This window comes from Vidua macroura, chromosome 19 (genome assembly GCF_024509145.1).
Source record: "Vidua macroura isolate BioBank_ID:100142 chromosome 19, ASM2450914v1, whole genome shotgun sequence".
Classification (NCBI taxonomy): domain Eukaryota; kingdom Metazoa; phylum Chordata; class Aves; order Passeriformes; family Viduidae; genus Vidua; species Vidua macroura.
Window position 1 is genome coordinate 1899753 of NC_071589.1, and position 60948 is coordinate 1960700.

Below are 60948 nucleotides of genomic sequence, written 5' to 3' on the forward strand. Positions count from 1 at the left end.
CCACCTGCAGGTTTTTTATACTAACAAGTTATCATCGTTTCTCTACAACTCCCTGAAAAGCCTCCTGTGAGAAAACGAATCTGGTTTTCTCACTCTCTGAGCAGGCTGTCACATCCACAGCACGTGCTCTCAGGAAGGGAGCAGTCCCTCTGCCAACCGCACACGCAGCTGGCTCCAGACCGTGCTTCACCCCACCTGAATCATTGTTAGGTCTCCGCTCTCACCGATTTTATCTGCTTTACTCCGCTCGCTTCCTGCCCTCCCCTTTGCTGACGGGGACCTGCCGGCAGCGGAGCGCAGGGAAGCGGAGCGGGATGGCTCCGGGAGCGCAGACAGCCTCCAGAGGGAGATGCCAGCCTGGCTGTGGCAGGAGCAGCGTCCCCGAGCGGAGCTCTGCTCCCCAGCTGTGCTCTGGCATCACGGAGCTCAGCGAAGGCATCCGCCAGCCCCGCATCCAGGCACGGAGCCGGCGGCAGCTGCCCAGCGCGGAGGGGTGCCAGGAGTGGTGCCAGCTGCTCCCCGGCCAGCCCAGCAGCTCCGCGGGGCGCCCAGCAGCAGGGACAGCCAGCAGCTCCCCGCACGGCCCCGTGGCACTGCCGGGAGGTCACTTAGACAAGCCCAAGCCGCTGAAGTCACAGTGAAAGGGACAAGTGCAGTGCCAGGATGTCCCAGGATGGCTCCTGCATGAATGGCAGGGAGAAAGTGATGGCAGGAGAGACCACGCCTGGAAAAGTGCATGCAGATCTGGTTGCCTGCACCAGGAGAGGCACGTTCATTGCTCTCTGGACATAAGTCTGGGGAAAATTCCAGGGATTAAGAAGATCTGTTCTTGACTCTTTAAGTTCAAGATCTTTGCTGGCAGAAGAACTAATGGGTATAAACTGGTTGTTATGAATTCAATCTGAAAATGAGGAAATATGGTCTGAAGGTCAGGAGTGAGATACAGGAACAACCTTCCTGACAAACTGCCCCATCCTGGCCTGCACCAGTGCACACTGCACCTGCCAGAGCCTGCAGGGTCCTTGCAGCTCGCTGCAAACCGAGGCTGAGCTCTCGGTGCTGCTGGGCCAGGGGGGCTCTGACCCTTGCTCACCTTCCCAGCCACCCTCCAGCCCCACAGGCTGTCGGGGAGGAGGTTTGGAACCTGCTCCCCGTGCCAGGGAACAGCTGAGCCTGCCAGCAGCACTCCCTGTGCCCTGTCCCATCATGTGTCCAGCCCCAGGACAAGCTCAGCCCCAGCCCCCCGAGAGCCTCAGGGCCTCATCTCCACCCCAGGAGCACTCAGGGGCAAGGGGAACAACAAAATAGAGCAGGAGGTGTGTTCAGGATTCTCAGGGACACCTTAGAAGCAGTTTGCATCTACCTGAAGCAGATAAATAACAGAGTTCTTCTGGGGCCAAAGGAGGAAAACCAGTTCACAAGCTCTGAGGTTGCATGACCCTCCACGAGCAGAAATTGGACTTTTCTGGGTCCCTTTCCCTGCCTGGTTTTCCCACAAGTTCTCTGCCACTTTCTGTGCTGAAGCCTCTGGTTTATGCCAAACCTCACGTCTGCTGCAGTGTGTTTAACAGCCAGTGATTGGGGGTTTGACTCCTCAGGTGGTGAGTTCTCTGCATTATTGTCAGAGAACATTGTGGTTTCAATTTTTTTTCCAGCCTTAGGAAATTTTGGGGCCTGCAGAGAATGGAAACTAAATTTGCTCGACCAAAAAATTCTGGGTTTTTTTTCCTAGTAGAATAAGCACCATATAAAATACAGCAGCGACAGTCTCCCAGCTATGCACTGCATGGGTTCAGCAGCACATCACATTGGGGAACTGCCTTAGAGCAGGGATTTGGTCCTCAGCTTCTCCCTGGAGCTCTGAATGCCCTGTAAGACATTGCCCCATGAAGCCAACACAGCAATAATTCATCCAATTTACAAAACATTGGGTCCTGGGAGCACTACTGGTGCTGCTGTTTTGATGGTGTCGGCCACGGCAGGAGGGACCTTGGCAGAGATAACATTTCTGATTAGATTAATGGGATGGCATCTTAGTTTTAGCTGATTTTGGAGTGCTGGGAATTGGCTGTGACACCCCAGCAGGAATCATGCCCTCGGGAAGTGGGCTTCTGCCCCAGACTGGGAGTCCAGCAGCTCGAAACCATGGGCACGACTGGAGAGCATGAGTTTATCATAAGACAAGTCCAAGCCGCTGAAGTCACAGTGAAAGGGACAAGTGCAGTGCCAGGATGTCCCAGGATGGCTCCTGCATGAATGGCAGGGAGAAAGTGATGGCAGGAGAGACCACGCCTGGAAAAGTGCATGCAGATCTGGTTGCCTGCATTACGAGAGGCACGTTCATTGCTCTCTGGACATAAGTCTGGGGAAAATTCCAGGGATTAAGAAGATCTGGTTTTGACTCTTTAAGTTCAAGATCTTTGCTGGCAGAAGAACTAATGGGTATAAACCGGTTGTTATGAATTCAATCTGAAAATGAGGAAATACGGTCTGAAGGTCAGGAGTGAGATACAGGAACAGCCTTCCCTACAAAAGTGGAGGCTGACCCAATCCCCTCTCAATGGAGACCATTGCCTGGAGAATAAGAGCACAGTGCTGTGTGCAGGGGCAGCTCCAGCTCGGTGATCCCTTATTTGCAGAAGCAGCCCCGTGTCCGGCCCATCTGGGCACAGGGGATTACCAGGAGCTGAGGACAGCTGAAGCAAAGGCTCTGGTTATCAGCCCTTCCTCTGAAATGGTGTGTTTGTTTTGCTCAGTCTTTCGTCTCCCAGCACACACTGAAGTCCCATTTTTTCCAGACCAGGAGTTGCTGGGTGCTGAGAAGAGGCAGTGTGCAGCCAGCGGGACAGACTTTGCTCAGTACTGACATTCTACCTCTCCCTGCCTCAAAAGCAGCAAGTGGTCTCTCAGAGGTCAATTTCTGTACCACACAGCCACACAATGGTCCTTCTCAGGGCACACAGTGTGTGTGTGTGTGTGTGCCACATGCAGCTCCTGCAGCTGGGCATCCCCTGGGCATCCCCTGGGCATCCCCTGGGCAGCCCAGCTAGGCACAGCCCAGGGAATCTGAGCTTCACTTCCAGCTGAGGAGAAGAGGGGGTGCAGAGGGCTCAGCCAGTAATAGCTAGAGGGAGAGACAAGCACAAGCCACATGGGAGCTCAGCAAATCCTCCTTATCACACATCTGGAGCAGAGAGGAGGCAGGAGCCTGCCGAGATGCGAGCAGAGGGAAAGAAGGATGTGCTTGTGACACATCAGTGCGGGGTAGTGACAGCTTCTCTCACGCTGAGGAGCTTTTAACCCCCCTCTCCTGGTGGGACCCAGCAAGTCTCCTCACACAAGCACTTGGCAAGGGGGAGCTCAGGGACCCCACAGCCAGGAATCAAGCTGCTCCCCCAGAGCTCTGCCAATGTGCCCTTATTCACGAGCAGAGAGCTGAAACCGCTATCCCTGCACTTGGCTGTCTGCTCGTGCTCACATCGTGTGACTGACAGCTTAAATCATCTGCCATTGTTTCTGCTCCCTGGCTGGATGGCTTTTAAACAGGACACCCAAAAATACACTCTGGTTAGGCTTTTCAGATGAATATTCACTGGGGGTTGAGTTTGCATGTTTCTGCCTTGCAAACACTTGTCCCAGCGAGGAGCAGCCGTGCACGTGCTCACCAGGAAGCCCAGCACTCCCAGAAATCCCAGCTAGCTGGACACCAAGCCATGCTGAGCACACATCTTGGCAAAGCTCCTCTCTTTGCTGTGTGACTGGCTCCGGGGGGTGCTGAGCAACTGCTCTGAGCACCAGGGGGTGAAGCACTCTCCAAAATCTGACCTGGTTTATTTCTGAGCTTTGTGATCTCCTCTGCGCATCTCCCCACGGGTGAAGTGTTGCTGTGAGCTTTGTGCTGGAGCTGCTGCCATGACAACTCGTGGCACTGTACTGTCACACTGCCCAGGTCCCCTGACACTGCCTCTACACCTCTTCCCTCTGGGCTGCCAAGCAGAGGTGGAAATCATGGATTTAGTAAAGCGTTCACAGTCATGCCTGTCGGATTTCTGCATGCCCAGCCCTTGGCTGGGCCAAGGGTGCACAGCACACAGGAGGAATGCAACACACTGGCTGCTCCAGCACCTGCAGAGAGCAGAGTGCCCCACCTCATCCCACTCACCGGCTGGGGGAGCAAAAATGGCATGGCTGGAAGGTGAAGTCATGGGGCAGTGACATTGCAAAGTGAGTGCCTGGAGCCCTGCTCTTCTCACCACCCATCATCTTCATTTGGAAACGCTCCAGACTGTCTCTCCTGAGGCCTTCAGGGAGCAGGAGCTGGTCCCTGCTGCAGCCTCTGGGTCCTGGCAGGGAGAACAGGGAGCCAGACACCTTTGCACAAGCTCAAACCGGTGATAAGTCCTGCTTGCCTGGCAGGTGGTCAGTGGTGTGCTGGTGGACCAGGTGTGGCACAGAGCTCCTCTCCAGGCATGGCAAGGAAGCAGAGCAGTGCTGACTTTCCAAGGAAGTGCTGTGTGAGTTCCTGGGAATTGCTGTGGAACATCCTCGGGACAGGCTCTGCTCAGAGGGTGGCGTGGCTGCCAGGGAGTGCAGAGACAGGACAGACACAGGCTGGCAAGGGAACCACAAGCACCTCCAACACTGTACCTAGGGACAAGAAACCCATCTCAGCATCTTCCTAGAGCAGGGTGGAGGGCCTGGCCAGCAGCTTTCACTGGTGGTTGTCTCCTAATTCAGAATTTGACCTTGAGATGGGTTTGAGCCAACAAGGCTTTTCGTGAGAAGTGGCAAGTGAGGAGGGCAGGTAAGCACAGAGCCCTCGGCTGCCTGGGCACCACCATGGGTGCAGCTGTGTGAGGGTCACTGCACCTGACAGCTGCTTGTCCATCCACTCCTGATGGCCTGGCAGCAGCAGGCACTCGCACCTGGGGATCAGCACTGTGGGCTGAGTCAGCTGCTGTGGCTCATCCCTGCCCACCCTGCTGCGTGTCCGTGAAGCTGCCTGCACTCAGGGACAGTATGTGCAAACCAGGGCCAGCTGAACCTCCCAGGGCTGGAGGGAGAGGGGAAAGCTGCCCTTTAGCAGGAGCTACAGGAGCAGGTGGGGCTGGGCTGCCTCTGCCAGCGTGGGATGTCCCAGGCAGCTGCTGCACAGAGAGGCTGAAAGAGGGGCTGTGACTCCCCACTTGAGTCACCATGTCATTTCCCTGGCACCCTGGGCTGCCAGGGCTCCCACTGCCCATTCCCACAGCCCAAACACTGCTCAGGGGACCAGCACCTTGCAAACCCTGCCTGTGCTTGACACCTGCTAAGGCAGGTTTCGCTTGCCACAAGATTCAGGGCAGACTTTGTATCCTGGGTAATGTTGTGGGGGATTTCAGGCAGGTGATTCTGTTCCCCTGACACATCCGCCCTGACGAGGTGGATGAGCATCAGATCTTGGAAATGCGAGGGCAGAGTTTGGAGCAGAGCAGTGCCAGGTCACAGTGCTTGGGTTTTACTGGAGACAGAGGAGAGATCCAGTTCTGGTGTCAAATCCCCTCTGAAGGGAATTCAGTCATCTCTTTCCTGAAAGTGTCTCACTCCCCCTGGTGAGAGGGAAGGTCCTGAGGACTTTTGATTCTCCACAAGAGGGGCTGACCCATCTCAGAGCAGGAGAGGGCTCACAGCCAAGAGCCTGGAGCAGGGCTAACTTTGAGGGACGGGGTCAAGGCCCCATCTCTTGCCACAGCCTTTCCTGTCGCTGATGTGTGTCAGTGAGGAGGATGAGATCCAGGTGGATGGGCTAAAGATGAGTCCTACATCATGGGACTCCCAATCTGGTGTGAATCCTCCAAGAGCTTCTGGTTCTCCACCTAGTGAACTCCCCGAGATGGCATCATGGGCAGATGGCAGCTGAGAATGTGACATGAGTCTCAGAAAATCAGGGCAACGCAAATATTTGTGATATTAGAAATAGCTACAAAAATACAGAGCAATAGAAATATGATTAAAATTAAAATAAGAAATGCATTCCAGAGCTGCCACGGTGCCTTAGCTTGCTTGGGAAGTTGGCATCTTGGCCTCTTTCAGAGACAAAGGAGGGACAGAGTGAAATGGAGATGTCTGAGGATCGGTGCCCATCCCCATCTGAACACCCCTTCCTGATTTCTTCTCCTTTCTAAAGGGCTGCCTTTGAAGAGAAAATCTGAGGGAGAGACCTCCCAGCTGGTCCCAGTGGGCCAGGGGCATCTTGTTTGCAATGTCTGCTGATTTCCACTCTGTCTCACATTGAACTTCCTGGCTTTATTTGAAATAATTTTATTTTTAAAGGTCCTTTTTCTTCATGGGCTGCTCATGAAGAAAAGGCAGGTTGGTAGCTCTGTTTCAAAGCTCTCCTGGCCCCATCACAGAGGCTGCAGACTGAAACGTGCTTGAAATACAAAATGCAGTGGCACCTCTACACCGGGAATGACATAACCAGTGGTGAAACAGGAAAGGGGATCCAAAATTCCACCTGGACAGCTCAATAACTGCCAGTGGGAATCTCAGGTGGTTGCACAAGATCAAGGGCAAGGTGCTGCATGTAGATTGAGGCAGCCCAGGTTTGGGATGAGCAGATGGAGCAGCCCTGGGAGAAGGACTTGGGGGTGTTGGTGGGTGAGGGCTGGGACCCAGGAGCTCCCCCTGCCCTGGGCTGAGCCCAGCGTGGGCAGCAGGGAGGGGAGGGGGATTCTGCCCCTCTGCCCCTGTGCTCAGGTGAGAGCTCACCTGCAGAGCTGGGGCCCAGCACAGGCAGGAGCTGGAGCTGCTGGAGAGAGCCCAGAGGAGGCTCCGGGATGAGCAGAGGATGGAGCAGCTCTGCTGGCAGGAAAGGCTGGGAGAATTGGGATTTGCTGGGAAAAAAGAAGTTTCAGGATGACCTAATTGTGTCTGAAGGGAGCTACAAGAAAGATGGAGAGAGACTTTTTACAAGGGCCTGGAGTGACAGGACATGGGGGGGGATGGCTTTAAGCTGAAAGAAAGGAGATTTAGATTGGATATCAGGAAGAAATTCCTCCCTGTGAGGGTGAGGAGACCCTGGCACAGGGTGCCCAGACAAGCTGTGGTTATCCCATCACTGGCAGTGCTCAAGGACAGGATGGACAGGGCTCGGAGCAGCCTGGGACAGTGGAACCCCCTGCCAGGGGGTTGGAACAAGATGAGCTTTGAGCTCCCTTCCAACCCAAAGCTTTCCACGACTGCGTGACATTCACCCCTTCGGGCTGCCACCACACCGGTTCGTTGGCCTGGGCAGGTGTGTGCTCCAGCTTTCTGGGTGGATTGTCACTTTGTCCCTGCTGCTGGCATCAGCAGCTGCTCACTGCACTGTGGGGAAGCTGAGCTCCAGGTGTGCAGCTGCTCTGCAAACACATCCCCAACCTTTCCACAGCAGCACAAGGACTGTGGGAAGAGCTACGAGAACCACTAACACTAGTCCTGGTTTTAGCTAAAATTTCATGTCTATGGACTTTCCTTGGATCTCTAAACATTGCTCCATGACTCTCTCCTTTCTGAACTATTTGCATTGCATTATTCTGTATTTATTTGCTCCGTGTACAATCTGCCATCAAAATACTTTGAATCAATTGGTTTGGGAGAGGAAGAGTTCCTTGAATTCCTCTGTGCTCCAGCTCATGTCAGACACTGTCACAATCTTACAAAACCAAATCTCTCTCTTTTCTCCCAGGCTTTAGCCCTGGATTTTTTTCTTGGTCATTTGCTGTGCAGCCAAGGAGGGAAGGGAACTGTCCACCACTGCAAGCCAGAGTGGTAACGCAGTTCTGTGCTTGCTGAAGGCAATGACTGCATTCAGCAGCAAGCTGAGAATCAGAGTTTTGGGTATTGTTCAGGTGGTTTAAAGAGCTTTTCATCAGACCTCACTGCTGCCTTCCCAGTGCCATGGAACTGCCTGCTGCTGGACAACATCTGCCTGCACAGACTCTGCAGTGTATTCCAGCCCTGGCACGCAGGGTGGGAGCCTGGAGGTACCCAGAGGTAGAATTGTGTGGATGTATCCAGGATCTGGAGACAGGAGAGCCAAAGGGATTGGCTGTGCAGGACATGGAGGTGGGACCGAGGCAGCAGCCAGCGAGGGGAGGGGTGGTGGGACATGCCTGACATCTTGTGTTCCCGGGGTTTGCTGCTGCCAGGAACGCGCCTGCGGCCACTCCCAGCTCGGCTGATGGCTGTCCCCTTGGTCAGCGGGGCCGTGGAGAAAACACCCGGGAAATCTGCTGAGTGACCCCTCTGCTGAATGGCCCCAGTGCTGAGTGACCCTGCAGCTGAGTGACCCCTCTGCTGAGTGACCCCTCTGCTGAGTGACCCCTCTGCTGAGTGACCCTGCAGCTGACTGACCCCACTGCTGAGTGACCCTGCAGCTGATTGTTCCCACTGCTGAGTGACCCCACTGCTGACTGTCACCACTGTTGACTGAACCCACTGCTCACTGACCCCATTGTTGACTGTCCCCATCACTGACCCCACTGCTGAGTGACCCCACTGCTGAGTGACCCCACTGTTCACTGATCCCACTGCTCACTGACAGGACTGCTGAGTGACCCCACTGCTGAATGGCCCCACTGCTCACTGACCCCACTGCTGAGTGACCCCACTGCTGAATGGCCCCACTGCTCACTGACCCCACTGCTCACTGACCCCACTGCTGAGTGACCCCACTGCTCACTGACCCCACTGCTCACTGACAGCGCTCTTTCCAAGGCAGAAAGTCGTGTCCCCCCAGGCTGCCCATCCTCCCAGCCCAGATGTCAGTTCAGAGACCGTGGTGAGTCTAACTGAGGGCAGCCCCACACAGTCCCTCTTAGCCTGTGGTTTTTCCTCTGCACAAAAGCAGTTCCTTTCTGCAGTGAGGTGAGGCCAGCATGGAAGCAAAGGTTCCCCTGTGAGCCCAGCTCTGTTTGCTCACAGAACACACCAGCACTGGGACCCTGCCAGTTCCACTGCCCCTTCTCCTTGGCCCCACGCACCATCCAGGAGGAGCATATTTGCTTCTGTCGAGTTTTTCAGCATCCAGTTTTCATCCTGTCTCATTTTTCCTCATCATTCTCCCTAGGGTTTCACTTAGCACATTCTTCAGGTGGCATTTTTGTCACTTGCTTGCACCTTTGAGCGCACACAAACACACACTCAGATCAGAGTTAGTAATAAATAAAACTATTCCTTTCAAAACAGAAAGTCATTCTTGTCAAGATTCCCATCTATAAATACCTCTGAAAAGGACAAGAAAGTTTAGTTTGGCATGGAAATGTGGGTACCATGAGGAATGCCATTTTTCAGTGCTACCAGAAGGGGCCCTGCCATGCCACGGACACAAACCTCCTGCCCGGAATACGTGCCTCTCCTGTGCCTGGCTCTGCACTCTGACCTATACACTGGGCATGCCTGGGAAGCAAAAGTCTGCAGAAAGCTGCAGGGAGCTCCAAGCAGTCTGACTGGACAGGCAACAGTTCACAAATTCCAGAAAAATGCCTTCTACAATGAGGTAACAAGAATAGGAGTCAGACCATGACAAGGGACACCCCCATCCAGAGGAATTTACCATCTCAGGAAGCAGGCCAAGAAGTGACTTGCTGGGGAGGGACTTCCCTGAGCTGGCGGGTGACAAGGCAGGTTCCCTGAGCCTCTGTGCCAGCCACTGCTCTTCCTCCTAAAGTGTTCTCCAGCTGGAGGTGCCCCCAGAACCCGCTGGCCCTGCACATCTGCAGTGACTCTTGGCTGCTTTTTGATCTGCCCTCCAGCAGCACTTGCCTTCTCCAGGGGACCTTGCACCTTTGCTGGAAGAACCTGCTCTCCCCACACTGATTTCATCCCTTCCCACAGCACATCCCACCTCCTCAGAGCCCTGCCCAGCCCTGCTCCCACGCTCTGTAGGACCAGGCTGGAGGGCTCAGGACACGCCTGGCTGCTGTGGCTGTGCTTGTGACGTGCCAGTGCCTGTCTGACTGGCTGATATAGCCTCCACAGGCAGCTGGATACCCCCCAAACCGTGTGTGAACAGCAAGAGCTCACCCAGCTTTGCTTCTCCAAAGGACTCAGCCTTCCCCAGGTGGCTGCCCTGATGCCCGTGTGTCTCTGGCACACCTCGGGGGCAGAAAGCAGAATGCCAAGGACTCTCTCATCCCCTGCACTCCAGACACTGAACTGGGGTCTGTGGGAGCAGAACAGCCCCTCCTCCCTCGTATCACCTCTTGGGAAGAGCCCCACCTGTGGTGGCTGCTGGGGAAGCTGATAGTGAGGTCCTCAGGTCAGGCCATTTCTGGGTAAAGCCCCTATCTCAACTCAAAATCCTTTCCCATTCTGGGTTGTGAAGCCATGTCTGGAGAGTCTGAGCACTCGGGGCAGGAGACACATTTGGCTAATCTCTGGCTGCTCAGAGCACAGCTGACACCTGTCAAAGTGATAGCAGAGGTGGCTTCCCAGAGAGGCCTGTCCTCCAAATCCTCCGAGCCTCACGGCAACTAGGAGCCATCAGCCCTTAGCCCTTATCTCCCAGCTCTGCTGAGAGGAACCTGAGGTGTGTGAAGGCAGCTTTATCTCCTAAAGTGACAAAATGACTGCAATAAATAAGCTACCGGGCTGGGGAAGGTCCTGGCCGTGTTTCTGGGACGTGTTTTGAACCAGCACGGCTCAGCGCTGAGCTGGGAGGAGCTGATGGAGGAGGAGTGGGGTGTCCTGCCAGTGCAACCTTTCCTCACACCCCACAGAGGACCAAAGCAACCCTTTGGAGGGCAGGGTGGCACAGGCTCATCCAGAAGCTGTCACAAAGGTGTTTGTCAGGACGATGAGCCTGGAGGTGTCACCCAGAGAGCTCTCACGTCTTTCCTCTTGGGTCAAACCCTGTCTGCTCCCTCCTGTCCCGAGCACGAGAACCAGCCAGGTGTCCCATCAGAGGGAATGGCTCCACCACACACCTCTGGACAGAGATGTGGGCGTTGCTGAGCTGCTCTCCAGGCCCTGCACTCGGAGGGTGATGAACGTCAGCCCGCAGAGGAATCCAACCACAGAGGACGGGCAGTACCGGACCAGAGCAGTCATCTCCCTCTTTTAGCTCTCTCCCAGCTGCTTCCCTCCTTCTCCCGTACGAGGGAAACTGGTGACCAGAGCCCCAGGGTCAGGGCCATGCTCAGAGGAGCAGGCAGTCCTGCCATGTCCTGATTATGTCATTGGAAGCCAGAAAGAAAACCAGGTTTTTCACATTTTTTCCCCAAATGTCATTTCCATTAGGTCGTCTGTTTCAGCCTATTTAAGCTCTCAGCAGAATTCCCACCAAATTTTATATCAACTATTTTAGGGTAGGGTTTAAAAAAGTGAAAGAGTTTGACTAATTTTAAACCCAGTGTTCCCGAGGGACACTTAACAAAACACACAATGTCTAAAAACCTTTGGAGTTTCAAGGAGTTCAAAATAACATTCCAGAAGGGATCTTTAGAAAAATGTTCCTGCACCGGTCCTGTTCCCGCCGCTGGGCTGGGCCCACTCCCTTTAATATCCCACATTTGTTTTCCATTTAGCTATCAAACCTACATTAAAATAAAATCTCAGAGTAAATGAAATCAAGCTAACCTGCCTCCTTTCATTTCCAGAATATTTAAGGCGTATTAAAGGAGCAGAGCCTGTCTATTTTCATTGCCAGGGGGGTCAGGTAGCTCACGAGCTGCCCCTCTGAGCCCGTGGGATGGGGCCAGGGCTGAGCACACCTCTGCTTTCCTTCATCCCAAACCCTCATGCTCTGCACCAACAGCCCTGAAACCACTCCAGGAGAGAAGTTCTGGGGCTGTGCCTGCCACCCTCACTGTGAGATGGAGGCAGCCCAGCTGCCACTCGCAGGGAATCCATAAATCTCATTTTCCACTAATCCAAGGGCTCTGTGAAGCTCCCTCTGTACCTTTTGCCTGGAGAAACTGGATGTGTTTAGAGATGGTTTTATTAAAAGAGGCTTGGAAGGAGTTATTTAAATCACCCTGCGTGGCAACCTGACAAAATTACCTGTGCTGAGCCCAAAATAAAAGCACCCCGTCGCTTGCAGAATCCCATACCTTATAGAAATATCAAAAAGCTTCCCTCACTTGACAAAAAGAATATCTTTCTTTATTACTGCTCCCCTCAGTCACTACTGCCCCTTTCTCACCCCTTTGCCCAGGTTGCCCAGTGTCAGGGCTGGTGCCCAGCTCGGTGGCAGGTGGATTGTTGGGGGGTTAACCCCTGAAATTCCATGTGGGGATGAGCCTCATCTTTGTACATCATCACCAGCACCCTTCTGGTGAAGGCAGCCCCTTGAAAGTCATTTTACATTGTCTTGATTTGTGTGGTGGGAAGACAACGTGAGATCTTTAGGAAGGAGGTTTTATTTTGTCTAGTTTATTCTTAGTTTTCATAGTATGGATGCCCTTCGACTAAAACATTTAACTTTCAGCTTCTTTTTTTTTTTTTTTCATAAAAGAAGTAAGAATTTCTATGAGTCAACATCTTCCCAGAGAGCATTTGCTAAAATATTAACTGTGCAAGTAGCTCAATACAAAGATTTCCCTCTTTCCATGAACAGCAGACAACATTTCTTTTTGTCAGCAAAGATATTTCAGATTTATTGAAGCATAGTAGGATAGTCTGTGTCCCAAACATACAAACAAAACTATAAATAGTTCAGGAAGATAAGAAAAGTATCTTACGTAAATACTCAGCCTAAAATGAATCCAGAATCCAGGAATCCTTCCTTGCTCCCCACTATATTTAACATTTCCAGATGTGTCTGGATGACCAGTTTGGGATTGGGGGTCTGAAGCTGCATGGCGTGGGGCCCACTCCCCAGAGACAATAAATTGGAATAAATGTCCTATGTATAAATAAATAAATCTGCTTTTCTACAGTTGTCCCTGTCCTGAACAAGTATTTGCTATTTCACAACAGAGATTTAGATTTTGCCTGTCCTGTAGGTCATCACCAGGCAGTTTCTTTTCCTTACAGTGGCTTCAAACTCTTTTATCCCTTTGGGCCACCTGGTCCCGTGGTCTTCACACTGAACAGACTCAGATGTTGCAGTGGACCAAGGGCCTCAGTGATCTTCACATTATCTTGTCCGTGATCTTGGCCAGGAAAAAAGGTCACACCTTGCAGTCTGTGACACGAGACGAAAGCTGAACTCCACATCTCATTTTTAATCTCATTTTTAGTCCAGTCAGGAAGGATGAGTGCAGCTCTCACAGAGAAAGTTCTCTTACAGCAGAGCAGGGGCTAAAGGCATCCCCTGCTTGTTCCACGACTGCCACTCCCACCTGCACAGGGAGGAACTGCATCCCACAGCCAGCAGGGATTCTGTGGACTCCTCAGAGAGTCTCTTCCTTCTCAGCCAGGGATGTGAGGCTCTGAAAAATCCCTTAGTACTTTCAAGGAAAATAAAAAGGGAAAATAAATTAGTTAATTTCTAAAAAGAAGTCTGTAAGAAATGAGAGATCATAAACCAGGCACATTTGGCTCATTTTCCCTCAGAACTGGAAGGCCTTCTAGAGCAATGTGCAGAATTCTTTTATTTCCAGGAGTTTCCCCTTCATCTGCTTTAGAGTGGCAGGTCTGAGTTTACACAGCATCTCAGAGACCTGCCCAAAGAGCTTCCCTGTGTGTTCCCAAGCCAGCAGCAGGCAGCTCCTGTCCCCAGTGCTGTGATATTTTCTGGTTGCAGGGCTCAACACACAGCCCATGTTTGCACTGCTCGGGCTCTAGCAGCACCTCTATTTCTCATCAGGCAGGAAAAAACCAAACATAAACATTACAAGGTTATATACAGCACTGATTTCTATTTTTGTCATCTTTAAAATAGTAGGTAAGTCCCGTAGTTCTATCCAAGTTGGCCCAATTCCTCTTTTTGATTGTTTGGTGTTTAATTATCTTGGAAGAAACGTGCTGGTGATTTTGGGTCTCTGCTGCAGTGCCGTGACCAAGTCTGTGCTCTGGCTATTCATCTCCAAGTCTGTGATTTGCAAAGCTTGGCACCTCCACGCCCCTCCCTGTCAGGGAGAATTTCAAAATCTCTGCTTTCTCTCCTCCTGGAGTAGCACAGCCCGAGGGGAGGCTTGGGCGGGCTGCTGGAAGTGGGGTAAAGCACCAGCAGCACCGCTCCTGCTTCTGAGCAGACAGTGACTGGTGGAGGGAGACAGCAAAAAAAAAAAAAAAAAAAAAAGCTTGTGAGGGGGATTTTGGCAGCAAAAGGCCAGTGCCCTGTGGGGAGCTGCGGGGGGAAAGGGTCCTGGGGAAGCTGGCAGCTCCCTGGCTGCAAAGGCAGATGCTGAGCAGAGCCGTGCGTGAGTGGAGCTCGCAGCAGGCGCTGCCGAGCAGCGAGCCAAGGTGCAGGACAGTAGCAGCCTGGAGCTTTATAAATAAACAGCACATGCAGATGGCAGCAAGCAGATTCCTGTTCCTGCCCCAGGTCTGCGTGGATGAGATGCTCCCTGAGGCTGCTGTGTGCTGGAAGCTCTGCTGGGTGCCCTCACCACAGCTCGCTGTCCTCCTGAGCAGGCAGAGCCCTGCAGAAGAGCAGATTCTCTGGTTTTCAGCATTGTCTAATGTCAGGAGCAGAGGTTTGGGCTGGAGCAGGTCCGTGTGTGAGAGGGAGCTGGCTCCTGTTCTGCCCCAAAGCACCATGGCCACGCTCATGTATTCCTGCCAGAGCTGGGCTGAGGGGACACCAAGGAGCAGCAGTGGAAGTTCTGGGCTCAGGTCTAAGGGCTAAACAGGGGAAGGGCAGGGCACTCAAAGCATCAGTGATGGGGCCAACACCTCCATGAGAACAGGGCCCAGGGTGACCAGAAGAAAGCCCTGTCCTGAGAGCACCAGGTGGGATCAGTGTCTGTGCATCCCTGTGCCTGAGGCACTCGGCTGAGTCCAGAGGTCACCTGGGTGGGGAGGGCTGGCAGCGCTGCATGCACAGTCCTCCAGGAATCTGACAGTTTGAGTGAAATTTGGGATCCATCTGCACCCTCTTCCATGGCCAAGGCAGGCAAGCAATGGCATAAGATTCAGCGAAATAATGCATCTAATCCGCCTGAGTAATGCTAATGCAAGCCTCTTGATTAGTGTTTAGAAACCAGGCAAACAATTGATTTAAAATAATTGGTAAATTATGATTAAATAAAAACATTTATACAAAAGAGTTTGTCATTGATATGGTTAAATAAATATTTGTAGAAGTAACTTATACTTGGCCCAGTGCCTGGGCGATGAGCTCTCTTGGGCTGGCTGTGGTTTCATTTTAATAAAGACCAGAAGGCATTCCAGGAATACATAATGCTCCCAGCCCATCCGATGTATATCTGGGGCTTTAGCTCTGCTCGCCACTAAGCCAGGCCCAGCTTTGCTTTGTGTCCCTCACCAGTGCTTGTCCCTCCCCAAAACACTCTCCTTGTTTAGGGCTGAGCCACCACAGCAGGGGCTGTGCCGAGGTGGCTCCGTGGGCAGCAGGGAGGGGTGCAGATGGGAACGGCGGCGTGCTGGGAGCAGGGATGGGAGGTGCAGGCTGCTCTCTGGGGAAGCCTCGAGCTCTGGAGCTGCTGCAGGGCTTAGAGCAACACAGCTCTTATCTGGCCCTGCTCGGTGGGAGATTTCCAAGGGCTTTGCAGAGGGGTTAGCCTCATTATGGCCAGTTGGAGATAAGGAAGCCGAAGAGAGACGTGCCTTGCCCAAAGTCCCGCTGCGGAGGGAACAGAAGCCAGGTCACCCCTGGCCAGGCCCTGTGGAGCCTCCTCGGCTCTCGGGGTGCTGCAGACTCGTCCCACTGAGCTCCACAGCCTGGCAGTGTCTGCACTGCCTGGGCATCCAGCTGCTCCCTGGACCAAAGAAGGGGCTGGTGCAGCCCCTCTGGCACCTGCGCTGCCAAGGAGCTCTGGAAACACCCCCAGAGTGAAGGGTGAGGGGGACACAGGCCAGCAAAACGGGTTATCTGGGGCCTGGGGGTGATGCTGGCACTGCCATTGCTTCTCTCCCTCATTTCCAGCCAGCCACCGAGTCACCAGTGCTTGGAGCAGCCAGACCAGGCACAAAACCCTTCCTGCCTGCACTGGCCACCCAGAAAGCAGCCAAGGGCTCATCACTGCTACAAAACACACCAAGCTTGGCCTCGCATGTTCCTCATTGCCCTCAGCACTGGTCATGCAGCTGCTCTCACCAGTCCAGCTGGCTGGGAAGTCCTGCTCGAAGGGACATCACCCCGGCCCCAGCCTCACCCTCCCCATGCTCTGCCAGAGGCTCCTGAGCCTGGGGGTGAGGGCTGCCCGGAGGGGATGCACATTTGGCTGGCAGTAAAGGCAGGAGAGCCATGGGACAGCACGCAGAGGCATCCAGCAGCACAGCCTGGGGGTGGGAAGGCGTGCCTGGACCCTTGCTGGGGTGAGCAGTGGGGCTGGCTACAAGAGGAAGAACACAGGCAGCCAGCTCTAGGCTTGGTTTGCACCATGCACGAGGCACTGGCGAGGTGGAGGGAGGAAGTTCCTGCTGTGCTGGGCTGCAGCATTTGAGGCTTGCCCCAGGTACCCCTTCAAGGGGAGCTCAGCACCTGGGAGCATCCTGCTTGTGGCCCGAGACATCAGAACAGCCGTGGGTGTGAGAGAAGTCCCTTGAAGGGAGCAAATCACCAGCTCCATTGGGAAACCATGCCCAGAATGTCATCTCAATGTGGATTAAAATAGAAATTTGCCTGCCCCGGCTGTGAAACACAGAAATTCACAGTCCCACTCACTGTACACCCCTGTCAGTTGTGCCCGCAGGGAATTCTCAGAGCTTTTCCCCAGTTCTCCTCCCCACAGGGACAGGGGAGCCAGACCCTCCACTGCCTGTGAGTCCACCCCAGGGCCACGCTCAGGGCACGCAGTGCTGCCGTGCTGGACCTCCCACCGAGGCCCGAGCCCTGACCTTGGTGTCCCATGAGTCAGGAGGCAGCTACTGGTATCTCCCACCCCACACCCCATGCCTCTGGACAGCACGGGCTGTGTCTGGCCTGGCCTTCCCCCTGCTCTGCATGGGACAGAGGAGGTCCCTGAGTGCCTTGAGCTCCTGCCAGCACAGCCCACTTGACCTGAGCACTGTGCTGCAGCCCCACGGAGAGCATCACCCCTCCCGCTGACCTCCCTCAAACCAGCCGCAGACCCTGAGCCTTTAACTCTTCCTTCACCTGCTCTGATCCCCTCTGCCCTCCGTCCTGAGGCTCCTGGAGCTGATGGAGTGGCTGCAGGCAGTGCTGCTGAAGGACTGGTGTGTGTGTCAGGAGTGACAGTCTGCCCAGAGCCAGGCAGCCAGGGATGAGTGCCAGTGCATCCAGGGTCCCTGCAGCCTGGAGCACACGGGGAGGAGCAGGCAGGGCCATGGGACATGGGACATGGGACATGGGACATGGGACATGGGCCATGGACAGCCTCCAGCACGGTGCCCGGCTGTGGCAGCTCTCCACACTCACTGCACATCCCTGCTCAGTAAACACAACAGCCAGAGTTTCACAATCAAATATTTATGCTAGTAAAAAACATTTTGCATAATCCTTAAACAGCTATGTCATCTCCCTATACTCGTTCTCTGATCTTTCTGTTTTCAGTCAGGATTGGAGAATTTAGTGTATTTACAAAGAAATAAATATTATGATGAAAACATCAGGCAGCTTAATAGTAGCCTTAGCAGAGTGCAGAAGTATTTTTGTGTTCATGTTGTCAATTGCATAATATCTTCTGGACCTTCATAAATTGAAGAACCTTGCCTGGATGCTTGCAGCACTGTGATAAATAGTTCACAGCTCCAATTCAAGCAAGGCTGGCTGCTGTCGGAACGGGAAGAGCTCATGACATGTCTGCCATAAATTCCAGCCCTCAAGCTCTGTGGGGAGATAGGGAGGGGACAGACCACTTAAAAGCCTGGCAGGCAGTGGCAAATTCAGGATATTTCAGGATATTTCAGGATATTCAGCATTCAGTGGAATGCTGCTCTGGTGGTGCTTGCCAGGTGCTATCAGAAGTGAAGGATTGGGCCATCCCTGCTCCCAGCTCCCTGACCATGCTCTGGGCATGTCCTGGGCCTAGGACACAGCCAGAATCTTTCTGAGCTAGTCCCTAGAGGCCACCTCTGCTTCCCAGTGGCAGAGACACTGCTGCCTCGCCGGGTCCAGCTCAGAAAGCCTCTGTTTGTCCCAGGTCGTGGAGAGGAATATCCTGATGGTTTGCCATGGAAAGCCACAAGCTCTTTTCTGTGCAATTCACCCCCAGGTGAGACCCCCAAGTCTCAGGCAAAGAGAAGATAATTTCTCCTCAGGTTCCTAAAGGCCATGATGAGCTGGAGCATTGCTGGTGCAGTCTCAGAGCAGGAGGTTCATATCTGCCCGGAATCCAGATCCACTAATGGCCAGTTCAGTGAAAATTCTTTCTCAGGGAAAGATTTCTTCTTCCATTCTCTATCACAATGATGACATCCTGGCTGCAGGCCTCTTCAAAGGATGTCCAGAGGTCCTTGTGAGCTTTGGCTACTGGTTTCCCTGTGCCCTTGGCTACAGCTCCATACTCAGCATTGGGTATGAATGGAAGAATGCACTCCTCCTGAGCAGCATATTTGTAAAAGCAACTCTTTTTCCAGCCTTCCCACTCCTTCAGGATTCAGAGTTATGCCAGCCTGAGGACATTCAGCACAGAGCTGTGTGCCAGTACAGCTGTCCCTCCCCAGGGGACCTTGGACACCAACAGCTGCACAAGCACACAGCAAATTATCACTACTGTGCACACGGGATGGGGAGTCCAGACCATCAGATCTGTCTTTGCAAAGCATGCTGTCAAGATTCAAGAAATAAGGCCGTGGCAGGAGGGGTCTTTTCCAAATGGAGCTGCCAGGTGCTAGAGAAAAGAAATCAAAGACAAACCAGCCTCATTCCCACAATCTGGGAATGGACAGGACAATCTGAGGAGGAGAGGACAATCTGAGCAGACATAACTGGCAGAACACCAGGCTTGGGGAAACTCCCCTTCTTTGGCACGGACACTGCCACACACTGACCCCTCCAAGTCCCCACAGGGGTTTCACTGGAACTTCAGCTCAGTTTGGTTCTTTTTCCCATAGCTGCAAGTCTGCATACAAACAAACAATCTGCTTTAAAAGAAATCAGTTCCATAAACAATAGGGTGTGTTGGAAGATTAGAAGGGATGACTTCCTGGGATCTGGTGAGCAGCTCAGATCTGATATCCTTATGATTCTGGGATGTGACTTCTCAGTTCAAAGGAATTCCCTGCCATGACTAATTTATTCTGGCATTTAAGGCTCACTCTTTCACTCAGTGCAGTCAAGATGACCTCATTTGCAACAGAGGTGCTTATAGCAGAGCTGGGAACAGGGGAATGGGAAGCAGCTGTGGTCTCTGCAGGGACCTGTGTGCCTGTGTCACCTTCCAGAGAAAGGTGGTGATGCAGCTGGTGGCGAGGCCCTTTTCAGAGCTGAACAGTAGTGCACACACAGCCAAGACACCAGGGCTGGGCTACGACAGCTCTGGAAACTCATGAGGACTTTGTGGGAATATTTCTGGGCTACCTAAAGCAGGCAGCAGCCAGGCAAATGGCTCAGTATCTGTGGTGGAATCTCAATCCTGTCCTGGCCTCTGAGGTTTAGGAGAGACAACTTTCCTCTGTTTCCTGAGGACACCAAGAGTACGTGTCCAGGGCTGACTCTCACGTAAGGACCATCGCAGGGAAACACCAGCTCAGGACTGTGGGTTCAGCAGTTGAGCAATTTGCTGAGATGAGTCAACAAATTGGAGCTTGTTATAGGCTGTGTCACCTAAGAAAGATCTCCATCCCCCACTGGTGTCCCAAGGAAAGGAAAGGAAAAGGAAAGGAGGGGAATAATTGGAAATTCCAAAGGAAGCAGGGATACCTGAGTGGAGCTTTGGCCAGCAGGAGCAGTAAATCAAACAGGAGTTTGCAAAGCAAAAAAGCACAAAGCAAACAAAAGTACAAAGCAAAAAAACCAAAACCCTGCAGTTTGAGACACAGGGTGTCAACGAGCCCTGCCTTGTCCCTGAGCTGTTCATGGCACGGTTCTGCTGAGGAGTGGAGTTTGTTTGTGGTTGTAATTGTGATGTTAACTCCATCAGAGAGGACATTTCGAGTACAGTGGACTAAACATTAGGAAAAATTAGTGAGGAACAGGACTCTGGCCACCTTGCTAGACAATACAGTAGAACTCTGTTTACCAGCTCAGCTCAATGCTTGGGGATCAATTTATTTAAATCATCTCTCCCTTGCCGGTGATTAAGGGAAATCCACTCCATCAGCTGTAGCATGAGCAGGAAATCACATCCAGCCCATGGTAAGGAGGGAGCTCAGCTCAGGACAGCCTCATTAACCTCAGCTGTCAGGTAACAAGCAATAGGCCAAGAGGAAATGGTCTGGACTTGTGCCAGGATTTAGGAAAAAATTCTTCCATGGAAGGGTGTCCAGGCATTGGAGCAGGCCATCCGGGGCAGGGGTGGAATGGCCATTCCTGGAAATGTTCAATAAATGTGTGGATTAGCTGCTGAGAGACAGGGGCAGTGGTGGGCTTGACTTGATGATCTTAGAGGGCTTTTCCAACCTAAATTATTCTGTGCTTCTATCACATGGACTACATGAGGGTTAGAGACCCCGGGGCTCTCTGCTGTATTGGGACTCTGATGAATCAGAGCCTCTGGGGAAATGAGTGTAGAAGCCCTGAAATTCCTATCCCCAACCCAAACTGTTTAGGAGTACTTCCCAGAAACCACGGGATTAAAACAAAGTAAAATTAAAAAAAAAAAAAAAAATCCCAACAAAACTTCAAACCAGACCTGAAGTATTTTTATGACCTACAGGGAATTTAGACAGCTTCCTAGGTGAGACCCACATGTCAGGGAGGCTGTGCCCTTAATTTAGCTTGGCTTCTATTCCTTACGTTACACAGTGAAAGGTGCCAGCAGATCACCCACTCAAGTGAACCAGATGTGGGCTCGGGGAAGGGGAGCCTCAAAGGGTCTGTTTGTCTTTATGTTGTGTGTTTGCAATCAGCTTCTCTCCTCTGAGAGCGTGTTTGCTAGGTGGGGAGGGATCCAGCCTCCTTGGGATCGCCGTGGCACGGGGAGCTCGGAGCCAAGGCTCAGCCCTGCCTCACGTCCCCCGTGTCCGTGTGCCACAGCACGCAGGGTGCCTGCATCCCACGGGTGGATAATCCCTTGGGAAAGGTGTGCGCCGGGCAGCACGGCTCTGGGCACACCTGAGCGGCAGCAGGGACGCCCAGGTGCCACCTGAGCAGCCCCGTGCTCGCCCCCTGGTCCGTGCGGGCAGTCCTGTGCCCCTGGCCGGGAGGGCATCCAAGGCAGCGCCCAGGTTGAACGACCTTCCCAAAGCCATCCTCTGGCCGGGACACTCGTCCCGACCCCAGCCCTTCCTCATCTGTGGGAGCTGAGCCCCGCAGAGCCCCAGCGAGGTGCGGGAGCCGTGTCCCACCACGCTGCAAAGAGTTAAACCCCGGCTCTGTTGATATTTCCAGCGGCTCCCAAAGTCGGCTGAGACAGGGAGCGCCCGGATTGGCTGCGTACGGCCGGTAGTAATTAGGATCAGATATCAAACTTCTGTCTTTGCTAAGACCCTTTCCGATAGTCGCTGCTCCCCGCTAGACGATGACATCAGCCAGGACACCCAGCTGCTGGTAGTAAACTCCGAGCGGGAGGAGGCTCCCGCTGGCTCCACGTTAATTAGTTCAACACTGCACAGGGGGAGCAGTCGGTGTCTGTGCAGGGTCAGTGCTGGATGGGACCAAATCTTACAAAGCCACTTACTGCTCCTTGCCAGCCGGCTGTAAAAGCACCCAAGAGAGTCCAGGAGAGCTGGATGAATCCTGAGCGCCAGCCACGGTTTGGTCGGCTTTTCCCCGTGGAGGAAGTTAATGGTTTAAGTGAGGGGCGTCTGGATCTGGTCCCTGAGTCACCATGACTCTCCTGGGGTCTGAGCACTCCTTGCTGATTCGGAGCAAGTTCAGATCAGGTAGGGAAAACCTTGAGATTTCTCTTAAAACTTCTCTCTCTGTCAAGCCGTAGGCACAGAGTGTTTTGCATTAAGAGGGGCTGTAGAGCTGTCACGGCTTTGCTCTTACAGAGGCTGTTCCACAAGTGGAGAGACGCATCTCCCTTCCTCTCTCTTGCCTTTTTTTTTCCTCCTGGTTTTTCGCTGTCTTTGATTTGTGTCTGTGGTTTATTTCGGTAAAACTGCAGCTCTCGGTTCTCCTGCTCCGGCCCTGCTGCGAAGGATTTGGGCAGGAAGCCAAAAGGGCATCTGGGATAAACAAGGTGCCTAATGCCATCCGTGTATTCCAGGTGCTCTTGTGGGTCTGTGTGGGACAATCACGGAGAGGACGGGCCTGACACCCTCTCTGACAGGCAGGCAGCCGGGCTCGTTCCATTAAGTTGTGACTAATTGGAGAAAAATGAATTTGAAGAAATGCGTCATTTTTAGAAGTAAAAATAACAAATGGAACATGAAAAGTATTTAAAGTGACATCATCAGAGAAATAAAACCAGAGGCACACAATTGATTGCCGCTCGCGGAGGGTTTGCAGTAAAACATGCCTCCAGCTCGTGAGTCAGGGGAAGCACCAGGCAGGGGCTGCTCCGAGGACGTTCACTGAGTGAAGGTGAGTGAAGGTGAACTATGGGACAGTCACTTCTAGAGCAGCCCCTCAGCTGGATGTTCATGCCTTTGGCCACTGGCTGCATCTATTGTAAGTATGCTCTCCTCGGGAGTGGGTAACCTCACTTGTTGTTTTGTAAATTTTAACAGTAATGCCCAAAAAAATTGTTCTCAAGGTGCTTTCTCTGACCTTCCCAGAGGTGAAGTTCTCCCTGGGAATATTATCTGTGAGGATGATGAGCAGATAAATCAGCTGCATGTGCTGGACAGGATGCTTTAAATCCAGACGGGGCAGTCACGTTGGAACATGCACCCGGTCTGGCATGTCACCCACGCCGTGTGTGTTTTTGCTCCTTACTCATTGTAGATAATGAAATGGGAGATTTATGGTACTGATGGGAGACATGAGTGGTGTTATCAGGATCTCTTAGATAGCTGGGTGGTCAACTTAAACTTTGTTTTCTCAGCAAATACAAAGTTGGCAATTGGTTGAAAACCCCAGAGTGTGTGTGCAAACACAAGTGTCCTAGTCTGGCTGAATTATACAAAGCCTGGGTCCAGGTCTTTGGTGTGGTTTCCATATCGCTCTGATCTTACATTTCATTTGATTAAGTCATTCCTTAAATTTTGTTGGTATATTATGGTACACTGCTGTTCATTTGAAAAAAAAAATCTCAGTCTGTAACAATTCCTCCAGCATGTACAAAGCAACACTGCCACCTCCCTGAGGAGCGGAGGACGGGCTGTGCATTGTCCCTGCATTCTTTTCAAATGAACCAGGATTGTTTTTAAGGCTTGTTTCTGGTTTATTTGTAAGCTGGCTTTATTATGGAACCAACAGCGGGCTCTCTAAACATATTTTTCAAATGATTCTCCAGGAAAAGTAAACTTTGTGTGTCTTTGCATCCATAAATTCTCGTGCCTTTCAGCATTTCTAGGACAGTTAATTTGTGGGGCATTCTTTGGTTCGTGATTTATTCCCACAACTGCTGTCCCTTGCTATGGCCTGGTGAAAGGCAGGCTTCCCATTTGACAAGGTTTCTCTGCCTGTTGATTTTGTTGGAGCTGGGCTCACCAACATCCCAAATGTGTGTCTGCACCTCGCTGCCCCCAAGGCTGTGACTGCTGCTAACGTGAGACATGGCCACAGCACAGCCCTGGCTGTCACAGTGTGTGAGGAGGGAGGAGACCAGGATGCTGGGAAACCCAAATAAGTCAATAAAGCTGCTTTCAGTCTGTGCTGGATTTTTAATAACATGGGGAACAGAGAAGAAACAGCTAATATTTAATGGAATACCTTTTATTTGCGAAGTCTCTGTGGCACAGTTTCCTGTGGCGTCCCTGCTCGGTGTGCAGGCTTTGTCAGCTGTAAAGCCCCACAGGGATGGCAGGAGGTGCAGAGCTCTGATTTACCATCCTCCATTCGCTTGGAAAAGGGCTGAAAGCCTCAAACAGCCCATGGCTGTGCCCCACACTGTCGTGCACGGCTCAGGGGCTGTGAGAGGGGACTGCAGCAGTTCCAGAGCTGTGTAGCTTGCAGAGGGGCAGGGGGGATCACCCCCGAAATGCCAAGCCCCAAGGAGCCACGCCGAGCCGTGCGCCATCGCTTTGGGAACGCTCCTCAGCCAGCAGGTGTGAGGCTGATTGCTCCCCAGGTTTGGGAAGGATTAGCTGTGCTCCATGACTCACCATGAGCCTGAATCCCTTCTGAAGGATTCCAGGCCAATACTGAAGAGGGCTGAAGTAAATCTTAATAACTAAACTTTTGCTGTCTCTGCCTGGCCTGCACACGCTGAGCAGCTGAAGGAGCTATGTGGGTGTGTTTAGGGGAGCTGCAGATACATCACTTGTTGTTTCCTCCTCCCAGAATCCCTTTGATCTCTGTGTTATGCACCAGGCAGAAAGTGGAGCAAGGAGGGGGCAGCTAGAAGATGGGGGCAGTGGTGTGGCTCCAGCATCAGCTCTCCTGTCCCTCACTTCCACCCAACAGCATCAGTAGCAAGCAGAAGTGTGTTTATCCAGGAAAGGCTGCTGTGGTGGTGGCAGTGGCTTTTCTCAGCGTGCCCAGCAATCATCCCTTGAGTGCTGCAGTGGTTTCTGCTGTTCTTGTCTCTCCAGTGGTCCCAGTGAAGGGCCAGCAGAGCTGTGCCATGAGGAGGGACAGTGGCTACCCCAGTGCCAGGCACTGAACCGCTCCAGAGGAGAGAGGGAAAATCACCGCCGTGCTGCAGTCCTGCAGGGTCCTGCTTCCCTTCCTCGAGGAGCTGTGTGCCTCTTTATTTTGTCTGTTTGGCCAAAGATAAATACTCTGATCTGAGGTCATCCTGACAAATTTTGCAGGAATGATGATTCTTCAAATCTGCCATGCTGTCCCATACGGTCCAACTATCAATGGGATTGCACTAAATCAACAGGACATTGAAGTGCTGTTCCAGAAACACATTTAACTCTTCCCAGACATGGTCATTTATGTGATCTCTTGCTCTGAGTACAAACCAGTTGTCCTCCAGCAGTGGAGTAGTTTTGGCATCAGACAAAGCAAACAAAGCTTACAAATGCTGATCCAACCTTAGCCCTGACCTTTTGGTTTTTTGCAGCTATATGGAAAGAGCTTACAAGGCCAACATCTGCCTAACTTCAGTGGTAATTCAGATAATTGGTGAAAAGTGAAAGTTTAACACTATAAATAAGGCTCTGCATGGCTTGGCATGGGGAACCAAGACCTAATTGTGGACACATGGGTGTGGGTTTGCAGAGAAGACTTGCCTGGCTCCATGGAGGGAAGTATTCATGCTTACACATAGGGCTTGAATGAAACTGAGATGGGAGAGGAATTTATTCTGTCTGCCTTCGGTGGCCAGAGCGATTTGGACCAGAATCAGCAGGTCAATAAAGGCAGAAGAGAATAGGTCTTGGTAGGGTGTTTGGCCAGGCGTTTTGGCAGAACCTTTATTTTGATTTTCCTGGTGTCCAAAGATAAAGCCTGCGCCTGTGTTTCCTCTCAGATCATGAACTCATGCGGGTCACAGTCAGTGTGTGTGTGTTCAAACCGTGGCCTTGCTGTAACTGATGAGACTGTTTTGTGAGGTTTTTGTAAAACACTGCCTTGACGTAGATCAGTTTGTGCTTGGTTTCCTTTTTCTGGCATCTCATCCCTCAGTTTTAATGGGCAGTCATGTTTCTTTGTCAGGCAAGCATGTGTTGTAGCACAGATCAAAACTCACTGTGCTTCAGGGGACATTGTCTGGGCTGCTCACGGGTTGCTGAAGGGGGGCTCCAAGGGGACAGCCTGTTCTCAGGACCATGGTGAGGTTGGGGTTGCACGTTACGTTGGATTCAGAGGGATTTCACAGCTGGTTGTGCCCATTTGGTGGTCTGGGCTCCTTGCTAGCCAGCTGTGCTAGCCTAATGTCTCTTCCAAGGTACCTGAAGATCTGGATTTGGGGTTAGAAATGTAGTTCTCACCCATTTAGAGATTTTTCAGTGCAGTCTCCCAGGTAACGCACACGTTTGTAGCACATCTCTCTGTTGGAAGTAAAATGCTCCCAGCTCTGAAGTGACATCACAGGCAGAGATAAAGCAGTGCTCACCTGGGAAAGGACTGACCAGGGCTGTCCATGGCTCTCCTGGCTGAGCAGTGCCATTTCCAGCTTCATCTCTGCTCACACAGGTCCCACAGAGGTCACGTTATCAGAGGATAACACAGGTCTGGAGACAAGATATTACAGAGAAATCTCTTTGTGGCTCATGGCTATGGGCAGAGCAGATGGGCCGAGATCCAAGGAGGGGCTCAAGACAAAGTTTGGCCAAGGTGGTTTTGCAAAACAGCAGCTCCAGAAAAGTCCTGTGAGCAGCACCAAGGAGGGTGGCTGGCTTGTCACCCGCTCAGAATCACTCCAGGCTGGAGCTTGATGCTGCTCAGCTGGGAAGGAGCCCCGTGGTCCTGCCCACATCTGCTTTGAGAACAGACTCCTGCTCCTGGGGCAGCTGCAAGGAACAGACACAGTCCTGAGAGGGCCATGAACAACATGATTGAACCTGCCAGAGTGCCCTGATCCTGCCCTGCTGGGACCTTGGCACAGTCAAAGGACCCCACGGGGCAGCTCCTCTCCCCCATCAGGCTCACACAATAGCTTGGACATTAAATGGAAAGCCAGTCCCACAGCCAGCAGCAGTCCTGCCTTTCAAAGGTGGCTGGGTCCAAAACAAGGCCAGGATTTGGATTTGATGATCCTTGTGGGTCCCTTCCAGCTCTGGATATTCTCTGATTCCAGGGCCAGGCAGTGTGTGAGCAGGGGCAGGTCACCAGGTTCCTCAGTACACACCATGGCTGTGGACAGGCCTGTGCTTCACCTTTGCTCAGCTGCTGCTTGGTGGGCAACAAAACTGCTGCTGTTGGCAACAGGAGTCCCCCCTCCCCACTCCCAATTTGTTGCCACCCCCCCCCCGCCCCCAGCCCAGCAGAGCTGTCCCCATCCTGTGCACCACTGAGGTGCTCACACTCCCCAAGCCCCAGCTCTGAGCCACCAGGGCAGGAATGAGGTGCTGCTGGCAGAAGGGACAGTGACTTGCTGCTGCTTTTTCGGGGGTCTCCTCCTTGGAGACAGCCCCAACACTAGGTCAGGTCAGCCGTGGCTTTGCCTGCCTGTCCTAGTCCTGAACCCCGTGAGGAGGGCATTCCCCACTCCGTGGGACATGTGCCTCATGCTGCTCAGCCCCCTGTGCTGCTCAGCCAGTTCCCCAAGGAGAGGATGGTGCTGGGAGTGCTCTGGCAGTGCCCCGATGCAGGTGACAAAATCCCATCCCATCCTGATTGTCTGCTGAGCACCAGGCTCAAAGTGTCCTCGTGGGCTGAAGGGGATGGCTGGATCTGCCTGTTCCTGGGGTGGAAAGAAGATTTGAACATGTCTTTTGTGTGCATCACCAGGCCAGGAAGGCCCAAGTCATCCTCTGAGGTTCCTCCAGCTCTGAGGTCAGCTCCTAGAGAGGAGGATGACTCGTGACTGCAAGTCACAGGCAGTGCTCGAAGCTCGGGCCACCAGAGACAGCTGTGACTGATGCCAGGAGGTCTTGTTTGCACCACTGCCACAGCCCTACTGCACAGAACATTTCTGGAAGCCAATGTCAGTGATTGGGACTTGGTGCTAGCGTAGAAGTGAGGAGTATTTCTAACAGAAAAAAGTTCATGAGCAAATTCACTGGGATAGGTCTGCCATGTCTCTCATCATCCCAGGAGGGTTTCTCATCGTGGGGTACCCCAGGAGGGAACAGGATTGCTGAAAGAAAGGCTGTCTCTCAGCTGGTGGTGGCACAGGATGGCCAGTGTGCACAGCTGCTCCCTGGCTGGCACTTCTCACCATCCAAACTGGGGCAGGCAGGCAACAAGGATGCTGAGGGGTCCCTTCAGTGCTCCAGCCACCACTTTTCATGTGATAAATGTTCCTCTGAAGTGTTAGCAGAGAAAAATAAGAATGTTCATGAAAATTTAATTCCCATACAGCACTCAGAGCTCAGGCCTCCAGTCATGCAGCAAAGGAAGAGGAAAGGAATGCAGCTGGGGTCAGACACAGCTTCAAGGAAAGAAGCAGCTAAATGGTGGTTTGGGTGGTGCCAGGGGCTCCTCCAGCCCCGTTTTTAAGCACTGTTGGTTGTAAGGGAAAGGTGCAAGCCCTGAGCTGGCATCTGCCAAGCTGCAGCACTGCCTCAGAGGCTGCTTCCCTCTTGTGCAGGGATGTTCAGCATTTTTGTCTGACACTGTCCACTGCGTTTCTTCAGATGGTTTGCAACAGGTTTGGGAAGTCCATAGAAATATTTAAGAGTCAAGTCACACATCCTACTGCATGAGGAGGTCCAGATTGGGATGAATATTTGGTGGCTGAAGTGACTCTTTCAACTGTTGAGTGTGTGCTGTTCCTGGAAGTGGCTGGTACTTGCATTGGCCTGTTCTTACATTATTTGACAGCATGCCCTGAACAGACAGGGCTGGATAAAGTCTTCCTCCTTGCCCTGTAGCTTAAGGATGGGCCAGACTTGAGGAGATCTGTAGGCTCAGCATGGCCCATGATGAACTCCCTGTCTAGGGCAGGTGACCTGCCCATGGAATTGCTCAGCTGTCACACCAGAGCAGAGTGACACTGCTGGGTCACAGCCTTCCTACCCCTCAGCACAAAAACCAAACTGGAGACCTTTTCTCCTCGCACAAAATGATCACTCCATAGTCCCAGATCCCTTCTGTGAGAGTCTATCCCCAGGGCAGAAGGCAGAGGAAAGGCTGTGAGGTGGAGCATGGACCAGCTGCAGGGGTGGGGATCCCCCAGCCTGTGTCCTGCTCACTGCAAGGCACTGGGATCTGGGGAATCTGGGTGCCCAGGTGCTGCTCCTGCAGTGGCAGAGCTGTGGCAGTGAGACCCACACGTTTTCATCACTCCTTGCAGCAGGGCAGACGATGAATCCTACACCCCCACACGGGAAATCATCATCACCTTCCGAGCTATGCCCCAAGGGGATTTGTACCCTCTCCTTTTCCTCCTCACCAGCCTGGCTGACAGCTGGCTGCTCCGGGGGGCTGGTGAATTGTTTGTTTGCTAGGAAGGGCTGTGAAATAAGCAGAAGCAGCAGGGAATGTGGGCCCTGAACACACAGGCTGTTGGAATCCCCCCTGCCTATGTGGATGTGGTACATCACTTGGTCTGGCTGGGTCGGAAGTTGGAGTGAAATGGTGCAAATAATTTGGCACCCGTGGGAGCTGTGAAGGGAAGTGATGGAGGAGCCTCACTCAGGATATTTTACAGCCTGGTGGGGCACTGCTGTGTCCTTGGCAGGGTGGTGTGTGTGACTGGAGAAGGCTTTGCTGTCTCTGATTCCTCTTCATAATGTGATGTTGTGTGTAAATTGCCTCAGTTGAAGGCAGGCTGCTCTAATGCCTGGGACACTGCACCACGACTAGGAGAGCAGAGAACCATTCCTGGGTGAGCAACAGATTGTTTTTATTTTTGGACAGTTTCTGACGCCCCTTAGCTCACCTATTCCATGAAGATCCATCTCTTCCTCAGGGAAAGCACCAAGCTCTGCACAGTTCTTCAGCATTGTGAGCAGTCACAGAGAAGGTTCTAGGCAGACAAAGTGGGGTACAGCTCACCCTGTGTGAGACCCCAGCCAGAAGCTGGTCACCTTTAACCTGCCTGCATAGCCCAGGAGGAAACACGGGCATCCCAGAGCATGGACTGTCCCATTTGGTTTTGAGGGTCCCTGAGGGGGATGAATTCTGCAAAGGGGGTGCAGATAGCTGGGTGCAGTGGGTACCCAGAGAGTGAGGGTCCAAATCCATGTCCACAGGCAGAACCAGCACTTACTGAGGGTGGTGCCATGGGGCAGAGGAGGGTTACAAACCCCCCTGGCAGCAAGGTTTGCCAGTGACTTCAGCCATCAGCTTCACCCTGCGTTAAGAAGAGCAGCACACACACAGACTTCACCACATACTGAAGGCTACATTTTTCCCTCGCAGCAAGAATCTATCTTTGGTGTCCAAAGAAGTGCTGGAATTTGGCAGGAGATCATTGTCCCATAGGAAGCCTTCACTAAACATTTGCTCTGAATATGAAACATGTTTTGTACAGAGGACATGGAAAAGTCACAAGCAATGGCATCTCAGGGAGCCCCATGCTTTGGGGACTGCTCTGGAAGGGATTAGTTTTCAGCTCCATCCCACATCCCAGGAAAGCTGTGTTGTAGACACGAGCTGTTGGCAGAGCAGGTTGCTCCCAAGGACAAAAATGCTATTCTTGCCTTTCTTTTCTTTCCAACCCCAGCTCATTCTGGGCAGCTGAGGAGAAGCAGCCTGGGGCTGTGCTGGTGGGCAGGGAAGTGTGTGCTTATGTTGTGACTGAGGTGTCTGCAGTCGTGGCAAGCTGTACTGAGCTTCCAGCAGGAAAGCAGGGAACTGAGTTTTGCATTTTACCTTGTGATACGGGTGTCCTCTCGAAGACAAATTTGCAAAACCAAAAGTGTAAAATATGACACTGACTCAAAGTACAGACATGTTCCCAGGGTGATGGGATGAGCTCAGTTGTTCACAAGGCTGGTCCAGCAGCAGCAGGGATCAGTGCCACACACAAACCCTACACACTTTGTCCCTGTGTTAGCACCTCAGTACAGTCCTGCCCCTCTCTCTGACACTCTTTCTCTCACAGTTTTACAGCTACGGCTCCAGCAGAGAAGGACCCGAGAGCAGCTGGCAGACCAAGGCATCATGCCACGTGAGTATCTTCTTCTGCCTTTTTCATGCTGGCTCGGAGGGCTGTGTTCATCCCGGGCACTGCTGGGGCACTGGGTGGCACCAGCTGCCTGCTCAGGCCCCACAGCTCAGAGCTTCCAGGGGGACTGCAGAAACGAGATGATGCTTGGTGCTCTACAGTGCATTTATCACACAGACTGCAATGGCCCTGCTCAAACTGAAGTCAGGAGAGATGCTTCCCTTGCACCATCCAAAACTGCAGCTGCAGAGCTCCCCTGTCCCAGAGGTCACTGTAGCAGGACAAGCAGAGAACTCACAAAGCTGTTCACAAGGCAAGGGCAGAGAATCTCCTGTCCTCCTGTAAAGGCCAGGAACCAAGTGACAGGACGAGGAAGAGGATGGGGGGCTCATTCCAGGTGGCTGGGGAGGAAGGCAGCTCTGGGAACTGCCTTGGCCCCGGTGCACACAGGCAGTCCCTGGAGGTCTGAGACATGCCCAGATCTGTGCCCAGGCAGGACCCCACAGGGCAGAGCTGTCAGTGCACACCCGAGGCCAGTGAACCCCCACGGGGGCTGCTTGCTGCAGAGTGACAAATGTGTTCCCCCTCTGACCCCAGCCACCCCTGCTCACCTGGCATTTGAGCTGAAGGACAAACTCCAGGACAGCGTTATCATGAAATCATTCTGCACCAGAAAGGCAGTTGCTAGAGCCCAAAAAGTCAGTGAATGAAAACCATCCCCTTCTGCACCTGCAGGTGCATCATGAAAGCTGTAGCACCACTGGAGAAAGGATGTTGGGAGCTCAGCCCTGCTCAGTGGAATACTCCATCCTGACCTAGCTCAGGCTCCATGTGCAAATCTGTGCTTACCTGGGACCCAGGTAGAGGATTATCCTTTCTGTCTCATCAAGGACCCCTTGGGGTCACTGCTAAGATCACAATTTTCCAGAGGCTGTGTCACTTCTGTCTCTTCTGGTTGTCCTTGCAGACTGTGATGGAGCTCTTGCCTAAGCAGCAGAACACCACCTCTCTAAGAGCATGGCTCTGGCACTGCTTGCTGCACCCTGCCCCTCCCCTGTCCCTCCTGGAGGATTGTGCTGAACAACAGACGCCTTTTCAGGACATTCCTGTCAGCACCAAACTTGAGCAGGATGACAGAAATCATGATGCTAAAATGATCAATGGTTTTAAGACTGACAAATGCATACTCTGTCCATTCTTCGCCTGCTTATTTCTTTAAGCATTCCGATTTTATGCTGCCTGCCATGAAGGGGCAGGCACTTTGATCACGAGACTCCAGGAGCTGAAGCTTTGGACAAAAGGCTGTGATATTTGTTAGAGTAATGCAAGAACACGGGGCAGCATGAGAGGTTTGTACACCTGGGGCTGCTCTGCGAGGCTGCGCTGTCACACGTGGCACTCGACACCTCAGACCTTACACACTGCAAAGTATTCAGCCAAATATATTTGATGGCAGCTGAAGGGTATTTTCCTCTTACTTACAGCTTCTTTGCACTCCCAACTTCTAGGCTGACATTTTGCAGTCTGGTTTCTGTCCAAGAAGACCATTTTGGGAAACTTGAGCACGGTTCACTCACTGAAAGTAATAGAAGAAAAGGCACTTATGCCATTATAAAAACAAACACGCAGAATTTAACTGCTGAATTTGACATCAAGAGGAAGTGTCAGATGTTAGCATTTAATACATGGGAGCCCCAGCCAGTTTCCCCACGGCTTGGGCATGTGCAGAGATTCCTTAGGAAAAACAAGTCTTTATTAACCGTATCTTCCCATGCCATGTTGGTTCTGAGGACCAGCAGGTGAGTCCCCCTGGCTGTGATGGACTGCAAAAATGCCTGTGCTTGAAGGCCCTCCTGCTGTACACAGCCACCACCTCATCCTCACTGAAGCCTTAAAACAGCTGTCCCCAGGTGATCAACACCCCACACAGCACCTCTGCCCTGGTGCCCCCATTTCATGCTGAAATGTCACCCCCTGACAAGTTCTCTGAACTGGTATTGCTAGCAATGTCTTCATTTGTTCTGCAGACTGATGCAAGCTGCAGCGCCCCCATAATCCCCCCAAAAATCTTGGTAAATTACCAAACTCTGCAGCACTTTCCTTTTGAATAGCACAGCACTTGGTCAGTGCCTGTAGCACACTGCCAACATCAGTACTTCACATGAGCAGGGCTGGGAAAGTCATCTCTCTTGCTAACTCCATTTTCTCATGTGCACTATTTAATGTTGCTTCTGATTAAACCAGCTGCCACCAGTGCTGGTGGCTGCTCACTGGAGCGTGGCACAGCAACACCAGCTTGTCTGTCTGTCTGTCTGCTTTCCAAATGGCAGCAGTAGGAATGTGCCTTCTGTGCTTTTCTGTCATTCGCTGGATGTTCCAGGGGTTGCCTGGGTGTTGACTACCAAAAGTCAATTCAGAGGGCCCCCAAACCTTTCCTGTTTCTCCCCAGTCTTCTCTTCATCCTCCCCTAGACTGATGGAGGATAACAAGGCCTGCATGAAAATAGTTTCTGTCTTTATTGGCTCTCATTCAGAAGATGGGAAGAGAATTTCTGTTGCCAGGCAAAGAGTTTCAGCAGACTGTTTTTGTGGGTCAGGACACCTTCCCCTTCCTTGTCCCAATGGTAGCTGTTAGTTTTGTCTGCTTACACAGTCAGAAAAGAATTTTTGTAGGATGTGAGAAGTATTAACCCCTTCACCATGCAAATTCTGCCTCAGTTTCTACTGCACCACAGTGAAAAGGGAAATGTGCAAGATTCTCCATGATTCCAGTACAGGCTGCTCCATGGCACTGGTGTTCACTGGTCCAAGAGCCAGGGATTATTGGCCTGGTTTTGGGAGCACCACTGGGTTAATCCTCCCTGAAGTCAGGAGATGCTGAGGGCATGGTCTGCTGCTTGCCATGGGAGGTCCCATGTGACACAGCAGCTTCTGAGGGGTCAGGGGACAGGACAAATGTCCAGTCATGGTCAGTGACAGAAGATGGCTAAAGGACCACCTGGCAATGCCTCACTGGAGGCTGCACCACAGACCCCCAGAGCTGAGGCAGGTTTTCATTTTCCTGCTGACCTCAAGCCTTAGTCCCCTACAGGTTTTACTTTCAGCTGAGGTCCCTCACAGGTGTTTGCTCTTCCCAGATCTGTCTTCTGGAGCTGTGGTGCCTTCCACCACCTGCAGGGAACATGACAGGGAAAAGGTTTATCTGCTCTCTGACGTGTCCCACGGAGCACTGTGTTTCAAAGCCTGCACCCCTCCCTGCCCACGTGCCTCCTGCTCTCCCCATGCTCTCCATCCCCCCTGCTCTCTTGCCATGGACTGGCTGAGAGCATGGGATTTCCCAGAGCTTTCCTGAGTTATTTTTAGCCAGCACAATAAAGAGAACAGCTAGTTTGTGTTGCTATTTTTATGGCACTCATTAAAATGCTGTTGCTGAATATCCTGGTAGCTGCTTGCTTCCGCTCCTGTGCTGACTGCTCCTCTTTCTTTCCTGTTGCAGCACTGAAAAGCCCATCTGCATTCCATGAACAGCGAAAAAGTCTGGAGCGAGCCAAGGTAACTCCTGCAGCCCTCCCAGGGAGGGAACACATGGGCTTGCTTTGCATGAGTCACGGGGTTTGAAAGCACCTTCCACCACTGTCCCCTCCTCTGGCACCCTCCACGCTGGCCCAGTGGCCAAGGATGAGGGGCAGGCCACCTGCTCTGCTTCCAGAAATGTTTCCAGGCTCACAAATGCTCTGGAGCACCCTTCTCTGAGCAGGGATGGTTTAAAAAAAGGGCAAATGGGGCATCTGTGCTCTGAGCTGTGGGGTTTTACAAGAGGCTGTGGGCAGGGCAGGGTTCAGCATGGCTTTGCCAGTCCTTGCAGTAAATGTCCAACCAGTGGAAGTGCTGCTTCCCCCTCCGGGTCACATCCACAGGCTGCTCCTCCTGTGCTGGCTGCTCTGCACTCCTGGCAGCGAGGCCAGAGCAGGGCCAGCCTGAGGGAGCACAGTCAGACAGCGTGCAGGGGGAATGCAGGTGCCACCTGCAGCCAGTCCCCAGGGAGCTCACACTTGGCACCAGGCAGGAGCTCTGGCTTTTAGCCCTGCCGTGCAGCTTGGCCATTAGGACAAAACATCCACGGGGGAAATGGGCCAGGCTCCCACCCACCCCATTACCAGGCTTCCCTAAACACTGCCAAAGGCAGCAGCCATTTCCAGAAATCTTTGTGATCTGATCACTTTTTTGGGAAATCACATTGGTTTTCCAATCACCAACAATGCAGCCTTGATCAAGCTGGGGGGATGATCCCAGAAAGGGAAGCAATTAATCGTGCAGGTTTTGCTTGAACACAAGAATTTGTTCCATTAATCTGCAAAATGTGCTTGCAGTCACATGAGAAAGGACCTTTGCAATGAAGAAAGATTGTGAAATACAGGGAAGTGCTCTTCTGAACTTAAACACACTCCAAATCACTTGCCCCAGGTCTCCCGTGGTAATAAATGGCAAGCCTAAGAAATACAGTATGACTCTGAAAGATTAGTATGCTTAAAAAATTTCAAGCAATCCAAAGTATCCTTGAAGTGTCATATATTTTACAGTTAAAGTATACATTTTGTCTCCTTGTCTTTCTCTTCAAAAGCTTTCACTGGCTAGTTGCCTGGGGAAAGGGGAAGGATGGTCTAGTCTATCCCAAACCACGGGCAAGTTTAGAAAGTGCTAATGAAGACACTGAGCACAGCCCATAACAAACATTATTCCCTTGCAAAGCTGCCCTGCGTAGACCTGGGAAAGGGAAGATCAGCAGCTGTTTCCAGACAGTTTCTCAAATGTATTTGTTGTTTGGCTGATATTCCCCCAAGCTGATGTGCAAACAGAAATAAGAAAACTGTTCGTGTGTTGTGAAAGCTCCTCTGCTTCAGCTGATGTTAAAAGAGCTCACATCTGAAGGGTTCATTGTTTGCACCCCAGAGACACAAATGCAGCTTATTAACAGCCAGGGTCCAAAGGAACTGAAGTCACAGCAGAAACACAGCTGTGGGACAGCAGCTGGAGCTGAGCCCAAGTCAGGACCTGGTCTAAGGGTTAGTTGGAAATGCATTATGTGAGTTTAAATGCACTCAGGTGCAGACACCAGCTTGCTCTGACCTGGCACAGGAACCAGGCAAGCCCACATGCTCCTAGCACGGGATTGTGTTGGTGGAAATAAGCTGTGAAAAATACGGGGGAAGGGTAAGGCGTTGTAAAGACTTTAGTAAATAAAATGTCAATTATTTGTTTAAACATGTCGCTGGCTATGTCAGAGGCTGGCAGCAGGCCAGCGCTGCAGACTTTGATGTCCTGTAATAGATTCCCGGGGTGGAGGACAGCGAGCAGGCTGCTTTTCCTGGGGCTGTCTGGCTCAGCAGGGCTTGAGCACTCCCCCTGCACCCCAGCACAGAGGGGCTGCAGGGTGGCTCTCATGGCTCTGCCCCAGAGCAGAACAGCCCCACTGGGCAGGTCACAGAATCCCAGAATCACTGGGTTGGAAGGGACCTCCAAGACATCGAGTCCAACACCTCAACTAAACCCTGGCACCCAGTGCCACATCCAGTCTGTGTTAAACACACCCAGGGATGGTGACTGCACCACCTCCCCGGGCAGCCATTCCAGAACTTTTTCTGTAAAAAACTAATATCCAACCTGTATTTCCCTTGGTGCAGCTTGAGACTGTGTGCTCTGGTTCTGTCAGTTCCTGGAGAAAGAGCCCAGCCCCACCTGAGCACAGCCACCTTTCAGGGAGCTGTAGAGAGTGACAAGATCCTGACTAATGTGTGAGCACAGACAGACACCCACTGCCAGTGACCTGCTCTGGTGCCCTCTGAGCTGTGCTGTGAGCCCTTGGCCCCTGGTTCCCAGCCCAGGCTGTTCTGCTGAAGTCTGAGCACACTACTCTGTGTATATTCAGAACTGTGCCTCTTTTTTCCTGCAGCACTTTTAAAAGCTGTTTTGCATCCTGTGCCCCAACAGCCATCTCACCTCTGGGCTGGCCAAGCTCCCCTCCCCTCAGCCCCCCTCAGTGATCTCATCTCTGACTCGGTGGTGTCTGTAGCTGCTGCCCAGACCCTTCCATGGACCCTTTCAGATGCAGGGCACAGACCAGGGCTGAGCTGACACCCTGTGCTGTGTCTCCCCTGCTGGTTTGGGGTTGTGGGTCAGCTGCTGACCACTGCATTCTCCAGAGCCTTTTATACTTTTCCAGTGCATGGAGTAACTAATTTCTGCCTAAGGCCCTGTGCAGTGACCCCTGCAGGAGCATCTCTGGTGCATTAACTCTTCATCCACTGCAGAGCTTAATCCTGGCTTAATCCTTAGCACTGCAGTGCTAAGCTGGCTTAGCTGTGGCTGTGAATTGACCACAGCCTTTCCCAAATGTCCTTCTTGAATCTGTGGCACATGTATTTCAGATCATCAATTGTGCCAAATCATGGTGCACTGTAATCAGTTAGCCTTGAAGGATTCAGAATGAGGGAGTATGTCTTCTATCATTCAAGGCATTAACTTAATATATTGACTAGCAGGGAAAATTGCTTTGTAACAGGATATGATTTATTCTTCTGTTTAGACTCTGAGCCATTTCCAATTCCTCTGGTGATCCAAAGCTATGCTCCTTTTTTATATTAGTCTTATCCAGACCAAATTTCTCTGGCTTGCATGTGAGAAAGCCATGGGAGATAATGTCAAAACATGCTTCAAGTCAAGCTGCATGATATTCATCGTTTATTCCTGCACCAGAAAACTGTCATTCCTCCACAGAAGGAATTTTGGTTGAAGTGATGTGATTTGTTCTTGATAAATACATCCTGGCTGCTGCTCACCTCTGTGCTATCTTCAAAATTCATTTATATAGATTGTTTGATTATTTGGTCCAATATCTTGCTGTCTGCTTTATAATTTCCTGGTTTCTTCTTCCCATCTCTTAAAGCTAGCAATTACTCTCCTTTGCCCAGTTTCCTGGAGAACCATAGATAGCTGCTATTACTCCAGCCTTGTGTGTCTCAAAATTGTTTGGGAACATTTAACTCCACTGAGTACCCTCTAACCTGTTCTCCAACCTGACAACTGGGGTTTCTCCTCTTTTCTTGCTGAAGGTTCTTGGCTGAGCCACCTGTTTGATAAAGAGCCATTTGTCTTTTTAGTGAGGATGGTTTTTAAAAGGCATTAAATCCTGTAGTCATCTCAGCAGTATGCTGAGAATTATGTCTCCTGTTTATGGAACACTGACAGCACTTTCCATTGCCTGATCCTGGCTGCAGAAGTCCTTATAAGATCTTTTTCTCATGATCCTGTACATTTTGTACTGTAGATTTCCAATTTTGCTTCAGCTGCTTGTACTATTTTATATTTATCCTTAAGATTTTAGTCTCTTTGAACTATGTACAATTTTTGTACTATTTCTTCTTGCAGCTCAGCTCAGCTAGGAGCTTGTCTAAGTTGAGCTCTAGCTTTTCTTCACCAGGGGATTTGTATTCTTGAGGTCATCTGCCCTCAAGGCTGACTTTCTTGGCCCTTATGGATGGTGTTCCTGTACCTCTGTGTGCCTCTCCTAAGCCATGAGGGAGTTGGCACAAGGCTCCAGGGCCGTGTCCATCACAAGCCCAGCTGCAGTGACTGCAAAGCAGATTTTCCCAACCCCATATCATAGCTGGGCTGGGGAACCACAGAGCACAGGGGCTGCAAGGCTGCAGGAAGGTTAAGCCTCCTGGCTGACCTGGGTAGAGAGTCTGAGTGGTTTCATGACTTGTTCTGCCTGGTATCCCACCCCAGAGTGCTGGGCTTCCCACAGAAGCCACTGCTACCAGGGCATTCTGGAGCATCTCTCAGAGGGGACGTGGTGGACAGGCCCACCACTCCCAGGGAATAGCTGTCACCCTCCCTGTGAGTTCTCAGAACATTTTGGGCATCAGAAGCCCAGCAGCGATGGCAAAGGGCACAGAGTGGGTGCAGTGAACAGTCAGCAGCTACGTGCACCTTGTTCCCTTTCTGAAGAACTTCTGCCCAACAACAAGCCAGCATTTCAGTGATGAAAAATGTCATTTAGGAGCTCACTCAACCCAGCTTGTAATAAATCCAAAAGAATCGTGGGATGGCACAGGGGCGGGTGCTCTCAGTACCTTACTGCTGCTCTGGGCAGGTAACTTTGCATTTGTGTTCTGCAGACTGAAGATTATCTCAAGCACAAGATCAGAAGCAGGCCTGAGCGGTCAGACCTGGTCAATATGCACATTCTGCAAGGTAAGACTGCCCGAGCTTCTCCCACACACTCCTTGTGTTAGCACACATAATCATGGAATATGATTATATGCAGGTGCTTTTATTGTAGACCTCTGGGAATCAGGGGTACAGACCCAAATCTGACTCCCACATGGCTTTCGAGCTGAACTTATTTTATATTCTATCATTATATAACTTACATATTAATTATTAAACTTATATTGGTTTATTGTATACATTGACTTTATTCAAGCATGAGTTTCTAGTGATCTTTCTCAAGCCCCTGACCACAGTTTCTCATGATTATTCTTACAATTAAACAGTAATTATATCTAATTACTAAATAATCATCACATCTAACAATTATACCATTTATCATATACTGGTTACACAGGTGCATTTCTAGCAAGTACAAGGCCTATACTTTCCCAGGGTATTTTCCCAGGGCCTACTAAGCTTAATTTTCCTTCTAATTCCCCAAATCCCTGTGATTTTAAAACTCTTTTACTATCACTTGTGTCTCCTGCCCTGGGACTTGTGTTTCTCCTGCCCTTCTTGTGTTCCTTCAGGAATCTCATCACCAATACTTTGTTCCAGCTGCTCATGGGGGGCAGACTCAAATGGGAGTTGTATGAAATTCTGTCCAGAGCTGGTGTTCAGGAAGCAGGACACACTTTTATTCCCTGACAGGCACAGTCCCAAGGCCACCCAGTATTTCTCCCATCTGTGGCAGGGAGCAGTGTAAGATGCTCTAGGGAACAGCTGTGAGAGGGAACTCTGTTAGACACCGGTGCCAACGTCTGATCATGAAGAGCAAACCCAGGGAATTTGTTGTCCAGGGCACTGAAATTCCTACAGCAGGTCATTGTAACACCTCCCCAAGGCTGGACATCTTTTGTGCTGCTGTAATTTTGGGCATTCTATGTGACAGCCTGTGCAGACAGCGACCCAAGCAGAGCTGTATGAAAAGCCCTGCTATCAGTCCGTGAGCCACAGCAGCTCTCTCCTCTCCCACCCTGGTGTTCCCTCTCAGGCAGAGAGCTGGCAGGGCTGGATCCCATCACAGACAGCAGAACACCACAGTGTCCCTTGTTATCTCCAGAGATAACAAGATCCTTAGAGACAGAGAGGATGTGCAGCCTCCCTCCCTCCTTGAGTCCTGTCACTTGTCTGGAAGAAGCAGATCGCTCTGGCAGCTGTGAATGCTGCCCTCTGCTCTCAGCATGGATGCAATCTGTATTTCTTTTTGCCTCTGGCAGGCAGGAGGGCTGAGCCTGGGTCCCGTGCTGGGTCAGTGTTGCTGCCTTGCTTTTCCCCTGGGTTTCCATCCCTAAAATAAGCTAGCACCATTGCTTGTTGAAGAGATGGAGAGAGTCCTTCCCTTAGGTTAAATAATGGAAGCAATGTGGACTGGAGCTGGGGGCTGTTACCAGACGTGGAGGCAGCTGCAGTCCCTGGGCATGGACAGGGACAGAGCCAGCCAGGGGAGAGAGACTGCAGAGAGTGCCTGGCACTCAGCAAGATGCATGTGCTGCCCCACACCCCCCTTACCTGCAGCCTCTGCTCACACCTCTGTCCATCCTGCTCTGCATTTCAGAGCTGTGTCTTGGCATATCCATTTTGTAGATTTGACTTACAAATCCATTTTGTTCACAACTGGACCTAGAGGTGATTGGAACTGGCCAGGTGACACAGTTTGCATCATCCAAGTGCTTTACAGGCTTCCCTTCTGCTACAGTTCACCTCAAGGAGCTCATCTGTGTTCACTGGTCTGTATAATCTGATTGACCCTAGACCAGCTCTCCTGACCTCCTGTAGAGAATTTCCATGGTGCCAAGCCCTGTAGCTCGTGTTCCCTACAGAGAGTGTCCAGGCTTTGAAGAAAGAACAACGCACAGCTGCTCTTACTTTAGACCCTCAAGAGTTTAGAAAAGGTCAGGTTTAGAATCCCACTCCCTCACTACTCACGCCTGGTCCAAGAGAAGAGCCAGATAGCTTCGTTCAGGAAATCTTTCTGTTTAAGTTGCTATTCTTCTGTCACCCTTTAACAGTTGGGGTTTTCTCAGCTGGCTTTGCTAGGGCTGCAGCTTCCAGATCTACCTGCCTCTGCTCTGCTCCTCCCCAGCTCATTTTTTCCCTGAAGGCCTGGAGCACAGTAATTATGTCACCTCCAAAAATCCACAGGCCAAGACTCAGCATTTTTAATTCCAGTGTAAGCTCAACTCCAGTTGTCAAGCACTGCCAGTGGTTCTATTCTCCAGCTGTTTCCCATCTGCACTAGCCCACAAGGGGCCAATGTGCTCCTGGCAGGCAGGAGCTGGAGAACCCTTTGGCCCTTGTTAGTGGCAGCTTGCTCATGAAGTTTCCATCACAGATCGCTCCTGGGCCTTGCAGAGGATGGTCTGGCTGTAGGCTGGGTTTGCAAGCCCAGGGTGGTAGAGAGAGGCTCTTGTTTGGGAATGGAGAAGCTGGGCCTGAGGCTCAGGGAAGGACCCATGTCCCAAATCACAGCAGCCCCACCCAGTCTAGCAGAGCAGATCCTGCCGTGCTGAGCCACACTCAGGTGTTGGCCACAGCCCCCAGAGGTGTGCCATTGTCACCGAGTGCTGTGCCCACAGGAGCCCCTGCTCCTGATGCTTCTGTTTGGCCTTTCAGACTCGGCTGCAGAGGGGTCCATTCAGTCTACTCAAATGAAGCTGAAAAGAGCCCGACTGGCAGATGACCTCAACGAAAAGATCGCGCTCAGGCCGGGTCCCTTGGAGCTGGTGGAGAAGAATATTATTCCCGTGGACTCGGCTGTGAAAGAGGCCATAAAAGGTAGTGACAGTGAACGTGTGTGTTGTGTGTGTGCATGGAGTGGGACAGGGCTGCCACAGGGACTGCAGGAAGTGACCAGCCTGGATGTAAGAGCTGCTCTTATTGCTTAAATTTCATTATTTTCACAGTAACCAGCCCAGTCCAGCGCAGCCTGTGAGCACAGCGCTCTCATCTTAGAGCAGTGACACTGAAACATGCACCAGTGCTCAGCCACATTCCCCCAGAAATAACCTCCCTTCCTACACCCCTTCCCTCCCAAGGCTTTGAGCACAGAAGTGATGCTGTTGCAGAGGGGACACTCCTTCCTTCAGCATGGGAGAGAACCTGAGTGCACAAGGGTTGGTTGTGAGACCAGCCCAGATTCTCCCCCTCGTGCTCTGCCAAGCTCTCTCATCCCCACTAAATGGGGGTGGAGTGGCCCTGGTTCAGGAGGGCTGAGGGTTCTCTTTTATTTTTTACCACTGCTGCTGGTGGTGTGCAGGACCCAGCAGAGCAGGATGCTGCATCCCTGGGGTGTGGAGCATCCTTGGGGTGCTAAATTGCTGGAGAATATGAGCAGGGGCCTGCACCCCCAAACAGGGCACACTCCTACCAGCCAGGACCCACCACTTGCTTTATGCCTAAGTTTGGTTTTCCTCCATCACCTCCTGCCACCAGAGGAGGGAGGAAGAACCATCCACAATTACTTCCCCCACGCTGCTGCAGGGATGCTGGTGTGGCAGCCAACACAGAGCAGAAAGGTGACTCAAATTTCACCAGGGCCCCGTGCCAGGACAGGGAGATCCGAAAGCAGAGGAAGGAGCAGGAAAGCCAGCAGGGTCCTGCAGTGACAGGGCAGCAACCTGTATTTTTGAAGTCTGGGGCTGCCCCCACATGTCCAAACTGGTTTTCAGGTCTCCAATGAGGCACTGAGAGCTGCTCTGCCCCTGGAAGCTGCTTGTTCTGTTGCTCACAGTTCCTCAGTTAATGGGATTGTTTCCATTGGCATAATTCCATTTGAAGGGTCTGTTCTAGAGCTCAGAGCAGGCTGGGGACAATGGCAGGGTTTTGGGGCAGAAAGGCTCTTGGAGTGACAGGAGAAATGCCAAAAATGAGAGTTGAAACAGGAAGCACTTTGATTTTCATTTCATCTCAGAAACCATCTTAAATGACATGAAATATTCCAGGCTCAGATACTGCTCTGTCCTGCCCCACAACTATTCCTGCTCTTGGTTTGGAGGCTGTGAAATGCAGGCTGTGTATGTACAGCAGCTTCTCCAGCCTGGCCCTGGAGCTGCTCCATTCCCAGCGTGTTGCAGCTCTCCTCTTTGAAGGTGAAATGTTCCAGGACTCTGCCTGAAGAGGAATTTTTAAGAAGAGTTCAAGTAAAATCTCCCCAGCCACTTACTAAAGGATAGAACAGTGGGGAAAAAAAAAGTTTCAAAAAATCCCCCCCCCCCTTAATAAACATTTAGGGCAGTGTGAGCATGACTTTATCCCCTGGAGCTGAGGTTTGGAGGCTGGGGAATGAGCTTGAGTCTTGAATAGAGCGTCTCTCCTGCTGTCTTGTCAGGAGCTCATGGTAAACAGAGATTTACGGGACCAAACTGTTAAAAACAAAAAGTCTGGCTTAAAAATTATTTGTTCAGTTTTAAATTTCTCCCTTTCACAATTCTCTTCTATCACATTGCTGGGGAAAAACGTGTCCTTGTAAGCCAGTTTCATCCCATTTAGGGTGCAACATGCAGGACATTAGGGCCCAACATGAAGTTGCTTGGTACCACAGGGTGCCATGAGAAGAAGGTGGTGCAGCTGCACCAGGAACACCATCCCAGCCCTCAGGTTTCTGCAGAAGAAAGCCTCAAGTTGAAGGATCCTCAAGCTCATTTTTTGCAGTCAGAGGCACCTTGAGGTACTCACAGTTTGGGGCAAAGAGCCGAACACAGAGCGGAGATGAGTACTGGCACTTCTGAACGTTAAGCCTTTTGTTTTTGCAATACCAGAAAGATGACAGGGTTTAAAATCATTTTACTTTAACCTTGGAATCTCAACTGTTTATACAGTGGAAAGTTCAGCTGACGTGTTCCTCTAATCACCTCCGGCAGGGTGAACAGAAAGTGCCAGACCCCAACCGAAAGCCCAAACGTCCCAGTGACAGGAGGCCGCCAGTGCCCTGCATAGCTGAGCAGTGATACAAGGAACTTTTTTTACCAGGTCCTTGTCATCACTTTGTCCAATGCGCTCAAGAGGACAATACCCAGTGCATTAGAAACAGCCCCGAGCAAACACCATCCTGCCTGAGATTACAGCAGGGACACGGGATCGAGAAACAATACGCTCAGGCCGGGCTGGGTGAGAGCAGGACAGATAAGGGAAGCATTCCCCATTGGCACAGCCCTGCGGTATCAAGCAGCAGGATGCAGCACATTCCTGTCGTGCTCTGGGCTGTCGCTGTGTCCTGAAGGTCCCTTGTGCTCCCAGCTTTGGCACCACTTCCCAACACACGCTCCCCTGCCAGCGCAGCAGGAGCCCTGCAGATCCACAAGGCCCCCTTGCTTGGAGTCATTTTTCCCAAGAGGGGATGTCCACGCTGGCCTGCAGCCATGCAGCTCCCATGCAGCCCAGTTGGCCCATGCAATGCTGCAGCTCCTCAGGGACCTGTTTGGGTGCTGCCTCTGATGGAGAGGATGGAGAGGACACAGACCCTCTTTCCAGGGACAGCAAGTTGAACACAGCTGATCTCATTTCCCCAGCCCATGTCTGGGCAGCAGCTCAGGCAGGGAGCCAGGGCTCTGTCCTCGCCCACCCTGGCACCAGCAGCCACAGGGAGTGGAGATAACCCTTATCTCTCAGATAGGGGCAGGGGTCAGAGCAGGAGGTGCGTGTCGTTGAGAAGGTGCACATTGCTAGACCAGCAGCAGGGACAGGTGGAAGCTTGTCCCCGGGCCCTTCCTATTTCCCCATTTGTCACCTCACTATCAGCGTGCCAAGCTGCCTGACAAATGCCAGACATGAGCACGAGGAGATTACGAGTGTGGCCACGCTGCTCCTTCCTCTACCCCCACCTGCAGCTCTCCTGAGGCTCACATGAGACCTTTTTTTCTCAGCACTTTATTTATCATCAAACCTCGGGGTCAAGAGCCCGTGCCCATCTGACTAGGAGATAACAGTGCAGGAGCTGTGCAGGCGGCGCAGCCTGGGGCTGTCGGGCAGGCAGCAGAAATGGTTTGAACCGTGTCCTGTGGGTGAAACCTGTGCACAGACACGGCATGTGGGAGCCTCTGTGCACCTGCAGCCACATCCACTCTTGCTGGCTCTCGTGCTGTGAGCAGATGGATCACATTCCGAGCTGATTTCAACCTCACTCTTTCTGCTGAGGACAGAGTCCCATGTGTGGTGTGGGTGTTCAGCCGGGGTGCTCAGCTCAGGGAGGGCGATCCGTGCCCCTCTCCCACCCCAGCCCAGTGGAGGGGCTGCAAGGCAGAGCCCCTCCTGCACCAGTCCCACCTGTCCACACTGGCCCTGCTGGCGGGCTGGGCTCCTCCAAGCCCTCCTCTCTCCCTATCCCAAGGAACAAGGGGCATGGTCCTGGTTTCTCCAGCCATTCCTCTCTCCCTATCCCAAGGAACAAGGGCCATGGTCGCAGCTCCTCAGACCTCTCCTCTCTCCCTATCCCAAGGAACAAGGGCCACGGTCCCTGGTTCTCCAACCTGTCCTCTCTCCCTGTCCCAAGCAACAAGGGCCATGGTTGTGGCTCCTCCAAGCCCTCCTCTCTCTCTGTCCCAAGGAACAAGGGCCATGGTCCCTGTCTCTCCAAGCCCTCCTCTGTCCCTGTCCCTATCCCAAGGAACAAGGGCCATGGTCCTGGCTCCTCAGGCCTCTCCTCTCTCCCTGTCCCAAGGAACAAGGGCCATGGTCCCCGTTTCTCGAAGCCCTCCTTTCTCCCTATCCCAAGGAACAAGGGCCATGGTTGTGGCTCCTCCAAGCCCTCCTCTCTCCTTGTCCCATGGAACAAGGGCCATGGTCCCCGTTTCTCCAAGCCCTCCTCTCTCCCTGTCCCAAGGAACAAGGGCCATGGTCCCGGTTCCTCAGACCCCTCCTCTCTCCCTGTCCATGGCTCGCCTTGCTCTCCCCCAGCCGCGGGGCAGCCCCGGAGGTGGCCGAGCCCCCCGGGCACCCGTGTGCCGCCCACCCACGGCCGGGCAGGGGGCGGCGGGCGCGGCCGAGGTCCCCCCGAGGCTCACCCCGTGCCCCCGTCGCTCCCCGCAGGCTCTGACCGTCGCCCCTCTGCCCCCGCAGGCACCCAGGGCGGCTTTCCCCGGCAGAGCGACGCCTTCGCCTTCGAGGAGGACAGCAGCAACGACGGGCTGTCCCCGGAGCGGCCCCGCAGCCGCGGCTCCCCGGGCCCCGCCGAGCCGCCCCCCGGCTCCAAGGCCCCGGAGCCGCCCCCCGCCGGCCCTGCCGGGGCTCCTCAGGTAGGGCGAGCCGTCCCGGAGCCGGGGAGATGCGGGGGGACAGGGGACACCCGTGCGGCACACGGGAGGGAGCACACGAGGGACGCGCCGGGCCGAGGGGCAGATTCCTGCCCTGCGCTCGGCACGGGTGAGGCAGCGCCTCGAGTGCCGTGTCCAGTTCTGGGCAGTTTAGGAAGGATGTGGAGGGGCTGGAGCGTGTCCAGAGAAGGGCAGCAAGGCTGGTGAGGGGTCTGGAGCACAAGTCCTGTGAGGAGCGGCTGAGGGAGCTGGGGTTGTTTTATCCTGGAGAAGAGGAGGCTCAGGGGAGACCTCATCACTCTGTACAACTCCGTGACAGGAGGGTGCAGCCCGGTGGGGTCGGGCTCTGCTCCCAGGGAACAATGACAGGACAGGAGCCTTCAGCTGCGCCAGGGGAAGTTCAGGTTGGAGATTAGGAAGAAATTCTTCACTGAAAGAGTGGTTGGGCGTTGGAATGGGCTGCCCGGGGAGGTGCTGGACTCACCATCCCTGGAGGTGTTTAAGAAGAGCCGGGACGTAGCACTCAGTGCCGTGGTTTGGTTGGCAGGGTGGTGTTAGGTGACAGATTGGACTCGATGATCTCAAATGTCTTTTCCAGCCGGGTTAATTCTGTGATTCTGTGACATTTTGGGTCATTTTCTGTCATTCTGTGGCCCGCGGGCGGACCGCGCTGCGCGGCGCCGGCGCGCCCACTGCCGGCCGGCGCGGGCACTGCAGCGCCGGGGAGCGCCGGGCCGGGGTGGAGCGAGGGACTGGGGGAAACTGGGGAAAACTGGGGAAAACTGGGGGGAAACTGGGGAAAACTGGGGGGAAACTGAGGGAAACTGGAGAAAACTGGGGGAATGTGGAGGCTGGGGGAATGGGGGGACTGGGGAAAGCCGGGGGAATGTGGAGGCTGGGGGAATGGGGGAACTGGGGGGAAATTGAGGGAATGGCGAGGCTGGGGGAACGGGAGGACTGGGGGTAATGGGGGAACTGGAGTGGACTGAGGCACACTGCAGGGGCTGGGATGGACGAGGGAGAAAGGGAAGAACCGGGGCAGACTGGGGTGGGGGAGAACTAAAAGGATTGTGGCCATTCATTGATATTAGCTGGGAAGACTGGGCTGGTCTGGAGGATACTGAGGGACCAGCTGTGAGCAAGGATACGTGGCTCAGGTGAAACTGGGAGGGCTGGAAAACCAAGGATTGTGGAGGCAGAGGACTGGGAAAGGACTGGGATAGCCTGAGGGTGTGGCTGGAATAGACATGACGGGGCTGGGATGCACTGAGGCATCTGTGGGGATTTGGAACAACATGGGGTGAGGAAACGGGGTACCAGGATTCCCCAGCCCAGGCTGGGCAGCCCCTGGCTCCGGCCCCACAGCCCCTCTCACCTCTCCCTTGCAGGATCGTCCCCCCAGTGCCGATGGCCACGCTGCGGACACTGCCCCGGGGCAGGGCAGCCAGTGCCACAGCCCCAAGCAGCCGGCGGGGCAGGAGAGCCCGACGCTGCCGGTGCCCTCTGCCGTGAAGGTAATGCCGCTCCTCCGGGGAGGAGCCAGCCCAGGGCACCCAAGCCTGGAGTGCCCATGTGCTGCGCCCCAAATGTGTCAAAGCTCCGGGTGCCTGGCCTTAAAGGCTTTGAAAAATTCAGGCAGACAACCTTGCGTCAGAAACACAAATTAATTGTGTAATGGCACAAGATGCAGCAATACACCTTGCTAGAGGCAGCTGCTTGAGTGCTGCACTGAAAACGTCCCCTGGGGCTGGGAGCAGGAGGAGACAGCAGGCCACACTGGAGTTCCTTGCGGGCAGGGAGGGTCATTGTCATCTCATGTGCTCTCCAGCACAGCTGAGATGGGGCGCAGTGCCAAGGGAGTCCCCCACATCCTGGCTCAGCAGGTCTTGGAGCTGGAGTGTCAAGGTGCCAGCACGAGCTGCCTTTGTCTGTTCCAGGCCTCTGAGGTCCCATGGGGATGACAGGAGCTCCTCTCACACCTCATTCCTTTCCTTCCTTCCAACAGTCCAAATCATCCAGTGACAGCAAGAACCGTCACAAGAAGCCCAAAGACACCAAGCCCAAAGTGAAGAAGCTCAAGTACCACCAGTACATCCCCCCAGACCAGAAAGCAGAGAAGTCCCCTCCACCCATGGATTCTGCATATGCCAGACTGCTCCAGCAGCAGCAGCTCTTCCTGCAGCTCCAGATCCTCAGCCAGCAGCAGCAGCAGCAGCAGCAGCACTTCAGCTATCCTGGGATGCACCAAGGACAGCTAAAGTGAGTGGCACTGTGCCAGCAGCGGGACTTAGTCCTGTTTCTCTCCAGGCTTTCCCCTCTGTATCCATTTGTGTGCACGGCACCGAAACAGAAAAGCTTGGGAACAGCACAGACTCCTTCCAAACCATTCTGGGCTTTGCATACTGGCCAGGGCACCTGTGACCTGCTGGTGGGACACCAGCAATCCTCTACAGCCCAGCCTGGTTTTCCTTGGCCATCCTAAAGTCTCACATAGGAGATGGCAGACCCAGGGGAGCAGAGGGATGGGATGCTGGGCACAAAGACCCTGGGGGAACAGACAGGTTACCCCAAATCTCCTTTGTTATTTCAGGCAATCAAATGAGCAAATGGTCAAAAGTTCAAATTCTTCATCAACTTCTGGCAACAACACCCCTCTTTCTCCAGTGAAAACCACCTTTTCAGGCCAGACTTGTGTCTCGTCTATCAAGCCAGGCCCTCTGCCATCCAACCTGGATGATCTCAAAGTGAGTGCAAACTTTGTCACTGCAGGGGCAGAATGTCACAGCCTGAGTGTGTCAGGGGAGTGCCACAGGCTGGGAGGGGCCGTGTTACAGATCAGCACACCTGCACCTCCGTGCTCTGAGCCACCCAGGAGTTCAGCACAGCACCCTGGGGCAGGGCTTGGTCACTGGGGAGGTTCTGAACATGGGGGCTTGCTGCTGTGCAGGTGGTGAGGGGAGCACTGCTCTGTGTATCAGCAAACCAAAGGTGTAGCCTGGGGAGGCTGCGGGTCAGGCTAAAAGATGATCTGAGCTGCTGCCTCCTGCAGCTCCTGGCTCCATCCCTGTGTGGTTTTGACATTGTGGATGCTCTGACAGACCAGCCAGAGGCCAGTAGGGCAGCATGCCCCCCCCCCATCAGTGACTCAGCTGCTCAGCCAGGCCAGCTCAGCTCTCTGCATGAGCAGGTACCTCCTGCTACATGCACTGTTTTGAGTCCCTCTCATGTAGGCAAGAAAGGGCATGGGGAGAATCCCTCATATCAGCTATTCTTTTATACTTTGCTAATGGACCCTCAGTCATGGGGAAGGCCAAATCCTTCCAGGAGCAGAGACCTGGGGGCAGCCCCGAGGTGGAAACAGATGAATTTGCCCCAGCTCAGGTGACTGAATCATGTGCCTGAGCATAGAGCATGTGGCTCCAAGGTGTCACAGTCTCTGAGCTGTCAGCTGGCTCCTGGTCTGTGCTGAAGTCCTCTGCTCATGGAGAAATCTACTGCTGGCAAGGGAATCCTGAGTTGCTTCCCTGACCCAAGGACCGCTGCTGGTTCATGGAGAGGAGTCACAGTTCTCGGAGGAAGATTTTCCTGTTAGGAAAGGTTGAGATTCTGCGGGATGCGCAGTGGTCAGGCCTGTGCACGGTGACTGTGGTGACTGCAGGTGAGACAGGGGGCACCTGGGGGGTCAGAGCTTTAAAGCTGGAAGCTGTGAGCCTGTGATCTGACACTCCTTGACAAAAGCACTGTGTTTCTAAGGGGCCGTTCTGCCACTGAGACTGAGCACGAGTGATTTTCCTTCCAGGTGTCGGAGCTGAGGCAGCAGCTCCGAATACGAGGCCTGCCCGTGTCGGGTACCAAAACGGCGCTGATGGAGCGGCTGCGGCCCTTCCAGGAGTGCAGCAGCAGCACGGTGCCCAGCTTCAGCGAGATCACCACCGTCACCTTCCCAGTCACTCCAACGAGCACCCTGTCCAGCTACCAGTCCCAGTCCTCCACCAGCATGTTGTCAAACGGCTTCTATCACTTTGGCAGCACCAGCTCCACCCCGCCCATCTCGCCCGCCTCCTCTGACCTCTCTGTGAGCGGCTCTTTGCCAGACACCTTCAACGACGGGCCCATGTCTTCTCCACAGTTTGGTCTCCAGCCATCACCGGTTCATGGCAGCGCTGAGGAAAGCCTCATGAGCAGCATGAATGGAGGGAGCATCCAGCTGGAACTGGAAGGAATAGACACAGAGAAAGACAAGATGCTGGTGGAGAAGCAGAAGGTCATCAATGAACTGACGTGGAAGCTGCAGCAGGAGCAGAGGCAGGTGGAAGAGCTGCGGATGCAGCTCCAGAAGCGAAAGAGAAGCAATGGCCTTGAGGAGAAGCAGCAGCCTGCCCAGCATTTCTTTGGTGTCCCCATCAAGCAAGAAAACACCGTGTCCAGCTGTCCATTTGCATCCAAACAAATGGCCCTGAAAGGCCAGGCCGGCAGCTCGGATAAGCTGAGTAACTGTGGGGTGCCACAGGTGCCCCACATTGTAAACAGCCACTGCTTGGAGCCCGCAGGGCAGAGCACCATCACCTCCTCGACATTCCTGAGCCCGCAGTGCTCCCCGCAGCACTCTCCCCTGGGCGCTGCAAAGAGCCCCCAGCACATCAGCCTGCCACCGTCCCCCAACAGCCACTACCTGCTCCCGGTGTCCCCCGAGGGCCGCAGCGGGTCCCCCCCGGGCAGCAGCTGCCTCCGCCCAGCGCCGGTGAGTGCCAGCCCGCACCCCCCCGGGGCCACACCCACACGGGGGAAGCCTTTCCCCTGGGCCCGGGGCTGCCTGGAAGGGCAGAAGGTATCCCAGATGGGCAATGGGATGGAAGCTGATAGCACTGCAGGGTCCTTCGCAGGGTTTCTCCTGGGCAGCCCTGCCAACGCAGCCAGTTCCCTGGAGGGGCCAGAGCACAGCTCTCGTGCCCCATGGAGCCCTGGCACAGCTCCTGCTGCCCTGAGGAAGCCCTGGCACAACTCCCCTCCTCCCCAGGGGACCCCCACACTGCTCTGTGTGCCCCTAGGTGAGCACTGGCAAAGCTGCCCGTGTCCCAAGAGAGTCCTGGCAGAGCATCCTCTGCCCTGGGGAGCCCTGGCACAGTTCCCTCTGCCCTGGGGAGCCCTGGCACAGTTCCCTCTGCCCTGGGGAGCCCTGGCACAGCTCTCTCTGCCCCTGGAGGAGTCCTGGCAAGCTCCCACTTCCCTGGGGGAGCACTGGCACAGCTTCTTCTACCCTAAAAGAGCCCAAACCCAGCTGCCTCTCCCCTCAGGGGGAGTCCTGGCACAGCTTGTTCTGCCCTTGGGGGAGTCCTGGCACAGCTGCCCGTGCCCCATGGAGCCCTGGCACAGCTCTGTACGCAGCAGGGAGGCACCAACGTGGATCCCTCAGGTCCTGGGAGAGCCCTGGCACAGTTCCTACACCCCTGGGAGACCCTGCTGCAGGGCTGCAGGGCTTCCCAGCATCCTGCCAAGCCATTGTGGCTCCCAGCAGTGTGTGAGGGATTTTCACCACTGAGTTGGAGGAGAGCAGTTGCCCCGGGAAAGCTTTTTCTCAGGAAGCTGGAGCAGGGCTGGCCGTGGAGGTCTGCAGAGAGAGCTTGTGCCTCCCCACCAGGCCACTAGCCCAGCACAGAGCTGTCCTCAGCAGCCACCACTGCTCACTCAGCCCTCTGGACAGGTACAAACACCTGGGGAGGGGGACACGCTGCACAAAACGGCACAAGGTGCTGCTGATCACAACCCCAGTGCCCTCGCAGGGCTGCCCAGGCAGCAGCAGCAGCACCTTTCAGTGGCCTGTGCCAAGCACAGGGGTGCAAGGTGTGCACACAGGGGTGTGGCAGGGCAGGCTGGGTGTGGGGGACAGCCCGTGCCAGGGCTGGGCTCTCCCAGCCCAGCTGCAGTGGCCCCGAGCAGGCATTGGGGTGCAGCCCTGCACAGTGGCACAAAGTGGGGCTCGGCAGCACAGCAGGGTAGGTGCCGTGGGCAGTTGGCAAACAGCGTGGCCAGTGAGGTGGGAAAGGGCAGCAGTTCAGGGTGAGGAGGGGCAGAGGCAGAGCTGCCAGTGGAATGGGCATGGAGGGCAGTGGGGCTGCTGCAGGGGTGAGGAGCAGGGGTGATGGCAGCGCTGGTTGGGGTGAGTGGGGAGCAGGGGATGCAGGGGCTGAGCCTGGCACTGGGGCTCTGCAGGTGAACTGGGCACTGCAGCAGAGCCCTGGGCACAGTGGGACAGTGCTGTGAGCTGATAGCCAAGAGGCAGCAGGGCTGCTCTGGGCAGCTGGACAGTGGTCAGTGAGGCTCAGGAGGGAGCAGAGACACCACAGGGGCATCTCCAGCTGCTCCCTCACTGCCCAAGGGCGGGGGGATGGTCCCATTGTGTCCTGCAGCTCATCCCAACTCCAACACCACCCATCCTGCACATCCCTCTGCTGCCTGCAAGGGACTCCCAGGGGTGAGGGTCCTTCTTCAGCAAGAGCTCTTCCTTTGTGCCCAGCACTGCAGTGCTGTTTCCCATGAGCCAGGGGTGGTGTTCCTTCCAGCTCCCTTCCACAGAAAGGTGGCCAGGATGTGCCTGGCCAGGCAGAGTGACCTCGCTGCTGCCCTGGATCCAACCCACGTGGAGGGACAATCCCCTGGTGCTGGTTTTTGTGGGACAAGGCCATGGCCAGGCAGTGGGGAAGGACACACAAGGGCCTGGAGGTGATGGGGATAGCAGCTGACAGGCACTGTGCTTCAAATGCCATCCATCCTGGAAGGGGAACCTGGCAAAAAGTTGGCAGAGACATGCAGGTGTTTGGCACAGGCAGAGATTTCCCTCTTCCGAGTGACCTCCCCTGGCCTGAGCTGTGTGAGATGCCCCCAACCAGGTGGTGATGGGGGGGGGCTGAGGGTGGCTGGGGAGGTGCCTCATCACTAGCCAAGCACAGCTGACCACCAGCAGCATCTCTGCCTTCCCCTTGTCCTGCAGGTCCCCAGCTGGCTGAGCAGCAGGCTGTCCTGTGCCACCGTGTCTGGCAGTGACAAGAGGCCAGCCTGGGTCTCAGAGCTGGGCCAGGGAGCTGGTTCACCTGCCTCCATCCTGCTCAAAGCCAGGCATTTTGAGTTGGTTTGAGCCACAAAATTGTCATTTTCCCTGGCACCAGCCCAGCCTCAGCAGGGATGAGCGAGCCGGGCCTCCCGCCGTGCATTGACTCCGTTTCCCTGTATTTCCCCATGCAGATGGCTGCGCAGTCAGGCCAAAACTTTTCTATTTCATCCCCAAGTTTTTGTAAGTCAAGCCCAGCCCTGTCAGAGGTAAAGCAGCCTCCACCCTATGAGGATGCAGTGAAGCAGGTAACTGCATGGTTTTTGTTTTCTACAGGGCTAGGGCTGCCCATGATGTCTTTTTGCAGTCAGTGGGACTCAGCTGCAGGAGTTGCAGCTCATTTTGGGGTCTCTGGGCAGGACAGGCCTGTTTCCATGAGGAATGGGCTTTTTTGAAGGGTTAGCTGCTGACTAGGTGCCACAAAGGAGTCGGACACCCTGCTGGGCTGGATCGTGTCCCCTGTGCACCCAGGGGTCCTGACACCCCCAATCCACTGGGGTGCCAGTGTACTCTCTTTGGGTGCTCAGTGCTGTGTCAGAGACAGACCCTTGAGCATTCCCAGGTCACAAGCTCATCCTGCTCATCCATCTGCCCCCTGAGCTTTACCCTGGAGCGCTGCTCCTGCAGGGAGGACTGGCCATCACCCAGAACACCTTCCTTCCCATCAGAGTCTGGGAGCAGCCTCGGTGCTCGGACTGCTGGTGCCTTTGGGAAAGTAGAGTGATGCTGTTGGCAGGGTGAAAATGGGTTTATGCCAGCGTGCAGATCTTCCAGGTTCTGGTCAGGGAGAGGAGGGAGACTGGGCAGTGCAGGGAGCAGGGAGGGCAGGCAGGCACGTGCCAGTGTGAGGTGCTGGGGCCAAAATGTTGTGTCCTGAGGGCCCTGGGACAGGGCAGGCTGTGGTGGCCACAGGGCAGAGGGTTGGCAGCAGGGAAGAGTGCTTTTCTCCCTGGATCCTCCGTGATTGTGCCACATCCCTGCAGTGCCCTGAACACCGCTGCCAGCCCCGTGTTGGTGTGGCCTCTCTTCTGTGTTGGGAAGAAGCCATTGGTGGGGTCTAGAGCCATCTTTTTGGGGGTCTAGAGCCATCTACCTGGCTTGTGGCCGGAGGGACTGTCCTCCTAATGGCCTCTCCTCTCCTCTTTGTCGTTTGCTGCAGCAGATGACACGGAGTCAGCAGATGGACGAGCTCCTGGACGTGCTGATTGAGAGTGGAGGTATGCTCTGCTTCCCTCTTCCCCTCTGGGGCTTCCCCTCCAGCCAGCATCGGTCTGTGGGGCTCAGTGCCCCCCAGCAGAGCTGCCTGATTCGAGTACAGCTTTCCCCTGCCCTCTGCGTGCCAGCACCCACTGAGACTGAGCCCCAAAGCACACTGGCCCTCCTGGAGCCTGCTCCTGCCTGTGCCAGCCCAGTGGGGTGCTCTGGGCTCGGCTGTCACCTGTGCAGAGAGAAGGGGCAGCAGGGCAGGAGCCCCGTGCACAGCACTGCCAGCCCCCTCCCCACACAGAGCCCCCCGTGTCCCCCCCGTTCCCAGGGCTGCCAGTGCCATCTCCCACCCAGAGCACTTCCCTGTGCAAAGGGCTGCCTGTGCCCTTCCCGGCCCCTTGGGGACAGCTGCCAGTGCTTGTGCCCTAGGGACTGCGTCCAAACCCGGGGGATCAAGGTCAGGAAGCAGGAATGTGCGAGGCTCCCCCCAGGGAGGGTGGGCAAGCAGTGCCAGTGGGACTGGGTGGGGAGCAGGTGTCCAAAGGGATGCCCGAGAGCTCAGCTGCAGGGCTGTGGCGGTGGGCACCGCCAGAGCACCTCAAATCCCTCTCATTTGTTGACAGAAATTCCAGCCAATGCCAAGGAAGATCGGTCCTGCCTGCAGAAAGTACCTCAGATAATGGTGTCACCGGGGAGCTCGGGTGCCTCTGTGCCCAAGGGCTCTGCCCCGTTCGAGCCGGCGTCCTCGGCCCCGCTGCCCTTCGAGCACTGCCCGGGCAGCAGCGACGCCCACCTCGAGGTGCTGCTCAATGCCCACAGCCCCCTGGGCAGGGTCAGCGAGATGGCCCTGCTGAAGATGGGGGGAGAGGAGCCCCACTTCGAAGGGATGATGGAGGGGTTCTCCGGCAAAGCCGCGGATGAACTGCTCAACTCCCAGGAGATTTTACAGACTCCCCTGTCGCCCATGGAAACCCAGCTGTCCCCTTCCCCCGCCGAAGGCTCCGGTTTACAAATGAGTTTCACTGAGTCTCCGTGGGAAACAATGGAGTGGCTGGACCTCACCCCCCCCAGCTCGGCCACCGGCTTCAGCTCGCTCACCCCCGCGGGCCCCAGCATCTTCAACATCGATTTCCTGGATGTTGCCGACCTCAACCTGAACACCAGCATGGACCTGCACCTGCAGCAGTGGTGAAGGGACGTGCTGGGGCAGGGTGCTGTGAGCCTGCAGCAGGCAGCACAGTGCTCCTGTCGTGCCACAGAACGTGCAGGGCTAACGTGCCTCATCCAGGGAAAACTGGAGTCATTTTCCCAGCATATAAACTTGTTTGAATTTCCAGTCACTGAAAACTGACAGCACAACTCTGGTACTTCGGTTTTCCTCCATTGACACAACCCCACAGAAGACACCAGTGCCTGAAACAACACTTCCTTTGATTGACAAAAACTTCCATTTTCCTTCTTTAATCTTTCCCCATCCCCAGTTTTAGCAGTCACTCTTGTGAGAACTGGAGCAGCTCATGACAAGACTGTGTGGTGAGGTGACCTCACCTGGGTGGCAACAGGAAATCATGGAGAGGGAAGTGCACTGTTGCCCTCTCCTCTCCTCTCCTCTCCTCTCCTCTCCTCTCCTCTCCTCTCCTCTCCTCTCCTCTCCTCTCCTCTCCTCTCCTCTCCTCTCCTCTCCTCTCCTCTCCTCTCCTCTCCTCTCCTCTCCTCTCCTCTCCTCTCCTCTCCTCTCCTCTCCTCTCCTCTCCTCTCCTCTCCTCTCCTCTCCTCTCCTCTCCTCTCCTCTCCTCTCCTCTCCTCTCCTCTCCTCTCCTCTCCTCTCCTCTCCTCTCCTCTCCTCTCCCAGTCCTTCAGGCAGACCTGTTGGGCTCACCTTGGCCGTGCCCATGCCAGGGTGAAGGGCAGGGGGCTGTGCCCAGCCAGGTGCCAAGCACCCTTCTGTGGACAGCCAGGCCGTTGCTTCCCTCCTGCCCAAAGCTGCATTGCCCCATCCCCGCAGAGCTCTGCTCCAGGTGGATGAGAGATGGAGATCACCGAGTTCACGGTGGCACCTTGGCATGTCCTGAGGGGCTGAAAGCCCGGGAGCTGTCCTGGCTGCACTCTGAACTGAATCAGGCTGCAGCCTGTGGCCTTGGAGCAGAGAGCTCTGGACGCTGGAGGCAGATGTTCAGGATGCAGGCGCGGGAATGGCGGGGATGTGGCATCCCAGTGGAGCAGCCGCGTCCCCGCTGCACACAAAGAGATGAGTGATGTGTTTTGGCCAAGGTAGGAGCAAGTCGCCTGAAAGGACCAGCCAGGCTTTGGAGGGGCTGTTCTCTGCACAGCCAGGTGAGCGTGATCTCCAGCCCTTGCATGATCCGGGAGCAGGGACAGGGAGCGGGCAGGGACGCTCAGCGGGGCAGAGCCGAGCGAGCCCTCGCGTGCCCGAGGCTTTGTGTGAGCGCCTGCTCCTGCCATCCTCCCCTCCGTCCTCCTGCCCGTCCCTCCTCCATCCCCAGCAGTCTGCCCCTCCTCCCTGAGTTTATCCAGCGTCACTGCTCCCTCAGCCCAGAGCAAGGCTACCGGAGAACAGCTGTGAATCACCGAGCCCGGAGGAGCCCGTTCTCCCGAAGCCGGCAGAGAAGGAAGCTCTCCCGCAGTGATGCTCCCGTTTGGAATCACCAGCATTTCTCCTTGGAGTCTCTGTGCAATATTCTTCCTCAGGCTCTAGCAAGAAGGAGCCTTTGCTTCACTTCTTGGCTTCCACCAAAGAACTTGCTGCAGACTTTGTGATGGACACGTCTGTTCATTGCAACTCTGGTTTTGCCAAAGTAAATATTGTTGCTGACAAAGATTGTTAAACTATTTACAGACTGAGTGTATTTAATATTTGTGTTACTGGAAGGACAGCACACGGAGATGAAGCTGCTGGGAGGAGGTCCAGCCTGGCCGTGGCTCCCGTGGCGCTTCCCCAGGGATGCTGGAACTGTGGGAGGCAGCTCTGCAGCCCGGGCAGTGTCCCCAGTCCCTGGTGTTGTTGCATGCTGTATAAAGCACGTGGCAGTAGCTTTCAAGTCACTATTTAAAGCACCACTTTTCTATTGTACAAATGTCACAGGGCACTGCTAGGATAGACAATCACAGGTTGCATTTTTTTAAAAGAATTTCTTTTTCTAAGTGAGAGATTTTTTTGAAGCCAGTCCGTGGAGAATATTCAGAGCACTTGACCCAGAGTAGTGTTAGCTGCTCCACTGTGGCCTTGTACAGAGTTTTCCAGGTAACTTTCTCCTCTCAGCAAATGTATTTCCTTATTTAAAGGGATGCTGTCAGCTTCAAACCTGTAAGCAAGCACATTTCCTTACCTATGTTACCAGCAACACCTTCATTATTAAAACCCTTGTCTTGCCACTCTGTCTGCTCATGGTTTGCTGTTTGACTTCACCACTGGGACAGCTACAGTCCTTCAAGGCCAGATGAATTTCATTCATGGCAGCAGTTTCTCCTGGAAGATTTCTGGACACACCAGCCAGAGTCTCCTGTCTTTTTCTTCTGTTGGCTCTGGCTTTGCTCTGTTTTCCTGCAGACCCCACTCCTTGTGTCCCCCTTAAAGGCAGAGCTGGCTCCCTGCCCTTGGTATTTTTGTCAGCACTGGGCTGGTGGCCGCAGGGTGCTGGGTACAGGCAGAGCTCTGCCACAGCCAAACCTCCCACTGCCCACAGGCACAGCAGGCTGCGACCCTGGGGGACCTTGGATCCTTCTCCACAGCAGCCCCGAGTGTCTGTTTCCAGATTTGTCACATCTTTCCTTTAATTAGAAATGGTTCCCAGGTATTTGCCCACCTGTGTGCAAGGAGGGACTGCCGTTGGGCTAAAGGTGAAATGGTCCTGAGACACGGCTCAAGCGCATCTGCAAAGATGTAGGTGAACAAATATCCAGTTCCTATGGACATCTTTCAATGTCTAACCCACAGCCTGCAGCCAGGCGTGCTGTGATAAACCTGGGCTGAGCCAGGTCGTGGTTACTCAGAGAATGAGGAGCCAAGCCTCAGCCTAGGAGTATTTCAGGAACAACCATGGAGTGGAGCACTCCCCCGGCCAGTCTGCCAGCTGAGGAGAGCCTGCCTGTGCTGCTCCCCCCGCAGCAGAGCAGCTGGGGAGGATGAGTCTCCCTGCTGTGAGAGGCACAGAGCAGAGCGAGTGGTACAGGGAGCCTCAGCTCTGAAGGACACCTGGCAGGTGCCGAGGTTTGGAGCAGAGCACCTGGGGAGGCTGAGTCCAGACCAGCTCTTCTGCTCAGTTGAGCGGGAGTTGCTGTTCGGCCGCACCACGTTCTCCTGATGGGAGGCATGGGATTTACGCCAAGACAAAGGCTTTCTGGCAGATGTCCCCCGGAACAGCCCACAGACTGCCCTGCTGTTCCGTTTCCAACAGAACGTGCCGTGTGTCTCCAGGAGAGGGAGTTTGTGCTTCATCTCGTTCTCCAGGCACTTGCACAGCTGTAAACATAAAGGCAAAATACAGCTTTTTTCCTTTTCTTGTTCCTCAGAGCAGTCGCTCCATCTTTCCCCGGGCTCCTTACCACGCTCAAAGCAATGGCCACGTGTGATTTGTGTCAGGAGTCGAAGGAAAATGGATTTGTTTTAAAAAGCAGCACCTATGTGTTAACAGAATCATGAAATCACTGAGGTTGGAAAAGCCCTCCCAGCCCAGTGAGTCCACCCTGATCCCCACCCTGTCCCCAGCCCAGAGCTCTGAGTGCCACCTCCAGGAATTCCTTGGACACCTCCAGGATGGGCACTCCAAACCTCCCTGGGCAGTTCCAAGGCCTGAGCCCCCTTTCCATGGGGAAATTCCTGCTGGTGCCCACCCTGAGCCTGCCCTGGCCCAGCCTGAGGCCGTTCCCTCTCCTCCTGTCCCTGTTCCCTGGAGCAGAGCCCGACCCCCCCCCGGCTGTCCCCTCCTGTCAGGAGCTGTGCAGAGCCACAAGGTCCCCCCTGAGCCTCCTTTTCTGCAGGCTGAGCCCCTTCCCAGCTCCCTCAGCCCTTCCTGGGGCTCCAGATCCTTCCCCAGCTCCGTTCCCTTCCCTGGACACACTCCAGCCCCTCCATGTCCTTCCTGTCCTGAGTGTCCCAGAGCTGTCCCCAGCACTGGAGGTGCCCCAGCAGTGCCAGCACAGGGGGAACCCCCAGTAAGACAGGCCTGAGCCCTTCATTTATACTCACCTGGCCCCCAAAGGAGAGACAGGGCTGGGATGAAGGCCAGGGGAAGTCATGCCAGAGTATTCATGGAAATACTCAAAGTGCTCCTGACAGAACAGTAATGATGCACATCTGCATTCCACCTGCTTGGGCCCAGGCAGGGACGGGTTTGAGCTCATCCAAACCTCAAAGCTGCTCTTGGAGCTCCCCAGACACATAATAACCACCACAGAGCACAGTGGGATTTTCTGGATGCTGTATGATGCTTGCTGAAAATCTAAGAAGCACTTTGGCCACACCAGTGGGTACAAAGGTGCGAGGCATTGGTGTGAGGTGCCAGTCTGGGCCACTAAGCACAGACAGTGGCCAGTGGCTCCAGGTCTTCTGGGAGGCTGTTCCTGAGCCTTGGCACTGAGCATGGACACCAGGAGAGCCTCAGTGTGCTGGGACAGAGGGAGCCAGAGCCGAGCTGTGCTCACCTGGCCTTGACGCCCAAAGGAAAATTCCCAGCCTGGAGAAAGCCACCACACGTCGCTCAAGCAAGGAGTGTTGGAATTGTCCAAGGGCTGTCAGGAGCAGTGGCAGAGGCCCTGTGCAGGAATGCGTTCTGTTGGAGACACCAGCAGCATCTGGGACGAGGGTGGATTTTTTCTGTGCTGCCTCAGCAGTGACACAGTGACAGCAGGATCCTCAGTGAGGGCAGTGAAGTGCCAGCAGGCAGGAGAGTCCAGAGGGAGAATGGAGCATGAGTTCAATAAGGAGCAGTTGAGAGGGACTGAAATATCCATAAATACATTCCCTCCCGGGGAAGGAAGGACCATCCCTGGTATGTGCTCAGATTTTGTCTTCTTCCTTCACCAAATGAGGGATCTTGGATTCTGACTGAAGAGTGAAGATAGCAGGTGACCTAAAAATCTCCAAAGTATTGTGCTGGCAACAAAAAGCTCCAGAAAAGGGCTTGGTGTGGTGGGAACACGGAATTTAGGCAAACTGACAAGAC

At 53.8% G+C, this 60948-nt stretch overlaps 1 protein-coding gene across 1 annotated transcript; it reads left to right on the forward strand.

Moving 5' to 3' along the window:
* Nucleotides 1-21878: 21878 nt before the first annotated feature.
* Nucleotides 21879-56369, forward strand: MYOCD (myocardin). Its single transcript, XM_053994674.1, has 12 exons — nucleotides 21879-22041; nucleotides 30873-30938; nucleotides 34431-34486; nucleotides 39112-39187; nucleotides 41822-41983; nucleotides 46262-46437; nucleotides 47844-47969; nucleotides 48461-48714; nucleotides 49046-49199; nucleotides 50255-51196; nucleotides 54720-54777; nucleotides 55390-56369. Exons 1-12 carry the CDS (start codon nucleotides 21987-21989, stop codon nucleotides 55956-55958), a joined length of 2694 nt encoding a protein of 897 aa, XP_053850649.1. The 5' UTR covers nucleotides 21879-21986; the 3' UTR covers nucleotides 55959-56369.
* Nucleotides 56370-60948: the final 4579 nt, after the last annotated feature.

What these genes read in the sequence shown, in the direction of transcription:
- MYOCD (XM_053994674.1), top strand. Translation starts at nt 21,987, where the DNA reads ATGACTCTCCTGGGGTCTGAGCACTCCTTGCTGATTCGGAGCAAGTTC. An exon ending in AGACCAAGGCATCATGCCAC is followed by an intron (nt 30,939 to 34,430) that starts GTGAGTATCTTC and finishes TTCCTGTTGCAG; the next exon opens with CACTGAAAAGCCCATCTGCA. An exon ending in CCAACCTGGATGATCTCAAA is followed by an intron (nt 49,200 to 50,254) that starts GTGAGTGCAAAC and finishes TTTTCCTTCCAG; the next exon opens with GTGTCGGAGCTGAGGCAGCA.